Below are 72089 nucleotides of genomic sequence, written 5' to 3' on the forward strand. Positions count from 1 at the left end.
ATAGTATAAGGATTAGGTGCCCCAGATATCCCAGCTTGAACTTTGCTGTACAGACTTTTTGAAGACCATTCTGAGTTTAACATGTGTTTAGGAGATCTAAAGTATTTTGTCGATGCCCTAAAATGTCGCCTACCCTTTCCTGTTGATTCAGGTATAGCAAGACCACTGCATACCTTATGCTGATCAGTATTTGAGCTACTCCAATAATCTCATGCCGCATTCTGATCAATATTTGAGCTACTTCGATAATCTCATGCCCCATTCTAATCAATATTTGAGCCGCCCTTTTCGGGTTTTCAACTCAAATCCCCTTTGGTCTAAGGCGCCATTTGCGGGTTTTCACCTTAGCCTCTCCATTTTACTTTTCCATTTTTTAGTTTTCATTTTCATTTTTCATTTTTCATCTCGTCATTTTTTACGACTCAAAGTACCCTTTGCGGGTTTTTACCTTGGTCATCTCATTCTTTAAGCGGAGTATTTCCTGACTGAATCTGAGTTTACAGGACTTTGTAGGTTTATCATCCATCTCGCTCAAAATCAAAGCTCCTTTGGAAAAAACCTTCTCTATAATCATAAGGTTCCTCCCAATTTGGTATCTGTTTCCCTCTAAAACATTTTTTTGTAGAGGGAAGACGTTCAACATTTGGTCACCCTCGTGGAATTATCTGGGATAAACCTTTTGGTATAGGCTCACATCATTCATTTCTGGTACATCTGACTGTGATGAATAGCTTTTAGCCTTCTTCCTTCTATCAAGTTCAATTGATCACATTGCGGTTGGATTCGTTCTGCTTCATCCAACTTGCTCAGCCAATACCCGGAGAGAAAGAATTTCAACTTCAATGAAAAAAAAATGTGATAAACTTGAAAGAGTGGCATTGCCCCGGTAGAGTTTTCATTGCACCATTCATGATATTCACCTTGAACATATTGCAAATTTCTGATATCGTGCTGTTGTTCAGATTGCAATGACAGCGCTTAAACTGGGTACATCTTGGTATCACCTTGCGAAGGCATCTTTGAATGCTTGAAGTAACCTAACAACGTCTTGCTTTGTTTTTTAGGTCATGCTTGTTCCCTCAAGGTCACAGTCTCCATTGTCTCATCATGAGGTAAAATTTCCTTCCTGCTCTACCATTCTTAACAAGTCAAGAGTTAAGTTACAATTTATGACATCTTCAAAGTCATGAGATCCCTCTAAACACATGTCTCACTCAAAAGGTGATTTTGAGTGCATGGCAGTACACTCATATCATTGATATTTGGGGACCCATAGTGGGTACCATGAATATACAAAAGAATGTATGAATAATATGAATGAATGGTCTGGCAGAAAAAAAATCCAAAAGAATGAAAAAAATCATAAAGAATGAAAGAACATTTGCTCAAAGATTATTGCAATAATGTATTTCATTAAAATAATAATGTTCAGACGTGAGCCTATTTCACAAAGAAATTCTTATTGCTTCTAGGCTAAAAGCAACAAGTGTGTTCGAACATTACTCTAATGACTCTAAATACTTGTGGGTTTCCTCGCTAGCCTCATTATTTAGAACACCTCTAAGGCGAATATCTAACAAGGACCCTTTTAATTGTGTCTGCATATATTGCATCGATGTGCAAATTTCTCACCACTTCTTCATACATTGCAGTCCCTCTATCCTCAATCATGATTGGGTAGCGGATTTCCTGCGCTAGACGAGTCACCAAACTTGACAATACCCATGTTGATAAGTCTGTCAACTTGCTTCTTGAAGGCAGTGCAATTCTCAATCGAGTGTCCCGTAATTCCCGCATGGTATTCACATTGTGCGTTCGCATCATACCATTCGGGATACGGAGGTTGTAGAGGCTTCACATGAAAAGGGGAAACAACATGTGCATCAAACAAATTTTGATACAGTTGCCTATACGGTATTGGGATTGATGTAAAATGGAACTTCTCAGTCTTTATACCGGAATCATGTCTTGATGAATTTTGTTGGTTACCAACCACCTTTCTTGGATGACTCACTGTAACTGATTTAGAGTAACCCGTGTTGTTCACCTTATTTGCTCTTCTTCTTGAGACTGACCTCTTGTTACTCTCCTCTGCATCGATTTTCCTGCTCCTTATAGCATTTTTGATCATTTCACCGTTCATAACTATGTCAGAAAAGCTTTTTATAGCACTTCCAAACATATGTGTGATGAATGGAACTTTCAATGTATTTATAAAGAGCATTGTCACTTCTCTTTCCAAAAGCTATGGCTGAACTTGGACGGCGACTTCCCTCCATCTCTGTGCGTAGGGGTGAGCAAAACTCGATTCGACTCGAAAAAATCAAAAAAAAAATCAAATTTCGAGTTAAACGAATCGAGTTATTCGAGTTAATCGAGTTATTCGAATCAACTCGAATTTTTTTTCGAATTTCGAGTTCGAATCGAGTTGAGTTTTCGAATTCGAATAACTCGAATAATTCGAATAATTCGAATATCAAACTATAATATTTTCCATTTTTACCCCAAACTCCTAAACCTTTTTACCTTTCCCTCAAAACTTTTACTTCTTCCCACTTTCTCCCTAAAACTTTTACTTCTCTCCCCTCCCAACCCCCAATCTATCCAAAATCTATTTTCCACCAAAATTTTACTCTCCCATTTACTTTTTCTCAAAATTTTACTCCCAAAAACCCTCAAAACCTTTTATTTTCCCCAAAAATTTTTACTCCCTCCCACTTTTCCCCTAAAACTTTTGTTCTCTAAGACTTTTATTCCCTTCTCATCCCACCTTCCATCTACCCCAAACCCTCCCCCTCCAATTTTTTTTTAATTTTCCCTCCAAAATTTTACTCCCCCTATTTACAATCCCTCAAACTTTTATTCCCCAAAACTTTGTATTTTCCCTTTAAACTTTTACTTCTCACCCTTTACTCTCAAATAAAAAATCAAAATTATCTAAAAAAAGCACTAAACATAAATAGTAATAATTTTATTTATATATACTATTTATATTATTAAATTAAATTTCACATTTTATATTATTTATATTATTGAATTGTTTAGTCATATTGAATATTTATATTAAAATTGAATTATTAATTATGCCATAAAAGATTCGTGTTAAAATTTTATATTGGTATCAATTTCACATTTTATTTTTAAAATAAATTTTATTAAAAATCATATTTTTACATTTAATATATTTTTAATTCCAAAATACATAGTAACAAGAATCAAGATAATTGAAATAACTAAGCAAGCAAAGAAGCTAACAAGTATATAAAAATTAATAAATAAATTATGAGGTGATGAAAGTTAATAAAAAATTTGATTAAGGTGGACAAATTTTATTACGATAGGTGACAATGGTTATAAGGACCCAAAATTTTTTTTAAAAAATTTAACTCGAACAAATATATTTGATTTGATTCGATTCGATTCGAATTCTATCTCACTCGACTCGATTCGAGAAAACTTCAAATAAAGTTAGGATGATAAAATGAGATTCGAAAACTCGATTAACTCAAAAATTTTCGATTTGATTCAATTCGATTCGATTCGGTCGAATGCTCACCCCTATCTGTGCGTACTGCCTAAAGCTTTCACTCGGCTTCTTCTCCATGTTTTGAAGGGTAATTCTATCAGGAGCCATGTCTGTCACATGACTATACTGTTTCATGAATGCTTGTACCAAGTCCCTCCATGAACCAATCGTGGTACGACTCAGCTGATTGTACCACTTAAATGCTGCCCCTGCTAGGCTATCTTGGAAACAGTGTATTAATAGCTAGTTATTGTTAACGTATCCAGCCATTCGCCTGCAGAACATGGTGATATGAGCCTCTGGGCAAGTCGTCTCATTGTACTTCTCGAATTCTGGCATCTTAAACTTATGAGTGAGTACCAAATTAGGAACTAAGCTCAGCTCTTTAGCGTCAATCCCACGACAGCTTTCAGTGACTTCCATCACCCTGAATTTCTCCTCGAGCCATTTGCACCTTTCCTCTAGCTGCTTTGGTAATTCTTTCCTTTTCAGCCACTTCATCAAATTCAGGAATGGCAGAGTTAACAGGGTAGTTTTCGGGGTTAGAGCCCAATCTAGCTTGAAAGTTCGAAGCATTGGCCTGGGACTGCTGAGGCCTGATTGTGACAGTGGGTTTGTGTGGATATTCAGCTTGAGTTCGAACATGTGGAGGAGTAAAGCCTGGAGGATAGAGTGGTTCATCGACATCAGCCATGGGACCCTTTCCCTTATCACTTCCTCCAGTCAACAGTTTGGTTAGCTTTGCCACTATATCTTCTTGGGATTCTCGCATCTTCTCAGACATCTCTTGTTTCATCTTGTCTAACCACTCCTGCACCTGTAGCTGAAGTCGGTCTTGCATCTCCTTCTAACACTGTTCGAGTTTTTCCAATCTCTGATCTATATCTTTTGTCTTTGCTCGAGTGCCGTATCGGTGTTGGGTTGGTTGGTTTCCAGGTTAACTGAGCAGTGATTTTGACTTATTAGGATTGAATAAAGGTCTATAATGCATATAATGTGATGCTAATGCATATGATGCGATGCATGAGATGAATGCAAAAAAAGCGTTAATTATAATTCAATTCCAATCAGAAAACTTTACTAGAGAAAAAATTTCTTTACATAAAATCACTATAAATAAGGCTTTGCCCTAACACTTAGAACTTTAATCTCCCTAAGTAATGATGCCAACTTCTGCCCCTGATCTGATTCTGATTCGTACTTCACACTTAGTATATCAGCTTGTATTGCAAAAGTCTGCAGGTGCTCAGCTACCCCTTGAATCTGAACCACAGCTTCTCCCATAATGTGATCCCTTCTTGCAACTTGATCCTGGAGATAGTGAAGCTGTTCACTTTGATGATCTTCATTTGCTTCCAGATGTTCAATCTTGGCTTCATAGTTCTGCAATGCCATCTCTAATCCTTCTACTATTCTCTTCATCTGCTCGATCTTGCTCAAGCTTGCTTGCAACTCCATCACAACATTGCGATTTCGATATTGATGAACAGTTTCCTCCAGTTCGACCACTCTAGCTTTTAATTCATCCTTTTAATTCTGGCTTTCTGACAAACTCCTCTCAAAGGACTTATTTTGCTTTTGAGCCTCCTAAAATCTCTTTTCCCACCTATCAGCCTTGACCTTTTCTTCTTGAACTTCTTGACGCCACTGCTCTGAGGTTTTTCCCAACCCAGCAGTTCTCGCTGACATATGTAATCTCTTATAATCCGTCTTCAAGCTATTCAAATCTTCATCGGCTTTGCGCTTTTCTTTTCTTAGGCCTTCGGTTTCCAGCTTTTGAACATCTATGGCCAACTTTAAATTCATCTTCTCCTATTCTATTTGCTCTATATTCCTTTCGAGCTCTGAGTTTCTTCTTTCGAAATCCTGCTTTATAATTTCTAGCTCAGAAGGGACCACATGTACATGCTTTTCTACTAATTGATTGTCTCCTTGACCTGGAGCAGGTATATTATCATTGACCCTCCTACCTAGCCACTTGATATATTCAGGAGTCGTCGATGGACCTACTGCCAATCTCTTTATTCGTCGAGTCTGCCTCCAAGCATTTGTCATTTCTCGAATCTTCTTCTTGTAACCATCACACTTATACGAGAATTCACTCTGAGCTAATCCTTGGGTTGTAGGTACGAACTGCCTCGATCTATACTGTCTCAATACCAGTAACGGTGCATAGCCAATAGCTCCCCAAATCCTAAGTAGAGGGACCCAATCGAAATCTCCACACCTATACAAGATCTCATCTGGCAGCATCCAAGGAGCTCTCCATTCGATATTCTCCTCTTGAAGATTCTGAAGAATTACAATCCATCTTTCTTCTAAAACACCATCTTGCCTCGGTATCACCACTATTTCTTTCGAAGGTGAATAAGTTTCAGAAAAAAACTCGATAGGAAAATTTATCAGCCTTCCAGAAGTGACTGTGAAACCATGCCAAGAGAAGCTGCGCACATCCAACGAATCTTCCTTCACCTACTCTTCGGCATTCGTTCAGTGATCTAAAAGTTTCTGCTAAAATTGCTGGAACCGGTGTAACTCCTTCACCAAGTCGATCGAAAAGATCGGTGGCTACTTCATCAAAATGTCTCAAGGCTTTGGGAAAGATAACTAAACCGTAAATACCCAAGGCAAAGACATCAACCCTCTTCCTCATATCTGGGTGTGCTAGAATTAAATCCTTCAGGCTCTTCCAAGAAATGCATTTACTATCTCCCTTTTGTTTGATTCGTGCTGCGACCCATTGCTCACTCATCCCCGTAATATTCATCAATTTCTTCAAAAAGGTTGGAACATTAGCAGCTCTCGAGTAGGCTTTATCTACTTGGATCTTCGAACAACGAAGCAAGGCCGTATATTCCTCCACCGTAGGCACTAAGTCAACTTTTCCAAAGGTAAAACAACTATAAGCAGGATTCCAAAATTGGGCTAAGGCACGAAACAAGTGGTTATCCACCTTTAAGTCGAGCAAGTAAGGTAGGTCTCCATAGCTAGAGTAGAAGAGCTATTTAATCGCATCATTCCACCGGTCTCAAATTTCCTTTAGTTCATGTAGGCTATTCTGAGTCACACTAACATGAATGAAGTCCCACAACTCTGACACATATCCCTCGGCCAAACTATCATCTTTCTCTTGTTGTGTTGTCTCAGACCAAGTTTGGACAGCCATATTATCTTCCACCTTATCAAGAAACCCTTTTTCTATGATAAGCTTTCTATTTAGCAACCGAATATGAACTAACGCCCTTTTAGGATGAAATGCTATGCAATCATGATGTCAAGCAATCAAAACAAAATAAACCCAAGTCAGTATCACATATAGAGATATAATCCAATACAAATATGAAATAGCAAGAAACACTTAATCTGGAATCCACTATGGTTTTGGGATAGTTCTACCTAGGTCAAGTTCCTAAAGCTCACTATATGAGGTTTAATTTCTAGAGTAAGGGTACCCGAACCAGCAGATTCCTCTATCCCACCCATTATAGGCTCATATGGATCGAGTTCAGTTCAGGGGGATACATTTCCCTATGGTTGTACGGAGATGAAAATCTCACAAAGAGATAGGTACGGATGTATCCCGGAAGCGGTCCACTACCCTGCACGGAGGTGAAAACCTCACGAAGGACTAGTTTCTCGCTCCCACTTAAAGGGTACAATGCCAAAATGCAAATGCAAAGTTTCCAACATACCAAGATGGAAAAAAAAATCAATGAATGCGAAAGGGACTCATGAAATTTTCTAAAAACTTTTGATTTTTGACACAAAGACAAATACAATCAGTTTATGGCTCGACTCTCAAAGTCCCCAGCGGAGTCGCCAAGCTGTCGAAACCATTTTTTGAAAAACAAAAAATTTGTTGTCGACTTTAAAAAACAAAACTGGAGTCGCCACCGATCCTTTATTAAGGTGTGATCGGGTCACCTTAAAAATTATTTTGGTCTACGAATTTTGAGAAAACGAGTTCGGGAGTCGGTTACGCACGAGGATGGGTTAGCACCCTCGTGACGCCCAAAATCGGTACCAAATTGATCATTTAATGTCTTAGTGTCGAAGGTTAAAAAGATTTTAAAATCAACTCAAACGATGAAATTTGAAAAAGGATAATCAATTGCTCAAGTCATGTAAAGAAATCGAGTCCCAATATATTAGGGTACAATTCTTCATAATCCCCGAACTTTGAATATCACTTTATTTTAGTGAAAATCTTCATTTTGAGAAGGTAACATGCCACACCCAATACGTTAGGACACAACAAGTTAAGTTCCCAAATATGATTTTTATACTCATGCATTTTGAATAAAGAATATCCTCATTATTTAAGATCATCAAAGAAAATCGAACCCAATACGTTAGGGCTCAATTTTCCTTGAAAATCCCGAACTCGAATATTGCTTTTATTAAAAAAATTGGATTAAGAGAAAATGACTTTGATGTATTGTCAAAACCAAATATTTGTTTAAAGAAATGACAAGACGTTAATATACACGATAAAACAAACACTTTAATACTTAATTATATACATATTTACAAAGTATATATACGTATACAAATACAACATATAAGCAAATTACAGATAAGTGTATGCATTTTCAAAATAAGAAAATGTATTAGCATATATAAATAATATAAAGTATATAAAAGTAAAAAAAGAAAATAAAAATGAAAACGTATGTATATGCGTATATATTTACAAGAAAAGAACAAAAATATATATAAATATAATATATAAATAAACTATATAAAAATATATGCGTGTGAAGATCTGTATGTATATAAAGGTATATATAAAATGAAGTATAAAATGTAAGTGTATATAAACTATAAAACAATATGTATGTATATAATATATACGAAATTCCAAAAGCTTAGAAAATATATATATATAAAAACATGCTTATATAAAGTACGCATATGTATAGGTATAGAAAATGTGGCAGTAATAATGATAGTATGTAATATAATATTAATAATAATGGTATAATAATAGTAAAAAACAAAAGAATGGACCGAATTGAATTAAAAACAAAGAATGGGGGCCGATTTAAAATAAAATTAAAAAAACCAACTTGAATGCACGCGTAACATTGGAGGACCAAAAAGGAAAATTATCCCCTCATTCCAAAATGCTGCGCAGTGAGGGACCAAATTGAAACAAAAATCAAATCTGTAGTCCAATTTAAAAAAAAAAAGTAAAACGGGTCTGATTGGAGTGCGCTGCAAAAGGGAGGGACCTATAGTGCAAATCTCCCATCTAAAGGAAAAGCGCGGATCCTGGGACCGGGTCGGGTCGACGCGCGGATCTCCCCCCAAAACGGCGCCGTTTTGTCTTTCTATTTAAAACAATTTTTTCTTTCTAAAATCATTTGAAACCGAAAGTAAAAAATAAATAAATAAAAAGAACCCTCAAGTGCTTTCTGCTAGGGTTTTAAACCCATTTTCTTTTGCACCGCCGCCGCAACATGTCTCCGCCGAATTGTCACCGAGGGCGGTGATCGGAGGTGCAACGCGACGGGCCCTCAACTGCTTTTGAGCAGATTCAAAGCGGAAGTAACCCCTTTTCTCCTTTCTTTGTTATTTAAAACGAAATAAAAGAAAAATAAAATAAAATAAAATAAAAAAGAAATATATGTAAATAAAATACGAGGGACACTGCCAAGAAAACCAAAAAAATCACCTTAGAAAAATTGATATTTTGTTCTCTTATCGATTTCCTCTCCCCTCTTTACAAAATAAAAGTGGCTCTATATAGCCCCAAAAATTGATTTCATTTTTTGTTTTGCACTATATTTTCTCTGCTGGACTCTTTGAGTCCTTGTTTGCAGGTGTACGTGAGGGAACGGCGCACGTGGAGGAGGCCGGCTCCGAGTCTTGCGGCGTTTGAAGAGGCTACTGGAGGCGGGGGCTGCTGCTGGAATTTAGTCAGTGGGCTGTTGGGTTTGGGCTTAGGGTTTGTTTTGTTTTAGGTTATTGGGTTGTTGTAATTGGGTTTTAAAAATGTAGATGGTTTATTTATTTTGGGTTTTAGATTGGGCCTGGGGCAAAATTGGTTACTACAAATTTAATTCTCACTTCTAACTTCAATTATTTAATTTTTAATTAAATAATAATTGAAAGAAATTAATTTAATTTCCAAACCATCTTTTTGTGCTTAGTGAGAAAATGAATTCACTACGGATAGTGATATTCATTCCACATTATAGGTTTTACATGTAACTCGTTTCAGGTTATCGTGAGTTAGTAGAGAGACCCGATAGGACATATTTAATTAGGCTCAAATAATTTGCATTTACGTTCTGACTCTTTTCCTATTAATAACGACATTATTTAATCATGGGTTCATTCCACTATAATATCATAATTGAACTCTCCTTTTTTATATATCATTACGAAAGCTACTAGTTAAGTGCTCTTTCAATGACTTTGTCATAAGTGTGTTACCCTCATAGGATATACTTAACTTTTTTTGGGATAAAATTCGTTCTCCTAATATGATACTATTTTATCTTATGATATCCATTAAATTTTTAGATATGAAAATTCAATTACTAACAAAATAATTAAATCATTTGCCTTATGAAAAGTTACTTGTGGTCACGTTCTTTTTTTTTTCAATCATGTAATTCCAATGAGAGGTTATCATTTACCCTTATAGGGTTATGATTCCATTATCTTGGTATGATGCTACATCATGCAAAAGCTATATATTCAATGTACCAGTATTCGGTTCCTTATCTACTTGAACTCAGGCTTTTAATACATCAAAGTATACAAGTCACACATACATAGTCCATCATCCACTCAAGGTTAAGGTTACCACACTATGAATGTCACAAGTGAATAGATCTATAAACGGATCTAAGATAAATTCAGCTTGGGTCTTGTCCAATGTATTGTCAGTTTAGACAATCACAACTACGTCTCTATCTTCCAAGAGTCATCCGGTTTGATATCTAAGATAAGGTATCTCCCCAATTGGACTTGGTAGACAACATAATAGTCTTTTAATCAATTTTCTCAATTTCGATTAGAATATGGATTGTTTAGATTATCTAGAAATATAAGTTGTCTTCTTGCATTATGTGGTCTGATCACATAATGCAACTCAATATTAGTTAAACATTAGATAATCAATGAGCTAATATTTGCTTACATTTTGCTTTGCATGCAAAAATCATTGAGGACAAATACAAGTAATATTAATGTGTAATGGAATTTTATTTAAACCAATCTATTCAAAAAATTACAAGTACAAAACGACAAATATACTATACTTAGGGCACTAAATCCTAATAACATGCCCTTGATAGCAACTCTAAAAATCCTTCAAATTTGTCTTGACAATTGTCATATGCCTTGAACAACCACTGTCGAAATACCAAATTATTATCGATAGCTTTCAAATAGGTGTAAGAAGATACAAGACAAGTCTAATTTTTCCTTCTCTAAACTCCTTTGTGTACCATTTTATTTGGTGCAGTTCCATGCAACAATGCATTTTAAAATTGCAATAATTTTGTAAATCATTGAGCATCTTGGCCTTGATAAGTGCTAAAAGTAACATATTTTAATCTCACTCTTAATGCGTTTTTGGGTGATTATTCGATGTTAATGATGAATTTTATGCTCCTAATCCTTTAAATTCAAGTTTTTATACTTAGGAGAGCATTTGGGAGCAAAAGAAGCGAAAAACAAAAAATCGTTGTAAGGTATAGGAGCCACACGGGCTGGCCCTTCTACACGACCGTGTGAGCCACACGGGCTGCCACACAGCCAAGTCGATTTCATAAATTGGCACTCTGAATTGTGGGAAAACATGATTTTTAGGTTTTTCAGACATTTTAAGACGTATATTTTAGCCTCTAGAGTTCTACACCATTTGCCTCAATAGAGGGAGGTGCTCATATAGTAATAACAGACCTCCACACCTTTTCATCAATTGATTTGAAGAAAGTTCTCATTTTAGCCTTCCATTACGCGTAATTTGAACTATCTAACTGTGGCGGACGTGGAGTTGACCCTTTTTCTTTCATTCCTTCTATATATGCGACTACCAGATATAGTGTCTCACCAGACACTTTAGGTGGATGGCTTTGACACAAATTGAAAAAAAGAGTCTGGTAATTAGGTGTACCGAGAGATGTGGTTACACCAACTAGTACACTAAGCGATACACCTATGAATAAAACAAGAAGGAATAAAAGCTTGAACACAAGAAGTTGTTAACACAATTCGAACATAATCTACATCTACAAGGCATCATCGCCCAAAAATGACTCCACTTTGTCATACAATTACAGTAGAAGATTAAACCCCAACTCCCTTTTCAAATATGTTGTAGCCTCTCTATTGTTTCATCCAATGAACTCACCAAAAGCACACTCCCCTTTCCTATTAAAAGTACACAAGTAAAGCTCTTAAAAGAGTAAAATAATGCACGTAAAGAATTCCTCACAAGAATGAAACAATTTGTTCATTTGTAGGTCCTTTAAAAAATACCCACGACAACCCTATCTATTCACGAAGCATTAAAAGCTTTTCGGTCTTCAAGAATAAAACTTTACATGTTCAAATTATCAACAAGGATGCAATTTATCTTTCAATAAGATTAACAAAATTGTTATGCATATTATCTTCTAATTAATCACTAAAAAATGCCTTGTATATTATCTTCAATTTATTCATAATATGCCTTGCATTACCTTCAACAAATATGTTTAGGAAATGTGGATTGAACCTTAATAATTACCTTCAAAGTGTATCACGCCAAACCATTCATTATCGGCTAGGATAAATATCAAAATATTCTCTTATAAAATTAACTGCTTGTTGCTAGGAATTATCACGAATTTCGTTTCAAATTTATCTGTTAAATATGAAGTATAATTGTGATATCAGATATGTAAATATTAGTTTTGCATAATGATTTATTTAGTTTTCAATTTTATAATAAAATTTATTTTATTTTTATTATTTTAGTCCTTCAAGTTATATTCTTTATCAAATCACTTCAAAATAAATGGAAAAGTCAACGGTTGTTAATTTTGCTAATGTGACATCCACGTGGCAATCCACTTGTAAAACACATTAGCAATTAATTAATTTTAAACGATTTAAAAATATTAAAAATATTTTTATGATTTTAATTTTATAAATAAATTTATAATTTTTGAATTTTAAAATTGAAAAAATATTTAATTACTTATTTGAGAACTATGTGGTAATCCATGTGTATGTTACATCAACAAAGTTAAAAGACGTTAACTTTTTCCTTCAATTCTAAGTTGATTTGACAAACAACGGAAATTTAAGAATTAAAAAACAAAAAATTAAATGAAAACTAAAATAACATTTTATATAAAATTAAAGGATCAAATAAATCATTATAGCAACATGGATTTAAATGGCTAAATGTTTAAAATGTTTGAACAATATGAATGCACTTTATTTGAGTTTAGAAAGCAGATGATAATGATGTTAATTTTTGAGGCACTCAACCTTAATGTCATGTCAAAGTGGGTTAAAAAAATCATTAGAAGAAAAAAAACCTTGCATGTACATTTTGACAATTTGTGGTTGTGGAAATGATCCCCCCAATTGTTTTTTTTCTCCGAATAATAAAGTTTCTTTAATTGTTTTCTTCCATTTAAGTATATGAAGATATTTTATGTAATTAAACATTGAATAAGTAAAAGGTAAGCCCTCATTTTTGTTTTGTCCTATTGAAATTTTAGTGTGTATATATATATGACTAAATTAATACAAATTATTGCTTATAGGAAAGGATTAGTGATGCAGCAATGATCCTTGACCGTACAGCTAGTAATCTGATTATAATAAACTTCATAAAAATATTGGAATTAACCTAATTAAGTTGGTATGCTCATGTCACATTCTTTACAAATCAATCAAATTACCTATTTAGCTTATTTTCCAATTATAAGAACCTTTTTATTCCAAAATTATATTTTCCTTTTGTTTGTTCAATGCTTCTTCGTCAGCTAAATTACAACTTTAGAGCACAAAATGTTAAGGTTGTATGTGGGGTTTGATTAAGTCAAAATATGTGGTTTGCATACCTTGAATTTAGGAGTTGGGTTGTTAGTGATTTGGTTAATATTTTTATTGATTTGTTCCACTATTTTCAAATATCTGTTAGTAGTGGCTCCTATTTTCTAGTTCATAGTTGTTTTCTTTTGCTTATATAAAATTTTGATATGTGAATAATAAATCACAGCAGTTTCACAAGAACTTTGAGTTCATTTTCCCTCTATCTTTATTTTTTAATTCCTCTACATTCCAACAGTGGTATCCGAGTTGGGTTAAAAGTTTTTTGTTTTGCTGTAGTAACAAAAAAAGTGATGGCCACCAACAACTTTGTACAACCATCTATTCCTCATTTTGATGGGCATTACGATCACTGGAGTATGTTGATAGAGAACTTCTTGAGGTCTAAGGAGTATTGGTGGGTTGTTTCTGAGGGAATTGAGGAACCAGCAACTCCCATAATAGTGACAGAGGCTTAGAAAAAAGAAATGGAAGGGCTATGCTTGAAGGATTTAAAGGTGAAAAATTATATTATCCTAGCTATTGATCGTTCAATCTTGGAAATCATCCTCTGTAAAGACACGTCTAAGCTTATTTGGGATTCTATGAAGAAAAAATTTCATGGTTCTAAAAGGGCAAAGAGGCAGCAGCTTCAAGCACTTCGTTCAGAGTTTGAAACACTACGAATGAAATCAAGTGAGTCAATAACTGATTATTTTTCACGTGCAATGTCTATTGTCAACAAGATGCGGATCCATGGTGACAAAACAAATGATGTTGCTCTCTTTGAAAAGATACTTCGCTTAATGTCCCCAAAATTTAATTTTGTTGTTTGTTCCATTGAGGAAGCTCATGTCATTGAGGAACTTTCAATTGATGAGTTGCAAAGTTGCTTATTGATTCATGAGCAAAAAAATTTCCAACAAGAGAAGGAAGAGCATGCATTGAAAGCTTCAACAGATAATCATTCTACAACACTAGCAGCAACATGAATCTCATTCCCAAAGGAGAGGAAGAGGATGTGGAGGCCATAACTCTACATTTTATAGAACAAATTCAACAAACAAGACTGATGTTGAGTGTTTTTGATGTGATAGATATAGTCATTATCAATCAGAATGTCGAGTTAATTTGAATAATGAAAATAGAAAAAGAACTAATTTTACACAAAATGAAGAAGAAGTTTATTTACAGATGGTTTGTCATGTCAAAGAAGAAACGTAGAAGAATCTATGGTACTTGGACATAGGTTGCAGCAACCATATGAGTGGTAACAAGTTTGTGTTTTCAGTGTTGGATGAATCCTTTCGTGACAATGTGAATTTTGGTGATATTTCAATAGTCTCTATGATGGGAAAATGAGAGCTAATAATTCAAGCCAAGAATAATGTTGTTCAAATCATATCAAATGTTTTCTTTGTTCCAGACTCGAAGACAAATTTTTTGAGTATTAGCCAGCTGCAAGAAAAAGGATATGAAATTTCGATTAAAGATGGAGTTTGCAAAATTCAAGATGGTAAATTAGGGTTGATTGCCCAAGTTGATATGATACCTCATAGGTTGTTTCCATTGTACCTCTACACTGTCACCAGCTCATGCTTTTCTGCAAGGTTGAAAGATGAAAGTTGGCTTTGGCATTTTCGATATGGGCATTTAAAATTTAGAGGCTTAAAATATTGCAGCAAAAGAATATGGTAATATGCCTCCCACAAATCTAGATTCCTTCTCAAGTATGTGAAGAATGTGTCATCGATAAACACTAATGGGAACCGCTTCAAAAAGGAAAATCATAGAGAGCGAGGAAAGCATTGGAGCTCGTGCATTCAAACTTGTGTAGACCCATCAATCTGACGTCAAATAGAGGTAAATGATATTTTATATCGTTCATTGATGGTTTCAGTAGAAAAACTTGGGTTCATTATTTACATGAAAAATCTGAAGCTCTCATAGCTTTTAAAAGTTTTAAAGCTCTAGTTGAAAAAAAAACAGGTACTCCAATAAAAGTGTTGCATAGTGATCGTGGTGGAGAATACAATTAGGATGAGTTTGTTGATTTTTGTGATGAGCAAGGAATAAAGAAGCAATTAACTACAACGTACACGACTAAAAAAATAGAATTTGTAAAAAGATGAATCGCACAATTTTGAACATGGTACGAAGTCTTTTGACGAGTGGAGTTCCAAAAGCTTTTTTGCATGGAGTTGTCAATTGGTTCGTTCATGTTTTGAATAGAAGTCCCACTTTAGCTGTTCAAAATATCACACCACAAGAAGCTTGGAGTGAATATAAACCAGCTTTAGATTATTTCAAAATTTTTGGGTGTGTTGCCTATGCCCATGTTCTAGATCAAAAGAGGAAAAAGCTTGATGACAAAAGAGGGTGTTAGTGAGAAATCAAAAGTGTACAAGTTGTAGAATCCTAGTACCAAAAAATTTTTTATGTGCTATGATGTGGTGTTTGATAAGGATCAATTTTGGAATTGGGATGTAGGCAAAGGTGAACAAAAAATACAAGTTGACTTTGATGGTGAAAATGAAGATGAAAGGCAGCAACCAATAGAGCGAGTGCAAAATGAGCAACAAGTAGCTGAATCGGCAAATGAATGTCCTCGACATAATAAGAGGAGACCTGCATGGGTGGAGAATTTTGTGGTAGAGGGAATTAATGAAGAGAAAGTCACTCATTTTGCTCTTTTTTCAAATTGTGATCCTTTAGCTTTTGAAAAAGCTGTTAAAGAGTCCAAGTGGAGAAAGGCAATGAGTGAAGAAATGGAAGCCATTGAACGCAACAACACTTGGAAGTTGACTTGATCTTCCAAAAGGGCACAAAACTATTGGTGTAAAGTGGGTTTACAAGACAAAATTAAAGGAAAATTGCGAGGTTGACAAATACAAGGCGCGCTTAGTAGCTAAGATCTATAAGCAGGAATTTGGTGTTGATTACAAAGAGGTGTTTGCTCTTGTTGATCGTCATGATACAATCAGATTAATGATTGCTTTTGCAACTCAAAATTCATGGCTTATATTTCAATTAGATGTGAAATAGACATTTCTACATGGTGATTTGAAAGAACAAGTATTTGTTGGTCAACCTCCTGGATATGTGAAGCATGCAAATGATAACAAAGTGTACATACTAAAAAAACATTGTACGAAAAGAAACAATCCCCAAGGGCTTGGTATAGCTGTATCGAAGCTTATTTTCTAAAAGAAGGCTTTTGAAAGTATCCATATGAGCATACACTTTTTACCAAGGTTGGTAAATGAGGTAAGATGATTATTATTTGCCTGTATATGGATGATCTTATTTTCACTGGGAGTGATGTTGTCATGTTTGACAAATTTAAAAAATCCATGATGGTTGAGTTTGATATGACTGATCTTGGCATGTTACATTGTTTTTTGGGCATTGAAGTGATACAATCTACTGCTAGAATTTTTATTTCTAAAAAAAATGTGCAAGAAATTTTGGACAGGTTTGGTATGAATAATTGAAATTCTGTTGGCACACCAACTGAAGTTGGTCTAAAACTTGATCAAAATTCTAAAGGCAAAGAGATTAACAACACCTTTTACAAGCAAATGGTGGGAAGCTTGATCTATCTGACTACAATAAGACCAGACATTATGCATGATGTAAGTCTCATTAGCAGGTTCATAGAGTGCCCAAAGGAGATTCATCTTTTAGTTGCAAAAAGAATACTTCGGTATTTGAAAGGTACCGCTAGTTACGGATTGTTCTACAAAAAGAGTGAAAATTCATATTTGTTTGGCTTCACAGATAGTGATTATGCTGGTGATCTTGATGATAGAAAGAGTATTTTGGGTTATGCTTTTATGCTGGGTTCAGGGGTTGTTTCATGGTTTTCAAAGAAGCAACCTATTGTCACTTTGTCTACCACTGAACCTGAGTTTGTAGCTGCTACAACTTGTGTTAGCCAAGCTATTTGGTTGAGAAAAATTCTTGAAAAACTACACTTATAGCAACAAGGAGCAACAACAATCTTCTGTGACAATAATTCAGCAATCAAACTTTCCAAAAATCCAGTGTTACATGGAAGAAGTAAGTATATAGATGTAAAGTTTCATTATTTGAGGGACCTCACAAATAATGGAGTCATTGATTTAATTTATTGTAGGAGTGAAGACCAAGTTGCTGCCATCTTCACCAAATTTCTAAATATAGCTACATTTCAAAAGCTGAGGAAGTTGCTTGGAATCTGCACTTTGGAAGATTTAATGGTTTGAGGCTAACATCTTTTTAAACAAAAAATTTACAAATATTTGGTTTAATAGAGGATTTGTTAAGGTTGTATGTGGGGTTTGATTGAGTCAAAATAGGTGGTTTGTAGACCTTAAATTTAGAAGTTGGGTTGTTAGTGATTTGGTTAATATTTTTATTGATTTGTAGTGTCTCCTATTTTCTAGTTCATAGTAGTTGTTTTTTTTTTTTTTTGCCTATATAAAGCTTTGATATGTGAATAATAAATCACAACAGTTTCACAAGAACTTTGAGTTTATTTTTCTTCTATCTTTATTTTTCAATTCCCCTACATTCCAGCATAGAATACAAGAAATACAAAAAAAAGCTGAAGTTGAAGGAGTTTTCCTTTTTTCTTTACGTTGAATTTATTTTGTTAAGGAAAACATTGTGACTCCAACTATAAACAATAGTAATACATGCGCATAACACATGCTACAAATGACGAATAAAATACTATAATTTGTAATACAAATGCTATAGTCTATAAAAGGGGAAAAAAAGCTTAATAGACAAGAAGATAAACTGATAGTAACCACTATACTGGAAGGATTCAGAAATAACATAAAGATGCATCATCTTGATCCACCGCTGGTTATCGCAACCTAACCCCGTCACTGTCAAACCAATCTAACAATAAACTTCAGTCAATCAATAAACTACTGTCAAAAGTCCTAAGAGACAAACCACATTAATAGTGCATGGAAAGCTAGGAATCAAATGATCTATCCTCATCATCATCATTTTGAAGTCTAATCTTGTGAACATCATTACAAATTCACAATGTTTTATAATGATAAGACCATCTCTTAAAGTAAAAATTCCCTATGTAAGGGTTCTTAGTACTTATGTCATGGGTTGCGGATCAAAGCCAGTGATAATTGCGCAAAGAACATCTCATAGAAATCAATTGATAAAATGAGGCTCATTTAACCCAATTGAACTGACTTGACTCGTGGAACTTGTGGAGAAACCCATCTACTTAAAGCCTTGGTGGCCCAGTGAAACACTCCAATAAAACTAGAGTTACTAGGGTAAATAGTGTAAATCTTAAAGGGATAAAATTGTATAGAGTTTAAATCCCTTAGGAATCTTAATTGTAGATAGGCTCTAATCTTGAACGTCAATGTAACTCAATTTATATTGTTGATTTTAGAAGAACTTAACTATAAATAGAGGTCTACCCTATCATTTGTAATCACTTCATTATTAGTTGAATATATACTTGAGAGAATTTACTCAAACATCTTGTATGCATTATTTTTCTTTGGCTTTTCTATTCTTCGTTGCTCTTTCAATTTAAGTTTACTTCCGCTAGAATTTGGTGCCTTAGAGAAATTTTGCGAGAATTCTCACATTTGCAAGAGTTAGGCTAACGTAGGCAAATTCAAAGCAAAGAAATCACCTAAGGTCGTGCAGTTTGCGAGGCTAAAATTTTAGCCCGTGACAGTTGGTATTAGAGCTAAGGTTGCAAAGGCGCCATTGAGACTCGTGGGAGGTCCAAAAAATAAAATAGATCAAGGGATATGCTATTGACCTTTAAAAGTTGTGTGGTCTATCTCGAAGAATCCATGGGGAAAGTGAAGGAAACACTCGAGGTAGTGGAGACATACACTAAGATAAGCTCGATGAAAGAGTAGTTCAATGATTATGAAGCGCTCCTCAATACTATTGTAGGTAAGCTGATAGAGAAAAACGATGCTTTTGAAGTTGGGATAACAACTATGAAGGAAGAAAATGAAGCCACAATGACGGTTTTGAACGAAAAAATTAAAGAGCTCGAGAAAAAGCTTACTGTGTGCAGAGCTACTATGGGTAAAAAGGTGTTGAGTGCAACACTAAGCCGAGAGTTTGATGTCCCCAAATCGGAGAAGTTTGAGGAGGCAAGGTTCGCGAGAGAAGTGGACAACTTATTGTAGGAAATAGAGCAATACTTTCATGCTATGGGCATTAAGGATAATGATGCTAAGGTAAATAATATTGCTCAATATTTTACTGATTTTGCTCTTCTTTGGTGGATGTGTAGGTCCATAGATGAAAATGTGGTTAGGCTGTAATTGAGACTTAGGTAGAGTTCCAAAATGAGTTCAAGGAGTAGTTTACCCCCAATATGTTGAAGAAGCTCGAACTAAGATATATCAATTTTCGCTAAAAGATACAATTCGAGAGTATGTGAATGAGTTCAATAAATTAATACTTTAAATCACAGATTTGAGTGAGAATAAAGTATTTTTATTTTTCATGGATGGGCCAAAGTCATGGGTTAAACATGAATTAGAACATTGAGGGGTCCAAAAATTGTCAAAAAGCCATGATCGTAGAAGAATCTTTAATCGAGTTTGTTCCAAGAAAAGACAAGTTTGAGTCTTCCAAGTCTAGAGAGAAGGGCAATGGTAGGGAAGAAGAAGATGGACAGGGTGAGTTTAGTAGCGACAATAGTGGCCATAGTGGTAATAGGAAACCAAAAATTGGGAAGAGAAAACCCCACAAGCCGTGGGAAAAAAAGAAGAGATCATTGAAATGCTTCATTTGTAAAGGTCCGCATATGGTGAGGGACTGTTCAAAGCAATCCGTGTTTTTTACCATAAGAGAGGATAATAAGCCAGAAAAAGCTCTGATGATGCTTGGTTCAATTGTGGATGGGGTCAAAGCCAAGAGAAGAAATGTGAATGAAAAGAAGGCAGTGGAGTGCTTCTTATGTTGTGGTTCACATAGGATGCAAGATTGTCTAGAGCAATCTAAGCTGTCTGGAATCACTAAAGAAGTTTAAAGCGGAACTTTTTGAGGATAATGTATTTGAGCTTGTATCAATGATGCTCAAATCTGTTAAAGAGAAGAGGGATCGCAAGCAAAAAAGGTTGATGTATGTAGACATCAACATCACAGGTAAGAGGAAGAGTGCTCTTATTGATATGAGGGCATCATACATGTTCATATAAGAAAAAGTCGTGGGTAAAATTGGTCTCTCAGTTAGTGAATCAAATAAGAAGATCAAGACTATCAATTTCAAAGAGGTCCTAATTGTGGGAGTAGCATAAAGAGTTGAGCTACATATCGGTAAGTGGAAAGGCAAGGAAGATTTTGAGGTAATTCATCTAGATGATTACAATTTCATTCTTGGCTTGAATTTTCTTGATCGGATTAATGCACTTTTGGGTCATTTTTCTAACAGTATGTGCATCCTGGATACTCGACAACAACAATGTGTTGTGCTAGTGAGTCAAGACATGAAGGGTGAAACGAATGTATTGTCAAGAATCCAACTAGCTGAGGATGTTCATTATGGAAAGAACATCGACTGGGTAAATCGGACTGTTAAGAAGACTACTTAAGAAATGCTAAATAGGAAACAAATTGATATGAAGCTTGTTAAGTTATCAGTGCGGCTACCACCTATTAGAAATGTGGGTTGTGTATCGAACTTTGGGGGTAATGTGGCGATGCAAACTGGGCAACTGAGACGAGTAAATACAACGTGTGAGGTACATATCAAACACTTTGGTAATGTTTTTACATTATGGCTTATTGGCTTGGCAAGGACACAAGAGTCTTTTCAGTGTTTTGAAGTAGGTAGGCCAAAGGGCATACAAACCAGAGTTAGTAGTGAGACTCAAAGTTAACCCGATGTTCAAAATGGGTGTGCTAAAGCCTATTTATGCAGATCAAGGGGATCTCGATCAAGGCAAGTCACAATGTGAGCAAGTAAGAGTGGTGGACTCTTGCAAACGAGTAATACTATAAAGGAAAGAAACAGTTCAAGTTAGGAGACAACGGAAGCCAAGGCAAGTGTTTCGAGGGGCGGGACTACCTGACAATGAAGCTAGTTAGGAATTGGCAGAGGCATTGAGAGAGTTCCGAGGTGAGTCAAACTAGTGTTATTCTGAAGATGCAATGAGGGTGTTGGGAGAACGGGTGGGGGAGAATGTCACGGGCCGCGGACCAAAGCTTATGACGATTGTAAAAAGAATGTTCCGTAGAGGTCAATTGATGAAATAGGGCTCACTTAACCCAACTAAACTGGCCCGACTCATGAAACCCGTAGAGAAATCCATTTACTTGAAGCATTGGTGACCTAGGGAAACACTCTAGTAAAACTAGAGTTACCAGGGTAAATAGAGTAAATCCAAAAGGGATAAGATTGTATAAAGTTTAAATCCCTTAGGACTCTTAATTGTAGATAGGCTCTAATCTTGACTATCAATGTAACTCAAACTGTACTGTTGATTCTGGGAGAGCTCAACTATAAATAGAGGCCTCCCCTTTCATTTGTAATCACTTCATTCATAATTGAATATATATCTGAGAGCATTTACTCAAACATCTTGTATGCATTATTTTCATTTGAGTTTTCTGTTCTTTGTTGCTCGTTTGATTCAAGTTTGCTTCTGTTAGAATTTGGTGCCTTAGAAAAATTTTGCGAGAATTCTCACCTTTGCATGAGTGAAGCTGACTTAGGCAGATTCAAAGTAAAGAAATCATCTAAGGCCGCACAATTTACGAGACTAAAGTTCTAGTCCCATGACACTTAGACATAGTTGGTGTTACCAACCTTCTCCTTATTTATCAAAAGAAGTATATTTTTTAAATTTAAATTTTTATTTTAAAATAATAAAAATAACTTCTCAATCTAAAACTATATTTATATTTTAAATTTAACTTATTTTAAATAAAAAATAGTTTTTAGGATGTTATGAACAATAAATACAAGACTTTTACATTTTCGAGAAAGAATTGTTTTATAACCCACTAAAATTTAGGGTAATTTAATCTTAAGTCTCATGTTAAAAAGAATGTAAAATTAAATAGTGGAGAAGTAAGCTTTTAAGGGATATTTTATTACTAGGTAATTAATTTAAAAATTGAAAGTTAATTCTAACTTATTGTTGTAATCTTAGTTTGGTTTGTTGGTAATCTATTTTCCAAATCTTTTATAAAGCATCTACTACACCAACGATGAAGTTACCTATTTCTACAAATAATTAACTATAACCTTACTTCAAAAATTAAAAATTCAATTTATTTTTACTTTAAATGAAAATTATTAACTTAGAATCTCGAATTGAACTGTTTACATCTCTAAGTATAGTTTGAGTGTTTACCCTTTAATAATTCACCCAAAAATATATTAACATAAAAAGGGGAAAAAAACCAAAACAAATGAGCACCACATAGGGGCGTCTCGATTTTAGTATTTATATAAAAATATATATAGTAGTAAATCATAGAGCCTATTTTCTATTTGACAAGTTTCTACCCACAAAGGCCCCCAAAGAGCCTATATAATGACTTCACCCCCATCCTACTTCCTTCAATTTCCTTCAGTGAAACACACTCCAAAAGAAGGGAAAAAGTGAGAGGAAGTGAAAGAGTCGTTTTTCTTTTCCAAGAAGCTCTTCCCCATGGCGGCTTACGTCGATAATCGACAGTTCAGGCGCCTTGAACCGGCTTTGAACGGTGTTTTTGCCCCGTTGAAGCCCGGTCCAAGTACCCAAATCCACCGCCCTGTCAAACATGTTTTCATCGACCATGAATATGATGACTCTTCCAGTGATGATGAAGGAAATGAGATCAACGGGCATTACAAAGAGTTGATTATCAAGTCCGGTAACGAGCTTGAACCTTCCATCTTGGACCCTAGAGATGAAGCAACGGCCGATAACTGGGTCGAGCGTAACGCTTCCATGGTTCGTCTCACCGGCAAACACCCTTTCAACTCTGAACCTCCCTTGAACCGCCTCATGCACCATGGTTTCATCACTCCTGTTCCTCTTCACTACGTTCGTAACCATGGTCAAGTCCCTAAAGCTTCTTGGGATGACTGGACCGTTGAAGTCGCCGGTTTAGTTAAACGACCGGTGAAGTTAACCATGGATCAACTGGTTAACGAGTTCCAAAGCCGTGAGTTCCCGGTTACCCTGGTTTGTGCTGGGAATCGACGTAAAGAACAAAACATGATCAAACAAACCATAGGTTTCAACTGGGGAGCAGCTGGGATTTCCACATCAGTGTGGAGAGGTGTTCCATTGTGTGACGTGCTCAAACGATGTGGGATCCTTAGCAAGAAACATGATGCCTTAAATGTGTGCTTCGAAGGGGCTGAAGATTTACCAGGAGGCGGTGGTTCCAAGTATGGAACTAGCATAAAAAAGGAGTTCGCCATGGACCCTTCTCGGGATATTATCTTAGCTTACATGCAAAATGGTAAGCTTTTAACTCCAGATCATGGATTCCCGGTACGGATGATCATCCCAGGGTTCATCGGTGGACGAATGGTGAAATGGTTGAAGAGAATTATCGTTACCACACAAGAATCAGACAATTATTATCACTATAAAGATAACAGAGTACTTCCTTCTCATGTTGATGCCGAGCTGGCCAACGCTGAAGGTAAAAATAAACAATCCCTATTTTTTCTTTTTACAGAGCAGTAAAAATATTATAAGATTATTCGTGCATGGGAAATGCTAACATTGTGATGTAATGTGTGAAGGTTGGTGGTATAAACCGGAATATATCATCAATGAGTTGAACATTAACTCGGCGATAACGACGCCTTGTCATGAAGAGATCTTGCCGATCAACGCGTGGACCACTCAAAGGCCATATACGTTAAGGGGCTATGCATATTCCGGTGAGTTCCTCTGACAGATTCCTTTGTTCTTTCGAAGGGAATCTTTTACTTTTTTATTTTATTTTATGTTTTTTGGGTTCATCTCCAGTCGAAATCTAAGTATGCAAAGAACTAAATGAAATGTGGGTACGTAAAAGACAAGATTTAAGTGTCTACTGATACATGCCTTCCTACTTACGCTTTTGTTTGATTAGATACAAGGATTCACCGATGGATGGGAAACCATTGGAAGCCGTTATAGATCTTAGTGCATAAAAGAAAAATAATTTGATATTTTGTCTTGTACCATATAAAGAAAGAATAAAAAGTTTCATATTTAAAATTCTTTTAAAAGAAAAGAAAGATGGGATTCTAGTTATTAGAATTTCTCGAGTTACAATGTTACATCAAGTCCATTGGAATTTCCTTAAGATTGGGTTGTACTTTGGAACATAGGATAGATACAATTGCTTTTGTTTCCCTTATCATTTAGGGAAAAGTGCTGCTGGTTTTTGAATGCCAAACTCTTAAGAAGCCTGTAAGATTTCCAAGAGCCAACTCTGGTTTGTTTAGTTAAGTTGGCAATTTCTGTTTGACATCACAACACAAACAAACAAACATATACAAAAACTAAAGAGTTAAAGGCTAAATGGGGAAAAAGGTTGGATTGAAACCTGTGTGCTGGGGAATGCATGTAAGTGGGCAATATGGAATTAGTCTTTTTTCCTGTTTTAAGAAGAGTCGTGGTTATTAAGGTACTTGCATAATTAAACGTGCTTTTTATATAATTACTTGGTTACTTTTTTATTAAGTAGCTGTAGGAATATAACGTCTTTCTTGACTTAATATTCTATATATGAATTGACAACAGGGGGAGGGAAGAAGGTGACACGTGTGGAGGTAACAATGGATGGTGGAGAAACATGGCAAGTGTGTACCGTGGACCACCCTGAGCAACCAAACAAATATGGAAAGTACTGGTGCTGGTGCTTCTGGTCCTTGGAGGTTGAGGTTCTTGATCTGCTGGGAGCCAAGGAAATTGCAGTCCGAGCCTGGGATCAGACCCTTAACACCCAACCCGAGAAGCTCATATGGAATGTCATGGTACATACAGTTTTTGGAACTAAGCTTGTTTATATTATTCAAAGGAATTAAGTTCAGTAAGTAATGAATGAATGATGATGTAACAGGGAATGATGAACAACTGCTGGTTCCGAGTAAAAACAAACGTTTGCAAGCCACACAAAGGAGAAATCGGTATGGTATTCGAGCACCCAACGTTGCCAGGAAACCAAACCGGGGGATGGATGGCTAAGGAACGCCACCTTGAAAAATCAATATCTGATGCTAACCCCACTTTAAAGAAGAGTGTTTCATCTCCTTTCATGAACACTGCCTCTAAAACATTTTCAATGTCTGAGGTTAAGAAACATAACTCTGCTGATTCCGCTTGGATCGTCGTCCACGGCCATATCTACGACTGCACTCGGTTCCTTAAGGATCATCCTGGTGGCGCTGACAGTATTTTGATCAATGCTGGAACCGATTGTACTGAAGAATTTGATGCTATCCACTCTGATAAAGCCAAGAAACTGCTTGAAGATTATCGAATCGGTGAGTTGACCACTTCGGGTTATGCGTCCGACTCGTCGACCTCATCCCCTAATTCCTCCGTGCATGGGGCATCCAATGTAATGAGCTTTTTAGCTCCTATTAAGGAAGCTGTGCCTACAAAACCTGTAGCTCTGGTTCCACGTGAGAAAATCCCATGCAAACTCATCCAAAAAACATCCATCTCCCATGACGTCCGTGTGTTCAGATTTGCATTGCCATCCGAAGATCAAGTGCTGGGATTACCCGTTGGAAAGCACATATTTTTATGTGCCACCATTGATGATAAGCTTTGCATGAGAGCCTACACTCCGACTAGTGCCATCGATGAAGTAGGTCACTTTGATCTAGTGGTCAAGGTTTATTTCAAAGGGGTACACCCAAAATTCCCTAATGGAGGGCTCATGTCACAGTATTTGGACTCACTCCCACTAGGTTCATTCCTAGACGTGAAGGGTCCTTTAGGTCACATTGAATACACAGGTCGAGGCAACTTTCAGGTCCATGGCAAACCCAAGTTTGCCAACAAGTTAGCAATGCTGGCAGGTGGGACAGGGATCACCCCAATCTATCAAGTCATCCAAGCAATCTTGAAGGACCCAGAGGACAAAACAGAGATGTACGTGGTGTATGCCAACCGAACCGAAGACGATATTTTGCTGAAAGAAGAGCTAGATGGTTGGGCAAAGAAGCATGATCGATTGAAGGTATGGTACGTGGTGCAAGAATCAATCAGAGAAGGATGGCAATATAGCTTGGGTTTCATAACCGAAAGCATCTTGAGAGAGCATATCCCGGTGGGTTCCAACGACACTCTTGCCTTGGCTTGTGGGCCGCCGCCAATGATTCAGTTCGCTGTGCAGCCTAATTTGGAGAAGATGAACTATGACGTTAAGGATTCTTTGTTGGTTTTCTAGAGCAATAAAAGAAAGTGCATATGATATCACCAAAGTTTGTGTATGTATATATATTTATAATTTATATCCCTCCTTCCCTGCATTATTCCTTTTTTCCCTATATACATAAATTTGTTTTTTACTCACTGTTTTCTGTATCATTCTTATTTACTCCCAATTTTCTCTTTGGTCTTTCATTTTCGAGAATGATAATGTACATTATATAAAATAAAGGGCGGAGTTGATGTTTTTCCTTTCTTGAACGTCACCCAATATTACCAAAAGAAATTGTGGCGTTGATTGTTTAGCCAATCAGGTACATGAAATTAAGCAAGCATTCAATAATGAATGTACAGCCTGCATTAATTTGTATGATTGTTCTGTAATCGTCACGTTATAATTCAAGACAAGTAGCATATCTCATACCATAAATAGATAAATAAAGAGAAAACCGAGATCTTCATCAACGCCATTGAATATAAAGACAGGATGTGATGTGTTTGTGACCGCCATCAAACCCACTCCGCTGCAAATTTATCGATTCACCTGCAAATCTGTTATATCGCCTTGAGTAATTTTGAATATTTTAATTTATATTTAAAATTAAATTAATAATTATTATGTGATCATAATAATAAAAGAAATATTAATTAACATGAAATCATATTTACTTAAAAATAATCGATTCATAAAAATTTCAAGTCTATAAAAATATTAAATATAATTAGATAAATTAAAAATAATAAAAATTCAAGTTTTTATAATTAATTAAATATTTTTTTCTAAACACGATAATAATTAAATTATATTAAAATCATTTTTTATAATTGATAAAAATTAAATGTATGAGATTAACATTATATATAATAAAAAATGCAATACCAATATATTAGTAATCTAATAGTATTTATAACGTATAAGTTTATTTATTTTTCTTAATTTATATGTCAAAATCAAAAGAAAATAAATATGTTTTATAATAAATTTTATATTTTATAATTAAATTATTTTTATAAATACTAATTGAATCTAATCAAACCAGTTTGATTCAATACAAATCTTGACTCGAAAAATAGCATGACTCAAATTTATTTAAAAATTATGATAAATAAAATCAATTAATTAAGAATTATAATTTTTAAATCTATAAAATCAATTAATATAAAATAAAATAGTTATAATTATTTCATTAATGACATTTCTATTATAATCTTGATATATTTATGTTTTACGTTTATTTTTATAATAAATTAATAATATAAAATGATTATAAGTATTATATTAATATTGTTCTAATTATTAGTGGTGCAATAATCATTCCTTAATTAAAATCTCAATTCATATTAAACCACATTTAAAATTTTATATTAATTATTACTTGATTAATTAGTGTTGTAGTTATAAACCAAATAAAAATAATATTTGACAGGTTTTGTTTTCATCACGAAATTATTATTGATCGATACGTGGTACTTTTACTATTATTTGATTTTAATAATATTTATACAACTGTAAATGTCTCATCATGATGTAATAAAGTATTAAAGTAATAATTTTTATAGATAAAATTTTGACTCAATGATTAATTATGTGTCACACTTACATGAAATATTAGTAAATATATATAATATAAAATTTATGTGGAAATGTGTACTAAATTAACAAATTGTTGTTGGACTATTTTAGTTATCAATTATTATTTCTATGTAACATAAAAAATAGTAATGTAAAATTATTAAATATATTGTCAATATTAAATACAATAAATTTGTGCATCATATGGATAAGAAATTAGTTTTAATTCTATTATAAATTATAAAAAATTTAAAATTCTATATGTTTTTAAATGTTTATTTTTAATTTTAGAAAATGATTTTATTATAATATTAATGTTTAATTTTATAATTAACAATGTGTGGCTCCAATAATATGACATGATATGATATTTTTATTTGGTGTCATGCATTTATTGAGTCATAATTATTCTCAAGTCAGCTATTTATCTAAATGTATTAGTTCAAGAGGCTGAAATTTTTTAAATATCTTTTGGTATTTTTATATTTATTTTATTATTCATATTCATTTTATGACTCCTTTTCTAATTGGGGTGAAATTAAAAAAAAATTATGGACTAGATTTTAATTATATATTTTATGAGAGTTAAAATAAAAATTTATCATTTTAATAGTTTATATTTTTATAATTTTTAAAGTACTAAACTAAAATTTTGTCATTTTAAAGTGTCAAAGTGTAATTTTACCATGTATTAATTTATAAATTTTAAAGAATTAAAACTCAAATCATTTTAGGGGATCAGACCTTCTACCAACCCCTATGGCATCGCCTCTATGCCTAATAATATTATATTTAAAATTAAAATCGTATATTTTTTACAAATATAATATATTTTACTATTACACCCAAAACTTACTGGTTTAAGCGAATTAGATTCCCTTGAATGATAGTACAAGACATAGATGTGTAGGTAATTGAAAAACACAAGGCAGAGTTGTGAGAATTAGGAGGTGGGTCCAGTAAGCATTAGAAAGTAGAAAGAGCAGTGGCCGCGTACGTGAGGTGCATGGCTGGCTGCTGCCCCTATTCTGACCCAATTTTAAACAACCTTTGGTGCTTGGAACGTTGAAGGGTCACCCTTTCAGTTGGTTTCCACAATCGCCCCTTACCTCATTTTTCGTCTTTTCTCAATTTCATACTTTAAACACTTGAGATCTTCAATCTCGTCTCTGAATATTATATATCAAGTCAATTAAATATTCCTTAAATTACTTACTAAGTTGGAATCATTTTCACATTTAAAAATTTAGAATCTTTTAGAATAAGAATATATTCTTATATCTTATTTTGTCAGTTTTATCTGAATCAATTGAATTAAATCACTATGAATCGGGCTTCCGAACAAAACTTTTACTACCTACACCAACTATGATTTTCAATTCTTTAATTTAATTCTAGGTTTGAAAGATGAAAGATGAAATAAAAATTGGGTAGATGGACAAATTTTAGTGGAACACTACCACTTTATGAATAAAAAGTGGCTTTGACTATTATATAAGGATGCACTTTAATGAGCCATGCCATTAGCCATGATGACCAACGCATTTTCCGTCTCATATTTCCCTCCTATGGTAGTAGGATATTTTGGATCTTTTACCGAAGTTTAAGAAAAGAAAAAACATATACTTTTAGCCTATATATGACTGTGATCTAGGATTGAAGATTCATAGGCTTTAATTAAACTAACAATTGCCTTCCGCTCAACGGTAATAAAGCATTAAATGTGAAGTATTTTTATTTTTTTTAATAATATCATTATAAATTCTCATCATATATGTTCTTTATGACATAAGATCTAAAACTATTCATAGTCCCTCCTAACCCATAAATAGGAAGATAATGTGTTTCAGTACACTCAAACCTACGTCCTCTTGCATTGACAATAATACCCATGCTATGATTTATTTTATATCTGAAATTACTAAATGAAATTATAGCATTGTGTAATTCTAACAAAAGTTAGGTAACAAATATCAAAAGGAAATTAAAAGGTAGGCAAGTGATGAGATCAGTGTCATAGATTTTTTATTTTATTTTTTTTATTTGTAGATTATAAGAAGAGGATAAAGCCCAAATAGTAACGTAACTACGCGACTCGAATTCAGGTCACATCTAGAGCGATAAATACCTTAACCATCGGGTCATCAACATTATAAATTTGTTTGTGAGCTTAATTTGAAATTAATGTGATAAATTAATTGGTTGATAGCGGCGGTAGGTAGAGTATAATATTGAAAAGTCCGCACAACTTAGAAATATGGCCTCCAAACACTTTGGGTGGTGCCAACATTTGGCCATTTTATAAAATATTTGTTTTTTTAAGGCCAATTTTTTAATTTCATTTGAAGCTTTTGGGTTTTATTTTTAATTCAAATATCAGACCTTTAGTAAAATGTCATACTTGATAAATTATATAGGAAAATAGTACGAAATTGGTGAGTGGGGCCAAAAGCACCCTACGACTCGTTTTCCCCGTCCACTTTTTCTCTAGTGATTAAAGTTCGGCAAATAAATCGAGAAAATCAATGCGAGTCGATGTATTCAATTTGGTTCGGATTTTGTATAATTTAATTTGATTTAGAGTTGATGTTATCTCTTAAATTTTACAATTCTATTCGAGTTTGGGTTTTTTTTCATGAAAATTATTTTATTTAAATTGAATCGAATGAAAAAAAATCTTATGTTTAAAGGAATAATAATAAAATAATAGATGAAATATGAACTAATTTATTTAGTCCAATAATTATTATGTTATAAAAACTAAATATAATCATGCAAAAATTACCAAGTGTTTCATTAAAAAAATTGAAATTGTAGTTTTATATTAGGATAAATGAATTATAAGATTAGAAAAAAATTATGGAACATTATAGTATTTTATTTATAAAAGAAATAATCAATTATATATATTTGAATTTAACCGATTATATGACATATTGCAATGATTCAATTATAACTAATTAAAGCTAACAATTAATTAAGCTAATTAAAAGAAATGTTATGGTAAAATATTATATATATATATATAGGCATAATGATTTATTTGACCCTCCACTTTATAAAAAATCATTTTAGCCTTCCATTTAATTTTGACCTCTTTTAGTCATTGAATTTACATTATTTGTTAAATCACCCCAAAATAAATGGAAAAATTAACGCTTGTTAACTTTGTTGATGTGTCATATATGTAAATTGCCATGTTAGCAATTAATTAATTTTAAAAATAAAAATATACTTTTATGATTTTTATTCTTCTTAATAATTTTAATGCTTTTAAAATTTTAAAATAATCTTTTGAATTTTTTAAGATTTAAAAATTTAATTGTTAATGTGATATCGGCGTGTATACCACATTAACTAAAATTAACATACGTTAACTTTTTCATCCATTTTGAGGTGATTTGACAAATAACGCAAGTTTAAGGGCTAGATAAGGCGAAAAATCAAATGGAGGGCTAAAATGACCTTTTTTATAAAGTTGGAAGTCAAATAAATCATTATGCCATATATATATATATATATATGAATGGTTTGTGTATTACATTTGCTTTTAACAACTTTAAAAGATTTATCATCTTAATATCAACTTAAAATAAATTTTTAAATGATTGTTTGAATGATTATGATATTAATTTAATTATTTAGTTCATTTTATAAATGCATAAATAAATCTAAAAGCATATATTATGATTGTTGTGAAAAAAATACAATATTAGAATTTTTACAAGATAATATTCTTTTTTGGACAAACAAGACCAGAATTGTTGGAAAAAAAACCTCCAAATGAAACCGAATTGAACTGAAATTATTAGTTTTAGATATTTCAATTTTCACTCAATATAGTTGATTTTGGTTTCAAAAGTAAAAAATCGAATTGAGTGGTTTAGTTCAATCTTTATCCAAAAATTGAACTAAATCGAATCGAATACACCCGTTACTAGTCACTTGCCCAGTCATCAATTTCAGTCATTTGTTTTGTTTTTCTTTTAAATCAAATTGTTGATACCAACTGTAATTTAACATACAATGAAGATGCATCACTCTTGTAGTTGAAGATGTAGAAGATATATGCTAAAATTTATCCAAATCTCAAAATGATGATGCACACATAACCATGGCAGGTAAGATGTTGGGGCTAATTGAAGCAAACAACCAACTAGCACGAGCACTATCTTGTTCTTTATATGCTAGATAGATCAGATTCTCAATCTTATTGCCAGATTCATTCACTAAAATCTCTTGAATATTCATAGCACTTTTAATGTATTTGTTTAAAGAATGACTTACAACAATGAAGTAAACTTGTTGCCATAACAAGTAATTGGTTCAATCTAGCAAAATCATAATAATCTTATTGTAGAATGGGTTAGTACCTTGAGTTTCAAACAACATCTGAGAATCATCCCCTGATTGCACACTGAGTCTATAAATGTTATAATTTAGCCTAACAAATGAAAGTGATGATCTTAAAATCAACTCTAGCAACAAGCTTACTCAAACCCCGATTCAATAATTTCCAAATCTAACTTTGATACCATGATGGATAACGCTCAAACAATATGAAAATATAAAAAACATACAAAAAAAAAAAAAAGGAAATGAAGAAAGAACAAAATTTGATATATTTCTTTGTATTTGTAAAACTGAAAATTTGTTTATACAAATATTAGTATTTATAACCCAACTATCACGCTCTAACTATTACGAACTAATTATCAACAACCTTTAACAAACTTACTGCTACTTAGTTACACTAACTAAATAGTAATTAATTATCTCTAACATATATACATGTAGATCAATATATGTTTTAAGAAACTAAAAAAGAAACAGATTTGAAGCCATTTATCATCATTTTACATAAATTATTTTCCAATCTCTAAATCGTATTTCACCACAATAATATGATTCAAGTAAAATTAAAAATATATTGATGGCAAACCAAGCATACCAAATATGAATTCTAAGTCTTGAGAATGACGCAATTTATATTGATTAAAAGTCTACCATAGCATTTAAATCTATGTTTGACAAGAGAAAAGCTTTGGGAAAAGATACACAAATAAATCAATGGGGCAGGAGAGAGCGATTGTGTTCATACAAATCAGTGGTTGAAAATGGGGATAAGGGGAACAACATTGTCAATCACATTCCAAAGCCATTATACTCTATTTATTTAAAATCCAAAATATCTTCAGATTTTGCAACCTATATTTCTTTTCTTTTTTACAACCTATTTATCTACCATATTTACTCAGATATTCTCCAATGCTATAATTACATGCTACAAATATTTATTTATGATTACACATTTAGTGGATATTAATCATTAATTTATGAGTAAATTTATAATTTGGTCACTGAACTATTCGAAAGTTTCGCTAGCGAGCTCCAAGCCATGGTCCGATGATCGATATGGTGGATCAGTACTCATCGACGAGTAGAAAAACATACCTTAGATCCAAGTCCATCTGACGGTCAGTGTCAGAGATAAGAGAAAAAAGTTGTTTAGATTTTTGTTTGCAGATTCGTGACATCCCCAAAATTGTTTCATGAAAAATAAATTGAAATATGAAAGAGGAGGAGAAAAAGAGATTCCCATTGGTGCAGACATCGGTTTTAACAGCCTTGTGACTCGAATAAAAACTTTTGAATCGTTCAGTGATCAAATTATAAATCAAAACAATAATTTAGCGATTAATGATGCAATTTACCCAAAAAAAAAAAAAGAGTCACAAATTAGTTTAGAATGTTGCTAATTGTATAAAAACACGTAACATAAAGTCGCTTATGAAATTAGATATTTATGATGAGAAGAAATAGAAAAGAATTTTCAATATCATCAGACCTCTTCTCGTGGATTTAGGCTACAGTAGCTAAACTATATATTTATTTGTATATATTTTTAAATATTTAAATAAATCAAAATCTTTTAAAATTAAAAAATCAAAGATCTAAACTGATCTGAACCGATGAGATTGATTCTAAATGATTCAGCTATTAGGCTCCATTCTATTTCATGTTTGAAAAATCAAAATGCTACACAACAATTTTATATTAAATTATTGTGAAGAAAAATTATAATTATTCGATAAAATTAATAAATACAATTAAGAGAACTGTTTAAACTACAAATAAAATTAGTAGAAAATTTATGATGAAATTGATAAATATGTGAATGAAAATAATTAGCAGGCTAAGCTAAGAGGCAAGAAAAGGTTCCTCCCAAGCAAGCAATGTGGGCCTGGAGGCTCAACCAATTTTCTCATAGAGGCCCAGCCCACTGCCAAAATCTTAACAAACTCTCTCAACCTTGCTTTCCACCTATCTAATTCAGGACTCCTTTTTTATTGGGTTTTGGATTCTAAAAGTATTTTTCCACCCAATCAAAAACATCTTATTTTTTAGGTTAAAATTGCGATACAAAAAGTATTTTTTATCTATACCTAAAAACGGAGATTGTTTTAATTGTTTTTAGCTTTTAATTTTTGCATTTGAAAGAAAAAATGATCAAAATACTCTTATTTATATTAGTTATTTCAATCATATATAAAAATTTAAATTATTTAAATATCTCATGTTTCATTATATTAAATTGTTTGAAAATTATTTATCATTATATTAATTTTTAAAATATAATTTGTAATAAGTCAACTTCGGCCTGGGTCCAAATCATAATTATAAAACACAAAATAATAGTCCACAGTCCATTTACCACATATGCAGCCCAATATGCATTAAACCCAAAAGCCCAATTTACAAACCCAAACACTAAAAAAACCCTAGACGGCCCAAGTGGCCCACTATCCTAACATTTTCAGAAAAAGAACCTAACCCTAGCCCCCTTTTCAGCTGCTGCCACCGCACCTTTCCCACGCGCTCCTCCGTACCGCCACGTCGACCTCCGTACACAGGTTGGCCCTTATACCTGCAAAACAAACATGCAGACATAGAGGCGAAGAAAAGATAGCATTGTATTTTTCTTTTTTCTTTTCAGCTATAAAAAGCCACAAAAATCGAATATAAAATTTTACGGAGAGATTCAATACAAAAATCAAAAAAATTCAAACGCAAAAAAGAGGCTTCGAGGGTAGTTTATTTCTTTGTTATTATTCTTTTTTTTTCTTTTCTTCGTTTTCATTTTTTAGGAAGAAACCCATAAAATAAAAAGGGACTGAAAACTTACCCTTTTGCCACGTTTTGCACCATCGTGGGAGGCCGAGGTTCGTCGTTTTCGATGGAAAAACGACGCCTTTTTGGGGTCGGAGAGTCGAAAAGCCAAAAAATGGCCTTTTCTGACTTTTTGGCCACCGTGGACAGCGACGCCGTCGCTGGCGACTGGTGGCTTCCATGACGGCCCGATTGCCGAAGCCATGGCCGTAGTTTTTTGACTTTTTTTTAGAGAAATGGGAGAAATGAAAATTAAAAAAAATGGTTTTTATAAAGAATAGAAACGACGCCGTTTTGGGCCTTAACCCCAGTGGCCAAAACGACATTGTTTCACCCCTTTAACCCTCCCATTGACCCGACTCACAGGAGGATCTGCGTGTTTTTGTGGAAGGGTCTATTTGCTCGTTAGACCCTTCCGCATTATTCAATTGTTTTAATCCAATCATTTTTATTTTATTTTATTTTTTTCTAATTTGTACTTCGAATTTTATTTCATTTTTGATTTAGTCCTAGCAAAACGTCGCGTTTCAGAGGGCAGGGATATTTCCCTAGTTGGTCCCTCTAAGTTATTCGCGCCTTTCAAATGGGTCCTCTACCTTATTTTCATTCTCGATTTTTATCCAAATTTTTTATTAAACTTCAATGTAGTCCTTTTGCGCTTATTTTATTATAATTTTAGCCCCTCTTATATTCATAAACTTATTTTATTAGAATTTAGGCTCTTAATTTTATTTTAATGTCAATTTAATCCCCATCTATCTCTGTCTAGGTTTATTTTCTTTTTTGTTGTGTTTTATTTATTTTATTTATTTGCTTGCCATTTCTTTTTTATTTTGATTTTCGTATTTAATGTTGTTTTATTTTATTTATTTTATTCTTGACTTTCATTGTTGTTGTTGTTATTATTATCATTATTATTATTATTATTGTTGTTGTTGTTGTTGTTGTTGTTGTTGTTCTTGTTGTTGTTGTCATTATTGTTATTTTATGGTTTTATTATTTCATTTATTTGCATATTTTATTCCAAATTGTGCCTTTAAATCTCGTTTATGTTTTAATTCAGTTCTTTACTTTCAATATTTTTTATAAACTATTTTTCCTTACATTATTTATGTATTTATTTGTTTTTTTAAGTTGGTGTTGTACTTTTTATATGCATACATTGGCATTATTAACATTGTTATTATTTATTTTATTTATCTTTCGATTATTCTTATTAATGTTAGAGTAGTATATTATATGATTCTCGTAAATTGTCCTTATTATTTTCATTATTTTTATTTCTTAATGCAACATTTCATTCATGTATTATTTTAAATATTACACATTTTATCCGAATTTGTAAAAATATAAAATTAGAAAATAAGTAATATTTCGTATTTTGGAATTGAAAAGTCGTTCCCTAACTTATAGGGTTTCGATTTTTTCTGATAAATCCAAATATACGAACCATTTTTCAAAAACACATTTTCAAAATTATCTCGGGAATTAAAAAAATCGATTTCTAACTTATGGAATATGATTTCTTTTCTAAAACCTAGATAATCAAAAATTTCTAAAAATAAATAAAATTTTCGGCATTTATTCTCGTTTCGGGATTTAAGATTATATCGTAACTCACAGGGAATTCTTTCTCTCGATTAACGTGAAATACGCCCATTTTAAATTCTTTTAGGTGATTTTAACAAAAGGATCGTGTTTTAAGTCTCATCAAAGTTTTCAACTTTCGACAGTAAAACATTAATTAATCAATTAGGTACCAATTTTGGGCGTGACGAGAGTGCTAATCCTTCCTCGCACGTAACCGACTCCCGAACCCGTTTTTCTTGAATTTCATAGACCAAAATCATTGTTTTAGTAAAATTGAAACGTTTTGTTAAAATGATTGAATTGCAAGGTGATCCGATCACACCTCATCAAAAAGGATTGGCGGCGACTCCCATATTCGTTTTCGTTTTTCAAAATCCAAGTCGACCCTTTTTACAAAAAAATAGTTTCGACAGCTTGGCGACTCCACTGGGAACCAAATAAGAGAGTCAAGCCACGAGTCGATTATTTCTTATCTTTTTGTCAAAAGTTGATAATTTAGTTTAAATTTACGATCCTTTCGTTGCATTTTATTTTTATAGTTTGCATCATTGTGCTATATTTGCTTTGTTTGTTTAAGTCTCTCGACATATTTTTATATATTGTATTTGCATAACCGTTCGGTTATACCCTTTTTAAGTGGAAGTGAGAAACTATTCCTTCGTGAGGTCTTGACCTCCATACAGGATAGTGGTTTGCTTTCGAGATACATCCGTACCTATGTCTTCGTGAGATTTTCATCTCCGTGCAGCCATAAGGAAATGTATTCCCCTGAACTGAACTCGGCCCATATAAGCCTATAATGGGTGAGGATCGAGGAATCTGCTGGTTCGGGTACCTTTACTTTAGAACTGAACCCTATATAGAGAGCCTTAAGAGCCCACCCTAGGTAGAACCGCACCGAACCCCTTACGGTCATCCAAAGAGGTACTTTTTTCGTTATTTATGTTTTTACCGACGTATTTTCTTTTGTTTTGATTATGATTGCATTGCATTTTCATCATAGAAAAGAGGTGTTGATTCACGTTCAGTTGCTAAGTAGAGAGCTTGTCATGGAAAATGGATTTCTTGATAAAGTGAAAGACAATGCGGTCGTCCGAATACGGTCCGAAAAAACGTAACGAAGGAAGGGTGATATTCTGATGAATGAGTACATGACTTTGCTTCGTTGCCCAAGGATTCAAGCTAACAAAGATTATTCGAGAGTCGCTAACGAAGCTAACGAGTATCACGAGGATGAGTGAACACTGGGTCGTGGCTTAGATCAAACAAAAAAAAGGAGATAGATGAGGCACCCATTTGAAGAGTTCACGAGATTCGATCTTAACATACGGATATGAGGAAAAGGATCGATGTATTCACTTTGAGTATTAGGGCAAGGCCGTATATGTATGTATCCGCTTTATGTAAAGAAACTTATTTTCTAGTAAAGTTGTTCTAATGGAATTGAACTAGAATCAACGCCTTTTTGCATACATCTTTTCCATTCATTAACATTACATTTCATTGCATACAATAAATTTTCTAAAATCCAAAAGTGCGTCGAGTTTAGAACTCTAGTATAGAGTCTGATGGATGATAAAGAATTGAAATTCTTTGAAGATATCGATGGTTCGGAAGGGAAAGATACTTGTGCCTTTGAAGAAGGAACTAAAAAACAAAAACAAAAAAAACCTATCAGGAATTTATTCCTACATCCCTAGAAGCGTTCTGAACAATTGGACTGTAGAGGAGATTCTTGTAGTTTTTAGGACCATTGTGGAGTAATGTCTAAAACACGCTTATTGCTCTAAGCCTAGGAGCAATAAGAATCCTTTTGTGAGATAAGCCTATGTCCAACATATTTATTTCAATAAAATGCATCTTTGTTTATCACTTCGAGCAAATATTCTTTTATTATTTCCATTTCATTTATAATCATACCATACAAATAAATATTCTTAGATTTTCTTGTTTTTTGGATCTTCCTTCGTCCCTATAACAGGTCTCCAGATATCTATGATATGAGTGACTCTACTATTGACTCAGAACCTCTTTTTGAGCAAAATATGTGTCTAGAGGAACCATAGGACTTTGAAGATGACCGAGACTGTAACTTATCTCCTGATCTGTTAAGAATGATAAAACAAGGTGAGAAACATATCCTACTTTATAAAGAATCAATGAAATCCATGGCCTTTTCTCTATATGGGGCATGGATGTCATTGAACCGATCTCGCCAAAAGCTTCTGGCGGTCATCAATTCATCTTTATGGTCGTCGATTACTTCACTAAGTGGGTGGAAGCTGTTATATATGCCAATGTCACCAGGCCAACAGTCATCAAATTCTTTAAAAAAAAGAAAAAAAAAAGAAAAGAGAAATCATATGTCGATATGGAATGCCAAAAAGGATCATACCTGACAATGCACTAAATTTAAACAACAGCACGATATTAGAAGTTTGCAGTCTGTTCAAGATTAACAGCATGTCACCCCAAAATGAACGGTACAGTGGAGGAAAAAAAAACAAAAAAAATAAAAACCTCTACCAAGGCAACGCCTTTCTCTTTGACTTATCGCGATTTTTCCCATTGAAGTCGAGATTCCTTCTCTTTGAGTTTTTTTTTGGATCCAATCCCAATTGAAGAGAAAGGTTCAAAGTTATCTGTCATGGTCAAATGTACCAAAAGCAAGTGATGCAAGCTCACCAAAAAGGTTCGCCCTAGAGAATTGCATGAGGGGAACCTGGTATTGAAGAAGATCCTTCCCATACAAAAGGACTTCAGAAGAAAGTGGATGCCAAATTAGGAAGGACCTTATGTGGAAGGCTTTATCTGGAAAAGCATCGATATTGACCAAGATGGATGGCAAGAACCTACCTAATCCTGTGAATTCTGATTCAAGCAAGAAATACTTCACTTAAAAAAAAGAAAAAGAAAAAGGAGAGGCCAAGGTGAAAACTCGCAAAAGGGTGCCTTGAGACCAAATGGGTTTTGAGTTGAAAACCTAGGAATAAGCAATTCAAATTTTTGATCAAATGTGAGGCATGTGGTAGTCTTGTCCTCTCCGAATTAACAAGAATGAGGGATGCTACATCTTGGGGCATCAATAAAGTCTTCTAGGACTTCTAAACACATATCAAGTTTATAAGGGTCCTCGAGAAGTTTTGTGCAGAGAAGCTCATGCTACGATATCTGGGGCACCTATTTTCATCTTATTCATTTCGTATCTTAGCAAAATTTGCTATCTTGATTAATTTATTCACTTCGAGCTTTGCTCTCAATAAAATTCCATCTTGTCCATTGTGTTAATCTTTTTCGAGCATTTTCATTGAAATAGCGATTAATGGACTGATAATATTCAAGCAAAAGGAGTTCTGCATATTACTCTAGAAGCTTCTAAATAGTACGATGACCTGAAATAGGATTATTATTTAGAACTAACCAAACTTCAGGGTTGGAAACATTTGAGAAAGAATAGTCTAAATTATGGCTATTTTTTCGGGTTTTCTGTTAGAGATACCAGCTGAACAAGAAGGTAGGGTAATGCGTCAGTGATAGAACATTGATGAACAACGAGCGATGACAGCCCAAACATTAAAAAGGGATCATTCTCATGATATTCTACATTCATACAAATATCATTCATACACATCTAGTTGGGAGCATTTGATTCATTCTGATCATAACATCCTAATTACTAGGCATAAATAGGTCCATAAAATGGACTCTATAGGTCATGTTCCCTAGAGAACAAATCGGTGAAACCACAGGTCTTATCTCCCTGAAGTTGTAGTGGAGCAGACTGAAGATAGCAAATATCATTTCCCTGAAGTTGTAGTGGAACAGGTTGAAGTTACCAATTCTTATCTCCTTGAAGTTCTAGTGGAGTAGATCGAAGCTACAAATCTTTTATCCTTGAAATTACATTGGAGCAGATCGAAGCCACAATCCTTATCTCCCTAAAGTTGTAGTAGAGCAGGATAAAAATACACAAACCTTATCTCCCTAAAGTTGCAGTGGAGCAAGTTGAAGTTACCAATTCATATCTCCTTGAAATTCCAGCGGAGTAGATCGAAGCTACAAATCTCTTCTCCCTAAAATTACATTGAAGCAGATCGATGCCACAATTCTTATCCCCCTGAAGTTGCAGTGGAGCAGGATAAAAATATACAAACCTTATCTCCCTGAAGTTATAGTGGAGCAGATTGAAATTACCAATTCTTATCTCTTTGAAGTTGCAACGGAGTAGATCAAAACTACAAGTTTCTTCTCCCTGAAATTACATTGGAGCGGATCGAAACACCAGTTCCTATACCCCTGAAGATGCGGTGAAATGGAATAAGGCTACTTGAAAGAAAGAATCACCATAAAGTCAAGATTTGACAAGACCAGGAAAATTTGGCCTCTTTAAAGTCTTTGCTCCATTCTCGTTACACGACAATGAACAAAGAGAGGCAGCTGTAATAGGCCAATTTTGGCCTAGGCCCAAATCACAATTATAAAACACAAAATAAACCAAAATAATAGTCCACAGTTTATTTACCACATATGCAGCCCAATATGCATTAAACCCAAAAGCCCAATTTACAAACCCAAACACTAAAAAAACCCTAGACGGCCCAAGTGGCCCACTATCCTAACATTTTCAGAAAAAGAACCTAACCGTAGCCCCCTTTTCAGCTGCTGCCGCCGCACCTTTCCCACGCGCGCCTCCGTACCGCCACGTCGTCCTCTATACACAGCTAGCCCTTGTACCTGCAAAACAAACATGCAGACACAGAGGCGAAGAAAGGATAGCATTGTATTTTTCTTTTTTCTTTTCGGCTATAAAAAGCCACAAAAATCGAATGTAAAATTTTACGGAGAGATTCAATACAAAAATCAAAAAAATTCAAACGCGAAAAAGAGACTTCGAGGGTAGTTTATTTCTTTGTTATTATTCTTTTTTTTTCTTTTCTTCGTTTTCATTTTTAGAAAGAAACCTAGAAAATAAAAAAGGGACTGAAAACTTACCCTTTTGTCGCATTTTGCACCATCGTGGGAGGCCGAGGTTCGTCGTTTTCGATGGAAAAACGACGCCCTTTTGGGGTTGGGGAGTCAAAAAGCCGAAAAATGACCTTTTTTGACTTTCTAGCCACTGTGGATGGCGACGCTGTCGCCAACGACAGGCGACCGCCGACGACCGGTGGCTACCACGGCAGTCCGATGGTCGGAGCCATGGCCGTAGAGGGGAGTTGAGAGAGAGGGGGAGAGTGTTTTCTGACTTTTTTTAGAGAAATGGGAGAAATAAAAATTTAAAAAAAATTAGTTTTTATAGAGAATCGAAACGACGCCGTTTTGGGCCTTAACCTTAGTGGCCAAAACGACGTTGTTTCACCCTTTTAACCCGCACATTGACCAGACTCGCAGGAGGATCCGCGTATTTTTGTGGAAGGGTCTATTTGCGCGTTAAATCCTTCCGCATTTTTTAATTGTTTTCATCTAATCCTTTTTTATTTTTTTATTTTTTTCTAATTTGTACTCCAAATTTTATTTCATTTTCAATTTAGTCCTAGCAAAACTGCGCGTTTCAGAGGGCAGAGATATTTCCCTAGTTGGTCCCTCTGAGTTATTCGCGCCTTTCAAATGGGTCATCTACCTTATTTTCATTCTCGATTTTTACCTAGATTTTCGATTAAACTTCAATTTAGTCCTTTTGCGCTTATTTTACTATAATTTTAGCCCCTCTTATATCCATAAACTTATTTTATTAGGATTTAGGCTCTTAATTTTATTTCAATGTCAATTTAATCCCCAACTATCTCTGTCTAGGCTTATTTTCTTTTTGTTGTGTTTTATTTATTTTATTTATTTGCTTGCCATTTCTTTTTATTTTGATTTTTGTATTTAATGATGTTTTTATTTTATTTATTTTGTTCTTAACTTCCATTGTTATTGTTATTGTTATTGTTGTTGTTGTTGTTGTTGTTGTTGTTGTTATTGTTATTTTTATGGTTTTTATTATTTCATTTATTTACATATTTTATTCCAAATTGTGTCTTTAAATTTCGTTTATGTTTTAATTCAGTTTTGTACTTTTAATTTTTTTATAAACAATTTTTCCTTACAGTATTTATGTATTTATTTGTTTTTTTAAGTTGGTGTTGTCCTTTTATGTGCATACCTTAGCATTATTACCATTGTTATTATTTATTTTATTTATCTTTCGATTATTCTTATTAATGTTAAAGTAGTATATTATATGATTCTCGTAAATTGTCCTTATTATTTTCATTATTTTTATTTCTTAATGCAACATTTCATTCATGTATTATTTTAAATATTACACATTTTTACTCGAATTTGTAAAAAATATAAAAATTAGAAAATAAGCAATATTTCGTATTTTGGAATTCGAAAAGTTGTTCCCTAACTTACAGGGTTTCGATTTTTTCCGATAAATCCAAATATACGAACCATTTTTCAAAAACACATTTTCAAAATTATCTCGGGAATTAAAAAAGATCGTTTTCCAACTTACGGAATATTATTTCTTTTCTAAAACAGAGATAATAAAAAATTTCTAAAAATAAATAAAAATTTCGGCGTTTATTCTCATTTCGGGATTTAAGATTATATCCTAACTCACGGGGTATAATTCTTTCTCTCGATTGACGTGAAATACGCCAATTTTAAATTCTTTTAGGTAATTTTAACAAAAGGATCGTGTTTTAAGTCTCATCAAAGTTTTCAACTTTTGACATTAAGACATTAATTAATCAATTAGGTACCAATTTTGGGCGTGACGAGAGTGCTAATCCTTCCTCGTACGTAACCGACTCCCGAACCCCTTTTTCTTGAATTTTGTAGACCAAAATCATTGTTTTAGTAAAATCGAAACGTTTTATTAAAACGATTGAATTGCAAGGTGATTCGATCACACCTCATAAAAAAAGATTGGTGGTGACTCCCATATTCGTTTTCGTTTTTCAAAATCCAAGTCGACTATTTTTACAAAAAAATGGTTTCGACATAATTTATTATTATATTTAATTTTTTAAAATATTTTATATAACATTAATTTTATAAATAATGTATATCAATTAATTAAAACATATTTAAAATTTATATTTTATGTACCATTATATTAAATTATTTAAATATTATATAACTTAAATAATTTTTAACTTTCCACCATCTTGTCTAAAAATGACATTTTAACCTTCAATCACTTTTTTTTTTTACAATAATGGAGAACACTAAAAACACACTTTTTTTACTGAATTTTTCTACCATACTTTTCAATGGAGAACTAGCCCCTTAGGCACATAAAAATAACGATTAATTTATTTTTCTGCTAAGCAATGGTTCCATGCTGGGGCTTGAATTTTTTTTTATCTAAATTAATTTTGAACTTAAAATTGTTTTGATATTGAGATTTAAACTAGGCAATTATATCGACATGTATAGGGGCTTGGATTTTTTTTCCAAGTTTTCATACATATGCTTAACAATTGTTCTCCTATTGAAGCCTAAACTCTTTTTTACTCCAACTATTTTTTAAAGAAATACTAAGGACTAACTTGGACAAAAAAAGTCCAGCTCCAATACGAGAATAATTGTTAAGTTAAAAAATTAACCTGGACAAAAAGAAAAATTTAGATCCTAATGTGAGAACACTTGTCAATTCCAAACCCTAAATGGCGTATTAACCATATAAAAAACAAGCTCTCTTAAACATGCATCATTGCTTTCCACAATTAGGTTAATGCACTTTTTGAGGCACGAACATAAAAATTATTTCCGCATTAGGGTTGAACTTTTTTTGAGTCCAATTTAGTCTTTAATATTTCCTTGAAAAAAATTGCATAAAAAATTCAAGCTTTAAAGTGGGAACAATTGTCAAGTTTAAGGACAAATTTAGACCTAAACGAAATTCAAGCTATAATATGAGAGTAGTTACCAAGTTCAAGGACTAATTTGAATAAAAAATTTCAAACAAATTCATGGACTAACTTGAATTAAAAAATAACAATTGCTAAGCTCAAAAAGTGGATTACCCCTTCACTATCTTGAAGAATGAAATCAAATGATAATTTAGCTATTCTGCAAAGTTTTATCGATAAACAACAGTTCCTGCGACAATATATGTATTGCAAATGCTAATTTGCTACACTAATGCATACTAGTACATCAAGTTCAAAACAGAAAATGGAGAGCAACATTATACATGCAAGGTTCCAAATGTTCATATTCATACAAAAAACCCAGATCTCACAGAGATGTCTGATCATGTCAACTAAAATTATAATACTAAGTATTATACCCCAACTAAGAAAAACTAGGTGAAACCAGAAGTATGAAGAAAAGATTGTGTATCGCATGAGATGGGAGAACATAGAGCCTGACCTCTCGACCAAACTGGCAATCTCCGAGCATATGTAAAGCATTCTTACTAGTATAATCACATATTATACAAGCTGTATCCACATATTAAACAAACTGGCGTCGTTTCTTTGTAGCCCCTCCACGTTTCGAATAACCAACCAAATGCGGTCGTTGATCCCAAGATTCCTTTATGTGAACATTATATGCACTCCTAATAGTAAGTTCACCATTAGTGGACCACTTCCATAAACCCTAACTGGGAGAAAGGTATATGTTGGAACCGATTTAAGCAGTAAATATTCACTATTTATTATTGTAGTAATTAATCGATTTAATTATAAATTGTATTAGTAGCAAATTATAATTAAAAATAGAGCATCAGGGATCAATAATGCAAATACAAAAAGTGTATTGAGGAGTTCATTAGAATGTTTAATAATTCAATGTTTCCATATATGCTTTCCTTCCTTCTTTTATAATATGAGTTAATTGCATTATGCATCCTCAAACTATAACCGTAATTATAAATTGGTCTCAAAACTTTAAAGCATTCTAAGTACATCCTCAACTATTGATGTTATATTAATAAGGTTCTTCCATTTCTAAAATTCATAATTTAACCGTTAAATGATACGACAAATCTTATGTGGTAAAGTTTAAAATGAAAAGTTAAAAATTATAAAAATGGGTATTGTAAAAATATTGATTTTGAGGTTTTTGAAGCTTTTACAAAAAGCTTTATTGCTCACCCTTTTTTTTCATTTTACTTTATTTTTAGTTTTTACTTTGAAATGTTATATGATAACGTTTTACTTTAAAATTTTCATTTTAAATTATGTCACATAAGATTTGACATGTAATTTAGCGATTAAATTAACGATTTTAATAATTGAAGGACCTGATTGATATAAAACAGATAGTTTGAGGATGTAATTAGAATGTTTTAAAGTTTGAAGGCTAATTTAGAATGAGGGTCATAATTTGGGGATGCTTGGTGCAATTAACTCATATTATATATGATTAGTTTTCTTACCCGATGCAAGAATTAATTTTGCAGAAAATTTTATAAATTTTTAAGATTTCACAGATAAAATTATTGTTTATAAATTGGTTTATGATATATTATTGTGTATATTATGAAGAGCAGCCCAATTATTGTCGGACTATTGTAAAGAAAAAACGACTTGAATTACGCTATATTTTCGCGCAAATTGTAATAAGAAAATCTTTTATTTTTTAAATAAAACAAAAATTAATAAAAAATTATATATAAAATTTTTATTGGAGGTAATTAGATTGTTTGAGTAAATCTTATAAATTGTTTATAATTCCTTATTCTAAATGGGTATTTATGAAAATAATTTATTTATTTTTGGTATTTTTATTTGTTTTATAACTCACGTTTAAGATTTGTAATTTTCTCTTCTAATAATGTCATTTTTAAAGTTGGAATATAACCTGCCTTAACACTACATCCAGCATTTATTGGTGGAAATAATTTTATACTTTATTGTTTTACAAATTATTTTATAAAAGAAATGTTTATAAGTTTTTCATATTTATATTTTTATACAAAGTTTTACTTTTTATTTGCTTTTCTAAATTAAGTATTATGGAATATTGGAATGGTCTTCGCCTATTCTTTGTATTGGGCTGATTTTTATTTTAGAATAAATTACAGTGTAAAAATTTAAGAGTTAAAATTTAGAATTTAGTTTTTTACTTTTCAATTCAAAATTTAGGTCCATTTGTTAACACTATTCGAACTCTTTTGTGTTAGTGTGGCTTTTTGAAGAAAATAAAATAAATTTGGTATCCATGTACCCAAAAAATATCATAACGGATCTGAATTTAATAAAAAATTTAATAGTGCTAATAATTCTTAAAATTTACATCATCGTTTTAATTATAATAAAATATTTAGACTAACTAATGACATTATAAAAGTTGAGGTATCAAATTATGTCAAAATTAAAGTATATAAATTAAATCTAAATTTAATTTTGAATGAAATATAAGGATCAAATTGAAATTTACCCATTAAAGATGTATTTTGGTTTCACTTTAGAGAAAACAATGAAATAAATATTTGGAGAGGAAGAATTAAAGTGATATGAAATTGGAGAAGAAATAATTACATTAATGTATGTAGTTTATAAATAAATTTGTTTAAAAGCAAAAAAAAAAAAAAAGTTCTGATTCTTCTTTCTTCAGGTCTCATAGGAGAATCAACAACAGCTACCCAGAAAGACCCTGTTTCTTCTGCTCATGATGATGGGTCTGCCCAAATCACCCCCCATCCCTTACAGCTACAGCTAAGCTCCCAAATCACCCAAAACATCTTAGGCTTAATTAATGCTGGTGATGAGGTGATGCTTATGAACCCAAATTACCATTGCATCAAATGATGTATTGGTTTTTACTGATGATGCCATCCCTTCCTGGACAGTGGCTGAATTACAGGGTGGAAAATTTTCCACTTGACTTGGGGGGTGGGGCAAGCACACTCATTCCTTATGTAACTAAGAATAAATACATAAGCAACAAACCTAAATTTTTTATTAGTTTATTGCTAACATAAAATTGGTGTTGGTGTTTGTTCTCTTTCCAGGGAAGTTAACCATTAAATTCCCCCGGAAATTCAAAAATATTATTTCATAATAACACAAAAGGCTGGAAAACCTTCCAATGACAAAATCCCTTTTCCAAAAACTTTTCTCATCCTTTCCTTTGCATGGAAGATAACAATGTGAACTAAGACCCTGGAAGGCCATAAATAAACACATCAAGAAAAGAAAGAAAAACCCAGAAAGACAGAATTGCTTTGTGCAACCCTAGAAAGCCATACTTTTCTGCATATCTTGGTTCATGTACAATAATATATATGATGGTTTCGTAACCCTTACCCAAATAAATCAAAAGAAAAGAAAAACATCTGAAAACCAGAAGAAGAACATGTCTCTAAGCCCACCTAGAGCTAGGGTCAATGGGGTAGATGGGGCCAATGGGGCTAATGGGGCCAATGGTGCAGCCCCTGGGAGGAACTACCAGCATTACTGGTGCTACCAGTGCCATCAATTTGTTCGGATTGCCTCTACGAATCCTCCGGAGGAGGTTGTCTGCCCCTTATGTTCTGGTCGGTTTGTTTGCGAGATGGAAATCAACAGGCCTAGGATGGTTGTTGACTTCACTGCTTTTGATCCATCCCCTGAAGCTCGTCTGTTGGAAGCACTCTCTCTTTTTATGTATCCTCCAATCAGGCTATTCGGTCTTGGTATTTCTGATAACCAAGAACCTCAGGGCAGGCGTTGGTTGAGACGTCCGAACAATTTACTAGAATCCGAAGGTGAAAATTTGCCTCGGGAGCGTCTTCGTAGGCGCAGAAGCCGCAGTTTAGATGGAACTAATGATAGAGAACAAGAACCTGAATCTCTAGGTCGTCCTAGGACTTGGATTATTGTTCGGCAGCCGGGCTCTTTTAGCCTACCCGAAGCTGAACCAACTTTGCCACATGAAATCCCTGCACTCCCTGCCCCTGGTCTTGATCCAAGGAACTTCTTTTTCGGAACCGGACTAAATGAGTTGATTGAACAACTGACACAAAATGACAGGCCAGGTGTACCCCCAGCCCCGGAGTCAACTATCCATGCGATTCCGACTGTAAAAATCACGGAATCGCATCTACGCGACGACTCGCAATGTCCAGTGTGTAAGGAGGAATTCAAGGTTGGTGGAGAGGCAAGGGAGTTGCCTTGTAACCATATATACCATAGTGATTGCATTGTGCCTTGGTTAAGGCTTCACAATTCTTGCCCTGTTTGCCGCCATGAGTTGCCGGTTAGCAGTACCGATGAACAATTGCCGGTTAGCAGTACCGATGAACTATCTAGCAGTGACTATTTTTCCGAACCCGAGGTTTCTTCCAACGACGGTAGAAGATGTTGGAGGCTTAGGCAACTGGCTAGCAATTTGTGGCCTTTCCATCGGAGGCATCGGAGAATTAGCCCACAGACTGACGTGTCTCCTGGTAATGAAAATTAATTCCAAGTGATTTCATTTTATAAATGCAATATATATTGTATTAATCAATTAAATAAGATGAGGCCTGAACTTGATTTAATTTTGTGAAAACATTAAGCCGTGCAAAGATGATCATGAAACAAATATTATGCTCAGTTAATTAGACTTTTATGATGCAGCCATTGATGCAAATCATATATTATTGCTATTTATAGACACTGAAATCCTGTTTGACTATGTTTTCCAGCAGTTGAACTTGAATCAAGGTCGCATCGTTGCTGTATTCTTTAGGATTTTATAGGCAGCTATTCACTTCAAAATAACTGTCTGTAAAATCACTAAAAGCTGCAAAACATCAGTTTCATCATCTCTCTCAAATACTTGTTTTAAGGAACACAATGTCGATTTGATTCAACCGAAAACTAGTGAATTATCGGAACTAAAATGTTTATCTTTTAAGCTCTTTATATTAAAAATGTGATCAATTTAATCTTCAATCTCTTTTTTTTTTTGGAATAAGAAGTGAAATAACACAGTGCAAATATGCCGCTAAACCATGACAGCAGTAGCGCGATTATAAGGCGCTCCATCTCGATCACGATCAATCAAAGGCCGGAGAAACCCAGGAATAACAGCCACGACTTGAACGGGTGGTGGAGCATTCACCCCTGCTTTCGCTAAGCTATCCGTTACTTGGTTAGGCTCGCGCAAAATATGCAGGAATCGAACATGCCAAGGCCTTTCCAGCAGCTTCGACATGACCCACACTAAAACCATGCTCCCATCCATTTTTTAAACAATATTGGTGCTGTAATATCTCCATTTACAATCAACAGCGAGGTTGAAAATTTTCTTAAAAGGTGAGAAGTAAATTATAAATGTTTGAGGGAGTTAAAATGTAAAGGGACTATCTGTTTTCTATCGTGTACAATGAACTTACACAGATCTTAGACTACTGTAAGTCCGTTCATGTCGGTAAAGTGCCTAAGCAAACGAAGCGAGTCCAAGCATTTAGTTTATTTTTCCCACGAACCTGATCGACATTAACACAAGCACGGAATCCATGTAAATTCATCATATACCGCAATAGAAGAAATGAAGACCACAATGAAGGCCCAGAAAAGTGAATGAACAAAAGCTGCCGCCGGCGATGAAAAATAGAATAAAAACAGATGACAGCAAAAGAACATAAATTTAAATATCTAAAGAGCCCGTACACTTAAAAAAAAAAATCAAGGGTGTGTTTGATTAATATAAAACTTTCAGTTGTTAAATAAGATAAGTAACGGTTATTTAAGAGATAAAAAGTACAAAATTGATTTATTTTATTAAAAATTAAAATAAATTATTTTTAAAAATGAAATAATTAAATTACCATCTATTTTTATTCAAAATTATCTAGAATAATATAAAATATTATATTAATAATATTAAAATTTTAAAAATATTTTTAAATTAATATTTACTTTTATCAAATAATATAATTATATTTTGTATCATTATTTATTAATTTATCAAACAACTTTTAATACAAATTCAACAAATATAAAATTTAGCAATAAAATTTCAGTTTATCAAACGCACATTAAATCTTCCTGAAAAGAAGTTATATCCAATTGAGCATTTGAATGTTGAAAATCCTATCAATTAAGCCCTTTGGTTGTTAATGTAAGGGTTTTTGTTTTTAATTTAGTTTATTTTTCCATATATCATGTGAGTATTTTTTTTCTTTAAAAAGTTTTAAAAGAGCATAAAAAATATAGAAAGTTATAAAAATTACAAAATATAAGAAATTACAGAAAATTATTTAAAAAATAGGAATTTACAAAAAATTATATAAAATGATATAAAATTACGAAAATATATAAAAACTATAAATATTTTTCTAATTAGTATTAACAATTAAAAATATTATAAAACAAATTTAAAATATATGAAAAAAAAAAGTATAAAAAATATTCGTCCCTAATATTACTATCTATTCCTCAACCCCCACCACCTGAGAAAACTTTAGTTGATTCGTCCTTTCACCATTGTGTTGTTGATCTTTGTTGTGTTCGTTCACGTGGACTTCTTGAATGTTTGCATTGCTCACGAGTGTTCTCTCTCCCACTATCGTAAAAACCCGTTAACTATCATGAATATCATCAACGACAATGCTATCGCAAACAATGATAGTGCTGCCATTTTCAACTAGGTTTTCATCAATTTCTGTTGTGATTTCTATATATATTTTGATCAATCATGATGATGATAAAATGATGATTGTGAAAGAACTAATAAGGTGGTGAAATAGGTTGGGAGGACAAACCACAATTTAAGGATATATACAAAATTTTAGATTTTTTATATTTATATATATTTATAATTTTTTGTAAATTAACAACTCTTTTATTATTTTTAAATTTTTTTTATTTAAACAAGTTATTCAACCATGAATAGATGAATTAAAGCAAAATTATCAATAAACCACGGTATTTGACATGGTGGTTACTCACCTCGTGCATTAACTATATGGTTGGAGATTTGATTCTCACTCATAGTAGTGAAACACATTTCGTGACTAACTACTTATCTCTTCGAATAGCACCAAAATATTATAAAAAAAAAAGAGTTAAATTCTGAAGAAAATATATGTTTAATAGCAAAACCACGTATCTATAACAAATATTGTCCTAAAATTATAAGATCTAAATTCAAATATTATCCGAATTCAAAATATGTAAATTCAATGTTGCGAATTTCAAAAACAGAGGATTTTCCTATAGAAAACTTTGATTTGCTCAACTTCCACAACAACTTCATCTATACAGAGTCTGAGTGGGACCAAAGATCCAAAATTTAGACCCCAGCATCCCATATGTTGAATACAGAAGAGATGGGGTCCCTCTCAATAGACATAGTCCAAAGTGAGCAGATTAGAGATGAAAGCAATGAACCAGGAGGGAGTACCAAATACAATGTAGAAGAAACAATTGGGGATGGGAACCCATGCCTTCCATTCCACTACAGGACAACACCTATGGTTCACACACTTGGATAATGCTCAATGTAATTTGGCCTAAATCACCTATATAATATATATCCTTCTTGCTTGTTTAACAACCCCATTTCATCACTTATGTTGCCTCTTAATCAGTTATATATGTATACATATGTTGATATGCAAATATAAAAGAATTTTAGAAATTAATTTAAAATATTAAAATTTTATAGCAATCAGTTATAATAACTATAATAACACTTGAATTACTTATTACCTATGCTCAGTTATGAAAGATTGTCAGTTTTTGTCATGAAAAACCTCTACACTTGTAAAGGCATGTCATGAACAAGTTAGCAACATCTAAATCTAGAGAAGATTTGGATGTTGGTGGTCCATTTACTATGATCTTATGGCAGATAGTATGAACTGTGAATTTTTTAATAAGAAAAACAGTAACACATATGGTTTCAAGTTTCAACAATGTCAATAGTTTCGGTAAAAGTATTATAAAAGTCTTTGTATTAGGAATTGGATTGTATTTTGTCCCCTCTACCTAAAAAATAGGTAAACTAGTCCTTGTACATTAGATTAAAGAGTAAATTAGTTCTTTCTTGTTAAAAATTTCATCCATTTATACTGTTAAAGACTGGTGTAGTTGATAGAATAACTAGATAGTGACATGTATAACATGCCACGAACACCTCATGCTGATGTATAATAATGGATTTTTAACAACAGAAATGGATACAATTTTTAATAGAAGAATTAGTTTATTCTTTGATTTAATGTATATAGATTAATTTACCTATTTTTTAAATAAAAAGAATAAAATATAATTTAACTCTTAATACAGTGTTTCCATTATAGTTTACCCCATTTCTAACAATAATAAACAATATAAACAAGGGTCTCCCTCACAGTTTCCAAAGGCCAGAGAAAGTAAATGGAATAGGTGTAGCATGAAACACCCTAGCATTTAACGAGAAAAAAACTTATTTCTTCCATTGATTATTGATAACATTGAAAATGACACACTTAATTTGCATAATTTATACATAAATTGAATGTATAAGTATAACCCCCCCTCCCATTGGAGAATCCAAAAAAATGTTTTCATCTCCGTGTGGGATTTCTTCTCCCTACACTAAAAAACACACTTGAATTAAATATATATGAAATATATGTCACTGTCAGTAACATCTTCAAGCAACAACTGAAGATCATCAATGAATAGGAATGGACAAAGAAAAAAAGAATGGTTAAATCCCTTGACTTTGCCTTAGGGAAAACTCCATAGACGAATATCACTTAATTCCTCATAAAAATCATCCATCACTGTCGGTGGATCAAATGGGACTAAGTTGAACATTTGATCAATGTACTTTGGAGATTGTAGGTCATCAAAGGAGGTGTACCATGGTTCCATCATGGAAATAGACTCAAGTGATTGTATCAGTGATACATCATCAACTTGATCAGACGGTGAAGAAGCCATTGATGGGGAAGAAACTAATGAGGATGGTGTAGGAGATACTGGTGCGGTGGTGCTACTGCTAATGCCATTGTCAGGGAAACTATTAGCTGCTGCGGCAGCAGCAACTCTTTGTATTGATTTAGGAGACATAATGGCATCAGGAATGTAATCAAGGGATGTGTTAGGGAAGTTGAGACTTGCAGAAGAACCTTTGAGGCATAACAGTGCAGCATCATAGGCTCTAGCAGCTGCTTCTGGTGTAGAATAAGACCCTAACCAAATCCTTGTTTTCTGATTTGGTGCCCTAATCTCTGATACCCAAGAACCCCAGCTCCTCATTCTTACACCCTTGTACTTCTTCTTGCATGATGATGATGACGGTGTCATTTGCTTTGATGCTTCTGCTTGTAATATCTTTTGTTGATCCCTTTTCACCATTGCCAACGACAAACTTTCAAGGAAAAAAAGATCAATATAAGTTGAGGATGAACAACTTGCAGTGTGTACTTGTTGAAGGATCAAATGCTTTTGGTTTTTCTTCTTTTAAAGAGATGAATGTGGGGTAGTATTTATAGATGGGGAAGGGGGGACGGGGGCTTAAGTTGGAAGATCCCTTGGTCAATCACTATGGTTCCACATATATGAATATAAAAAATAAACATAGAAATGGCTGACAGACAGATATTTTAAAGCTTTATATAAATGGAAATCGATATCACTTTCCTGCTATGGCTATGGCTGGCTGGTATAGTAAAATATTTTTAGGTAAACTATACCCATTAGTCATTAAATTATAGGTTAATTTTTGTTTTGATCACTTCACCAAAAAATATTATAATTTAGTCACTAAATTATTCAAAAAAATTTATTTAATTCACTAAGCAGTTAAATTTCTTTTAAAAGAAAGTTTTACCAACGAGTTTCAAGCTACAATTCAAAAATTGGTACGGTAGATCAATACCCGTCAACAGGTAGAAGAATCTACCTTAGATCCACGTCGATCTAACGATCAATGTTAGAGATTAGAGAAAAAAACCATTTAAATTCAGTCTACTGATTCGTGATGTCCTAAGTTGTTCATAAAAAAAAAAAAGCCTAAATTGTAGAAGAGAAGAGGAAAGAAAGTTTTTGATTGGTACAAGTATTGCAAACAAAGAAAGCCACGTAGCATTAATTTTAACACTCTAATAACTTAAATGAAAATTTTCAAATAGTATAGTGATTAAATTGTAACTTTTTTTAATTAAGTGTTAAAAATAAAAACTTACTCATAATTTAGTAATTAATGATGTAATTTATCCAATATTTTTATACCAAATGCAGTGAAGAAATGTCAATTTGCGAACCTCTTACTCAACCTACTTGTTGATTAGAGGTCAAATAGTTTATGTTCATTGACAAATTACAGCTAGAAACCATTTTTGAAACATTCAATATTACATCATTAATGTGGACAAGTTATTCCTTAAGACTTTCATTTGTAGAAAGATTTCATCAGCTTCAACGTATGCAATTAGTTTCCACATCCCAATGGCTATATCTCTGCTGTAACTTCTAATAGAAATGGCAGTTGAATTGGATTTAATGCACTTCAGGAACTCCACATGCAGACATGCAGTAATCAAAGACTAAAAATATTATTAAAAATTTGAAGTTAAAATGGCTGTTTGCAGAGTTTCTTAGACTTACCTAGCAAGCCACCTCCCACCCCAGTTGACACCCAGCAAACTTCTTTATTATTATTATTATTATTATGTTTTACTGTTCATGTCATGGCTAAATACCCTTTTCTTTATTTGATATATGCTAATATGTTTAGAGAAAATGGGGGAGAGAGAAACATAGGATTCTTCATAGGCACTTTCCAGAGTTTTTATTAATCAGCTGTTAGGGTGGATATATTTAAAAGATTTTAGAATATCATATCTTATATAGGTAGAAAAATGAAAAAGATTTAAGTATAACATGTATAATTGCTCTTATATGGATGTAAGGGAGAATGTTAGACATATTTTTTCATATTAATATTCAATTATAATTGAGATATGAAAAAAACACAATAAAACAGTCATTGCAAATGTAAGATATTTTTAAAAAGATAAAAGAAAGATAAAGGCAGGCAGAGCCAGCTATTGCTGCTCTGTCTCGCAGCTCTGAAACCGCGTCTCTCGGCCATCAGTTCTCATGCAAACATTAAAAAAAACTCAAATTTCTGTTTAAAGTATGTAGAGTGAATTAAAAAACACATGAATTATCAACCGTTTGAAGCTGTTTTGGTTAGCTGCTTAGGCATGCATGACTTGACTTTGTTCCCAAGTTTCTCACTGGGGTACTGCTAGTTGCACACCCAAAATCAACTACTGGTCTATTGCTTTTTGCCTGTCATGGGGGTGCACATGCGTTTCAACCTCTTTTTGGGGGACAAATTACCCTTTCTAATGTCAGGATTATGGACCAAAACACGTATATGGATGGGATGAGCCAAATTTTAGTTGGTTGTGTTTGGTCACGTAGACATTGTCAGGCAAATGGGCATTGATATGCCCAGCAATGTAGAAAGGTCAAGAAAGGCAGAAGATAAGGAAACTGTTTGTAAGGCAATAATGTGGAAATGAATACACATTCTACTGAACAGTAAGGCACTTGAAATTCCATTTTGGTCATGAACTTTATAGTTTTGAATACGTACAAGTATTAAGAAAAAGATAATAAAGTGTTTTGTATATCTGCATATGCAATAAAGTTTGATAATGAGGAAGGGCAGTGACAGACAGAAATATTAAGTAACGTGTACACGCTCTGAAATGCTGTTTCCAATGATAATTCATGTGGGAAAAAGAAATAGTATCGGCAACCCGTACAAATCTTGCGTCTCCCTGGTCTCTTTCCCATCCTGCTCATTGTCATACCCTTGGGAAAACACTAATAATAAATAATAAAAGAATGAATCAAGAAGGCATCCCTTTCTTAAATTAATTGTGAATTATCACCCACTATTTAGCGAATAATACCATCAACGACGACTGTCATATTAAGTTCATCTCATTTAATGATCTCAGTTTCACATACTCGGAAACCCTCGTAGAAGTCACATCTAAACAACTCCCCAAGCTTACTATCCTTTAGGAAGGTCATATCTGGTTCTGACCTTAAATCGATAAGTCATCATGAGATAGAAGCCTACTTAAGCCCTTCTCCATGGATACATTCCTCCTCCACGAAAAACGCCACACAAGCACTAAGTACTGAACTCTACTCTAGTGTCATTGGGACATTCCTCAACCATAAGCCTAGCAACTTTTTGCACCATTCACGCTCTCATTTTAACTGTGAAGTCCTCCATAGTGTGAACTGCGACAACTAGTCAGTAACAACTTTTGTATTGTAACAATTATTATTCAATCAAGTACTGCTGATGGTGCTGGCAGGATCAGATTTGCAATAAGCACATGCAATTTAAAATAATTTCGCTGCACATGCTTGAACAGCGTTTTTAATCTTAAATTTGTCAGAAATTAAGGAATGAAACAAGGGTTTAGTTTCTTGGAAATGAGAAGGTAATTTCATTTTCTATATTGACCACAGCATTTCAATTTTATATATAGAGGAGGAAGAAGTTGCAGTCTAATAATAGATAAAAGGGACTTCATATATATATATGTGCGTGTGTGTTTCAACTTGGATGAATTAATATATGAACCAACAAAGCCGAGTTGAGAAGTTTTTGTTTACTTGAGCTATTTCAACACCATTGACAAGCTTTTTTTACATAATTGCCAACAAATAAAACATTAATGAATGAAGATTCATGCTTCTTCCATCTCAAGTCTCATCAAATTTATAAAATTTTATTCTCTTTTGCTTGATTGCTTAACTGGCATATTGACAATACCGTACTCTCCCATCACAAATCCGTACGGGGTGTATCGAGGAAAGTGAGAACGAATTAATAATGAAAATTTTCAGCATGAATAAGGATATGGAGAATCGAGGCTGGCTTAGCCAACTGGAAAGTAGAGTGGACCAAAGTCCATCTTAGCATGAATATTGAAATGGGTAAAGGGATGGGCGAAAGTGCTGAGAAGGTTTACATTTTACAAAGGTGGTGAAGTATGTTGGATGATAGAGAGGCAACATCCATGTGGGTTAAGGACTTGCAATGGTACCATTGAATTCTTATCCCTTTTCTGGATAGAGAAACTTCCAGGAAAAAAAAGGGTCAAATCTGCAACAACAACCATATCCAGAGTGATATGGCTAACGTAAGGCTTGCACTATAGATAACTTGTATTTAATAAATATATACAATGTATTTACAACCCTCTTTTAACAAAATTTTATTTATTTTTTTGTTTAGAAGTATCTGAATATGCAGTCCAACAACTTCTATTTTGTATCATAGATATGGGCAAGTTGCGGAGGAAAAAGGGGAAATGTAGTAGAGAAATAGGGGTTGCATCCCATTGATAGACCCCAAGCTCTTGTATGCTACCATTTTTGCTGAGATTTTTTTTTTGGCTGTATAGCAAAAGTTCAACCTTGTATTATGCTTGCCACAGAGATTCATTGGCTAATAATATTTATTTTAATGAATGTATTGGTCATTTTATGGAAAATAGAAGAAATTAGGAAAAGGATTTCAAAATAAAATTGGCTGAGATAAAATATTTAACATAACACATAATTTTGTAAAATATTTATATTTTTTGTTTTGAAATAAGTTTTGAGAAAGGTAGTGAATGAAAAAATTCAAAATATAACTTAAAACTCTTTAAAATTAAAGATATAAAAACTCAAAATATTTTGAAAATTCAGAAGAAATATAGTAATGTCTAAAATCATATTTCCTAGATATATTACATTCACAAAGTTAGAACCTTAAAAATATTAAAAGAAAGAGTGAGTTCAACTATTGAGTAACTGACACTTTTCTTTGATCGAATTATATAATTACAAAATTGTATATCCAGATTTCGACAAAAAAATGCAAAACGTACGAGTAATCCATAATAACTATGAGATGTGGTGTAATAGTTGTTCACCTCATCTTTTAACCATGAGCTTAGGGGTTCGATCCCTACCCATAGAAATGAAGCATATTTCATAGTGGCTATAAGAAAAATAGGAATTATCAAACTTAAAAACTATACATGGTCTGTTCAAAAACTACACTACAAAAAAAATAGGAATTAAAAGTATACACAACGACAATCACTTTACAAATCGAAAAGTTTTTGCGACAATTTTTATCATTTTCAAATATAATTTTTTTAGCAACAATTTAATTTATTTGTTTAATTATGTATTGAAATATTTTAAATATTTCAGTTACAAAATTATTGTATAACAACCATATATTGGTTGCATTCAAAAAAAAAATTGGTTGCAAAATAGGGTTATAATAATATAAATTTAAATGCTAAACTTTTATGTAACAACATTTAATGGTTGTCAAATGTTATTTTTCAACGGTATTTTAATTGATAGTGATCATATTAAGCAACAACTAAATATCATTGTCAAAAATTTGTTTTAACAATCATAAGATGTGGTTCTCAAATAACTTAGCAATAATAATATAGTTAATTTTTTACGTAACAATATTTATATGGTTGTCAAATATTAATTTGCTATGACGTAATATTTAGTTAAATTTAACAATCATGATATTTGGTTACATTTTCTAAGCTTAATTCACGATTTGGCTTTTGAAATATACTCATTTTCTCATTTTAATAATTAAATTTTTGTCCTAATTTGATACCTAAAGTATCATTTCGTTAAGATTTTTAGTCATTTTTAAGTGACCTTAAAAATCTTTAGCGAATAAAAATATGACCCGTCACACTCTTCGCCATTTTAACTTTATTTTGAATGAAATAAAAATAATAATAAAAAATACATATCCGTTGAAAACTCACTCTCCATGTTTTCCTTTTATCTCCTCCTGTCCTTCAGCATCAAAATCTTAATTTTTTTCTTTCATCTCCTTCCACCCATCAAACTCCTCCCCTTCCCTTCTTTCATGTTCTTCACTGTGTATTCAAGGGCAAGCTAGATAATCACAACCCACATTGACAAGCTTGCTCAACTTCTGATAGAGAAAGAAACTGTTGATGGAGAAAAAGTTAATGAGCCTCTTCATTGATGGACAAGCTGAGCCTAAGCTATATGTTTCTTAGTTCGAGATTGCACATCTTTGACTTAAGTCTCCATTGAGTTTCTGTTCTCGTATAAGAATCAATTCAAATGTCAATACTTTTTCTTCTGCAATTAACAAAAGCCACGAAGCTGGTTGCAATTACACACAACAGTTAGTGTCATTAGACTGTGGCATTTTATTTATTATGGAATTTAAGGATCAATAAGAAATGCAAAGACTTGAACAATGGCAGTTCATATTAACAACAGTGACCATGAATCAAAATGGAATGCTTGCATCATTATGTTTTTGCTTTTTCAATAAGAAAAGAAAGATGTAATGAGTGATGACAGCAAAGAAAGATGTAATGAGTGATGACAGAGCCAGTGCGAAAACAATTCCTTCCCTGGGTAAAAATAACATTACATACTTGGAAAAAAAAACTATAACCACCACCATAATAGTGGTTTTAAAATCAAAATAACACGCTATAGTGGTATACTTCAAAAGTTAAATCGTGAATTAAACTATTTTTGTATACATAAGTGAATGTCAGGGTTTTCTTTTTCTTTCTTTTTTCTTCCTTTAATCTTCTAAAAGTTGCAGTGCTGGTCAGCCCTCTCACTGAACACAACACAATCTAGCTTGCATGAGATTAGCATCTTGATGATTATCCCTTGGGCTGCCTCATTTGTAAGATGAAGTCTAGTTTTAGCTGGAATTCAGTGTTGCAGAGGTTAACATCTGTAGTTTTACAGCTTCAAATGTAATGATTAGTTTTAGCTGGAATTCAGTGTTCCAGAGGCAATGTTCTTTTGTTTTAAAACTTTCCCTTAAGCTAAAAATCATACATTCTTTATTAAACAATAAAGATATCTTCAGAATTCATGAAGGATCTAAGCATAGACTGGTTGGGAGACGAATTAAAAGGACAAAAAGATTTGCCATGAAAAATGTTATCTACCAAAGTTAAATATGATTCTCCCAAAGTGTACTTCATTCCATTGCAAAATACAGTCTTTTCGAAGTGTAGTTACTGCTATGCAACTATTCATGACAATCTATTAAATGTTTCCCCACTTATTCAAAACATATACAGGTCATTCAGTGTCTTTCCCATGAACGGCTATGGAGCTTTTTGTAAATCACATACCGGTGAAGCACTTGACTTATCCAGAATCTGATTTGCTTCGATCTGAATTGATGCAGAAGCAGATAACGTGAAGCATTTCAACCCTGAAATGGTTCCGATCTCAGATACTATGAAAAAAAGCTAAACACCAGAAGTGAGAACCAAAGTTATATGAACTCAAAATGACTCAACTCGGAATTCAGTTAATTTACAGATAAATGACAAACAGATTGCGAGTCCTGACCTTAACATAATCTAAATTGAAATAATAAGCTATTATAGTCAGTTTCTTCATTCTTTCCCAAGCTATCTTTAAGATGCCTCAGTTACTCTTGTTTCTGGCTATTTCTCCCCTCTGACTCCCATATTCCTTCAGACTTTTCTCTTTTTACACTCCATTCTCTCTCCCTACTTACTTGTTCTATGTCCTACATCGCAAGCATAATCTTGAGGAGCAAAAGTATATTGCTGTATCCTATATATACAACATACGATGCTACATTTTCCTCAAACAAAAAGGGTTTATCCAAAATATGTCTTAGAAATTTTGTTTATGGTATGAGGTGTGCACATGAAATTTTGATTTCGGGATATATGAGTTTATATGCAGAAGACGTCTATATGACATATCAAATACAAATTCTACAACTCAAAATAGAACACTAGTCGACTCCAAACAAACTCAATAGTATGCATATGAACTCCGAAAAAAAAATCTAAGCCTCATTTAGGAAAATGGTGAGACAAAGGACAATAGAACTCATGAACAGCCGAACCGACACCACTCCAACAGCAAAATAGATTCTAAGATGAGATTCATGCTTTCATTAAATTCTGATCATTCAACAATGTCAGCTACATCTTGTTTCAAGACTAAAAGGAGTCTAATTAGGTATTTGGGATACCAAGTCTAGATTGTTAGTGGTCACAGATCACATGGATTTCTTACCGGTTGCCTTATATTGATAAAATCCAAGCCAGTTCATATTACAGAAACAAAACCATGATTTTACACAAAGTACACAGCAACAAGCAAGACGAGATATTGTTACTTACCAAAAGAACAAATATTGTTGATATACTATAAAATAGCAGCAAGTAGAAGATGACTGATCTTACCATGACACACTGCACCCGTGATCAATTATTGACTGGTTGAAAGCATCTAATAAGATTCTCCTTTAAAGGAACTCAGAGAACTTATCACAGATTCATACACTTCAATTCCCCTCAAGTACACTGTATCTTTCAGGAACTGCAAGACAGAACCATGATGAGAAAAGAAATGATGCCTAATAATAAGAAAAATGATGATATGTTTGCAGTTAGTCGAACCTCGTTATGATCATGCAACAGGATGGGAGTGTTTGTCATTGGGGAAAAACCAAGAGTAGGAATTCCTCTTTGTCTCATGAACCGTGCATCAGTTGTTGAAGCTAAAATTTCAGGCCTCGAAAGTTTTCCTCCAGCCGCCTCAATAGCTTGCTTGAAAACAGGCCACCATGGATTGGAATCATTTGTGAGTGTCATTAGAGGGCGGTCCAGGTAATCTCTTATCGGTCCTTTTTCAATTAGCTACCAAATCAGAAAGCAATTAGCACCACAGAAAAATGTATCTAACATCTGCAGATGATATTGCTTGGCAGTATAAACTTGATAATTTAATAGCAACTGGCATCACTCATCATCTCTATATCAGAAACAGATTTTTCAGCCAACAGTACATAAAATTCTATAGCTAAGTCCTTCTCACGTTATGCCTGCCAATCCTAATAGGAAATGCCTATTCCTCGAGGAGGACCAGGTAAGACTGCCAAAGCACAAAAATGAGCAGGCACTCGGAATTAAGAAAAGCAAAGCCTGGTTGTTAAACAGCCAATCAATAGTTGAAAACCATTGTCAGCACATATTTGAGAGAAAAAAAAGGTCAAAATGCAAAGAGAGTTTAATTTTGCACCATTAGATGTTATTGATTCACATCAGCATGATTGTCCCTCAGATTTTTTTCTCTCCATTTTTCCATCTTTCCTACTATATTTTTTAATCCTTCAACTTTTACCCTCAAATTTTTTTCATCTTTCCAATTCTCTTCCCACCTTACCAAGCAAAGCCTTAATTTTGCTTATAATTTTCTCCAAAACAAGAGTTTGGCTCTCCTTGTGCTAGAGAGGAGAGTTCCTAGCAGTGCTTCTATTCATAAGGATACAACAGAACATGTTCGAATACTAGCCATTCCAGAGATGATTTTGTGAGTAGAAAAAAAATTGAAAGGAACATTATAAACAGTGGCTCTACCGCTCAATCATGGGACACCATGTATGTTACAAGTTGAGTACAGAAATAGCGTTTGTAGCAGTAAAGAAAACAATTGATCACATGATACTGAATATAAGAATAAATTCTTTATACTCTTAATATTGTTCAGTTTACATGCCAACCCAAAACAAGTTAGGAATGATTAACAAATGGATTGATTACTCTGCATTTCGTTAAAGCTAAGGTTCTTCAAGTTCAATTATAGGAAACAGCCAGTTGCTAGATTCAGCAGAATACTTCACTTAATCAGATTTCTTGAAAGAATAGAAAACCAAAATCATGCAAATAGTCTAGAAACAAATTAATGATAAGACTTGATTGCAATCAAAACAATCAACTTAATTGCTTAAAATAATAATGTATCTGCAAACCATCAATAATCAAAATCATCAAAAAATACATACTGAAAATTACCCTTTACCTCATATGTCATATTCCTTCTAGCAGGTGCCCATTCTTCAGCAATTCTTTTCTTGATAAGATCAGGATCAGCAGTAGGTGGCAACCTAAGATCAAATCCTGCCTCAGCCTCAGAAGGTTGCATGTTCATCACAAATCCCTGCATACAAACAAATTTCCCCATCATTAGCAATATTGATGAATCGATATTAGCATTAATTCTTGTTTAGAACACACAAATATCGGACACTCACAGTTGGGGAGGGTATCCCAGCTTTTAGATAAACAGGATTAACCGAAATAACCTCAGAGTTCATAGCTTCCCCAGATTTAACAATATCAAATTGACTCTCCCTAAACTTAGTAATAACTTCCACACTCTTCATCAGATTCTCCATTGCTCCATTATCATACAATCTAGAACCATGCCCAGGATCTCCTGTAGCCTTTATTATAAGTCCCCATGGTGACCTATCAGCATAAAACACTCTAAACTCTTCGCCAGTAGAAGCCTGCCCTTCATCCAAAACGAACCCAACATTCAAATCCTCAAACTCTTTGGACTCAGCGAACTTAGCACTCCCATCAAACCCTCCAATTTCTTCATCAGGGACATAAGAAATATGAACAGTTCGCGAAGGAGTAAAGCCGTTAGCCTTGAGGTTGCGAATGGCTTCCAAGTATTGCATAGCGATGCACTTGTCATCTTGAGCACCGCGCGCGTAGATTTTACCGTCAGGGGCGAGAGTGGCGGAGAAAGGAGGGTAGATCCATTTGGAAGGTTCAGCCGGAACGGAATCGAGGTGCGAATTGAAGAGAACTGAGGGAAGAAAAGGGTTGGAGCCAGGCCATGTTAGAAGGAGAAGTGGTTTAGAAGGGGTGAATTCAAGGGTTCGGGCATGAAGTCCAATGGCGTTGGCTTGGGATATGAGGAAAGAGATGGGGTCAGCGTAGCTTGGATTGGGATGAGCGGTGTTGAATTGAAGGTAACGAAGGAATCGAGCTATGGGAGTGTCTTCTTGGGAATGAACTGGGAAGAAGAGGAAGAAGAAGAGTACAAGAAGGCGAAGACTGGGCATAGTTTTGGCACTCGAAGCGTGGAGACTGCCAAGTGAAGTGAAACTGGTAGTGGCAAAGGTCCCCAAAAAAGTTTTATTTAGTTAACTAGCTGTACTTTCTGATCCATGTTTTTTCTTGCAACATTTGACTTTCGATGCGTACTTCAGTGTTGTTAGAATTGGGCAATTTTACCCAGACCCAACAAAATAAATAAATAATTACAAAAATAACTCTTGTTAAAAAACAATCACCTAAATTAACTTAAATGAACAATATTAGAAGATAATAGACAGTAAATGGCCGGCACCCACAATATCTCTTACACAATCATTGTCTCATAATTGTGTCAAGGAGTAAAAGAAATAATTTTTTTTGGGTTTTGGACATTCCATGGCCAGTACCCCTTTATCAGATTAAAAAAAATTTAGATTTTAGACACCCTATAGGTAACACCCCTTTTATCAATTTTTTTAAAAAATTAGGTTTTGGACACCCCATGGCCGGCACCCCTTTTATCAATTTAAAAAGAAAATTGGGTTTTGGACACCCTATGGCCAACACCCCTTTTATCAATTTTTAAAAAAATAGGTTTTGGACACCCCATGGCCGACACCTCCATTAAAAAAATAAATATAAATTTGGTGTCGACCTTTTCTTTGCCTACACTAGTAGCATATATATATGGATGCTTTTTGGGTTGTGGTATTGTAAGTAGAGGGAAAAAATTTGTTGAGGGTATCCTGCTGAAGAAAAGACTATTATAGTTACTCATCTTCTGGTATGCAAATAATATCACACTGTATGGTTAGAAACCTTGCGCCCATCTTTCTAGGTTGTTAACTCATCTTAAATTGTTTGCATATCAAATTAGGAGTAATTGTAATGTATATATGCGAAGTAGTGGATCCATTGATTGTTTGGGGAATGTACCATCAAATGGAGATATTGATTATTGGGGTTGAATTATATATTGTCATGTGTTAATAGAGTTAAATTATATACTATCACGAGAACCATAAAGATTATACCATCAAAGGGCAGAGATACTGATAAATTTTATATCGGCACTTTAAAATATTTGTTTTTTATTTATAAATCAATTTGGTTTTGTATTATTATTTGTTTGAATTTTATATTTTTTACTCATTAATGCAAACAAATAATTATGTTAAAAATTCATTTTACGTTTTGCAAAAATAGTTACAAAACAAATAATTACAAAAAATCAAAATTGTGTGGACTCAGACGTTGTCGCTAACCCCAGCGTGTAACGGTCGGGCTGTTTCCATCGAGAAGGTAGTGCACCTTCATGTGGCGATTGATAGTTGCTTAAACCAGCCTCCAGTGTTCCTACAAGTGCACTAAAGAAACTGGTATAATCGCATGCCCCATCATCGGGGATGATGGGGTATTACGATACCGAAGGTGCTGAGCTGAAGATATCCTCAATGGTAGGTGCTTGCCGTTCAAGCTCCGAGTGGTATGAGTATAGTCTAGAGTGTGTCGAATATTGAGGCTTAGGGTTGGAGTCCACGCCAAATATGTCCTCGAAAGACGGTGGTTGTTGTTGGGGATGGGAAGGGTGTGAGTACAATCCGAATGGGAATATTGGGGCTTGGGATCAAGGATTGAGTCAGATTGGGTGTTCTCAGACGGTGGAACTTGGTTACGGCGCAATTGGGTTTCCTTCCCTTACCATTGAGACCCCTACGATTGCGCGTGTTGCGGGACCACCATGTACTGACCATTATATATAAAGGGCTTCCCATTCTCCATGTACCAAGTTGCATACTCAAACGACGATATTAACCCTTTGGTACAGACATGTAAGGGGTCATCTCTCATGTCGGGTTTTCCACAAAATGATGTATGATGCATGTTCGGTAGCCCAATTTTTGGTGTCTTTACCCTTTTTATATATCCCATAAGCGTATTTGAAGTCTCATAGACGGTCTGAGATATGTTGAAATCACTTAAACTGTTTTAAAACCCTATTTGCATTGTGTCACTCGACCATATTAAAATTAATCAACGGGACATTGGTTACGAACACTAGTTGCTGGTCGTGGACTCATAATGGTATGACCGCTGCAACGTCTGGCCCCGAATACAGCACCCATAGAAACTGCATAGTATTGACTATTTATATATTAAGTAAATTTATTCCAAATGTTATAATAAGAAAAAAAAATTTTTAAGTTTTCCTATGAATGAGCCTTGATCATTTGGCGATATATAGGCACTGTGTACGATCTCACAATTGCCAGTATTGTCGCCCATCTAGAAAATATATTCAAATTTTTTAGTATAGTTGGCACTCAATAAGTACAATAGTATTGAAAAAAAAATTAAAATCATTTTTTTCCACCTATTAACAAATGGCTACACAGGTGGTTGGTGGCTCATTAATACTAGAAATGACATCCGATATAATGCCCACGACTACAAAAGAAGGCAACAACAGACAATGTCCTTCGTATTTGGCTTTGTCCCTCGACAAAGCTCGCGGTATAACATCACCAAAATTGCAGACCCCCAATTGTAAGCCTCGACATTATGGAGATCTTCGTGTAATAGGAGGTACATAATGTAGACTTTATTTTGATTGGCATTCAGTATTAGTACCCCACCTATCAATTGTAGAATATACACTTGAGCAATGTAAACAATGTTGGACTCCATTAGGTTACTCGGTAGAGTTTTGAAAATCTCAAACCGATTAATCTTATATTATCATCATCAGAAGGGGGAATCTCCCAAGTAGTATTTCGCAAGTGGCCTAAGGATCGATCACTTTACCAGGCCTAATGAGCATAAGCCCTTCAACAAATAGCCCCAACTGGACTGATACGTCCTGCAACGTGATAGTGCACTCCCCACGCGAGAGGTGGAAAATGTGGGTCTTTAGGCGCCATCGTTCCACTAGCGTAGATATCAAATCCAACCTTAGGTTGAAAATCTTGATGAATGTCGTTGTGCCAATCCCGACGACATTCAAGTACAACACAATCCTATGATCGGGAAAATGTCCCGGATCATGGATTCGAGGCCTCAACTTCCAGTACCCATCTTGCACAAATAAAACCTATATCATTTATTTCTCAAAAATAAATTTTAATACATAATGAATTATTTTTTTAAGCAGTCAAATAGATTTACTATAGAAACAATTTTATTAAGTTAATTATATGGTCTTTAATATCGAATAAATTTTAATCGGATCACATTTACCGTATGTTAACAAACTCTACTATGTGGTCTTTAATATCGAGAAGAGGATTTATTCTGGTATCTGCAAAAAATCAAATAATTTATCACGCAGGATACTAAATATCAATAAGTAATTTAAAAAACAACCATTTATATTAAAAACATGTTAACATAACTTACACCTTTTATCTAGGGAAAAATAACTTTTTAAAAAATTCTCCAGTGAACAGTGGTCGACCGATCGGCGGTGGGCAACGATGCTTGCGGTGGTGGCTTTGTGCTAGATGGGTGGGGGACCATTAAGGGTTTAAATAGTGGGGGACTATTGGGGGTTTAAGAAGAAAGGAGAAAAAAAAGGAACAGTGACGTGTGACTGACGGGTACATCGATGTCAGGTGGCATGCCGCTGCCATCCACCTGTAGTTCTGCATTGGCCTACCACCCGATGTCGATGCGACCCGATGGTCACACGTCATTATTCCATTTTTTTTCTTCTTTCTTTCTTTCTTATTTCATGCGTATTGTCCCATTTTTTTTCTTTCTTTCTCCTTCTTCCTCCACGCACTTCTCATTTTTTTAAATAATAAAAAAGTATATTCATTCTTTTATTTTTTGTTTTGTACTAATAAAAATATTTATTAATGTTTAAAATTTAAAATTATAGTAACAAAATTTTATTAATTTTTTCCCCTTTAACACTATAACTTGTAGTTAATTATTTTCTTTCTCCTTTTAATTACTTATTTTTATCATAAAATTGTTTTGTTTATTAATTTTGTAAAAAATAACACTAGCAATTTTTCAATTAATAAAAAACATTGATTTTTATTAGTTTTTCAACATTAAATTTTCTTTAAAATAATTTTTTTTCAAATTTTATAAAACTTTGTTTATTTTCCAACATTAAACTAATGATATTTGTTGTGATTCAAACTTTATCCTCAAGTGATATACAAAAAATCCAACAACAAATATGGACTAAAAGCGATTCTGAGATAAATAATTGATTTATAGAGACAAAAAAATTGATATATAAATACAAAAAATAACATGAATCATGAAAAAAATAATCACAAAAAAAATTTATTCATCATATTCCAATCCAACATTAGGAAAAGATTGACCAGCACATTGACCGGCACAATAGACACAATGTGGGCAAGTAGATCGGTTGTGGACCGATGTTCGACACACTCCGCAATGTTTGGGTTTGTCTGTCTCCCTGACATCTATGTCATCACGAATCCTCATCATATGTAGTTGACCTTTAGGATGTCTATGGAGACTGCAGTCTGGCAGCACCTCGAAAATAGGCGGTGGTACTTTCTAGTTTGAGACATCCAACATCATGCGAAACAAGTTTCCCATGATACGCAATGTGCGTTGCAGCATGTAGACTTCGTCTATGAATTGTTTGACATTTAGATTACCTTTCGCACACACTACGTGGACATGCACACAAAGATATCGAAGGCTTTGGAACTTTTCGCACTCGCAGCGCCTGTTTCGTTGATCAACTATATAGGATCTCAGCGAAAGTCCCGAACGATGATCGATGTATTCTTGAACTCGAAAAGACTCCGAGTCGTGGGAATACAATTCTGCATTCATCTTCTATGCCCTCTAAGCATTGATTGTCATAGCCTTTTAGACGTCCTCAACGTACTCATGCTCGACCTCTATCTGTTTTACTTGTTTCAACCCTGTCCTTAACACCAACGTGGCAAGCCTATAGAACATTCTCGAGAAAACAATAGAAATTGGCAAATGACGTGTACGCCTCAAGTTGAAGTTAACCGCCTCTACGAGGTTAGTCGTCATATGACCATAACGAAACCTATCATTATAACTTTGAGACCACTATTAATGTTCCATCTTACCCAACCACTGCCACAAATTAACTGGTAACCTCGTCATTTGGGCCTCAAGCCTTATGAGCCTTTACTTGAATCATCGTGGTTCTAGCTTGTACTAGACCTGTCCATGGGCCGGGCCGGGCCGGGCCCACAAAAAAATTTCAGCCCGTTTACTAGGCCCGGGCCCGGCCCGAAATATGGGCTTGAGATTTTGCCCAGGCCCGGCCCGAAGAAAAAACATGGGGCCGAGCCGAGCCTGCCCCCCGTTTTAATTAAAATTAAAATTAAAATGATTTTTTAATAAAATTAAAACTAATTGTTATTAAAATTAATTGTTAGTAAAATTATCAAATTGTTAATTGTATTAATTGTTGTAATAAAATCTAACATTTGATTAGTAAATTTATCAAATTATTAATTGTATTAATTGTATTAATTGTTGTAATAAAATCTAACATTTGATTAGTAAATTTATCAAATTATTAATTGTATTAATTGTATTAATTGTTGTAACAAAATCTAACATTTGATTAGTAAAACAAACTTGATATTTTATTATTATTATTTTGTAACACTAGTTAAGGAAATGAAAGTAAATAAACTTAAAATAAAAAACTATTATATTTTAAAAATAAAAAATATATATATTTAATATTTTTCGGGCCGGGCCGGGCCGAGCCCGGGCTAAAAAAATCTTGCCCGAGGCCCGGCCCATTTTTTAAACGGGCCTAAAATTTTGCCCAAGCCCATATTTCGGGCCTATATTTTTACCCGACGGCCCGCCCGGCCCATGGACAGGTCTAGCTTGTACCTTACTTATGCAATTTTGAAATAAAATATTAAAAATCAAATAAGAACAGATAAATTTTGAAGAAAGAGTTTTAAAAAATAAAAACTAAAAAATTCTAAAAAATATTTTAAAAATTTACAAATTGATAAATTTTATAAAAATATTAATAAAAAATAAGAACTGATAATTTTTGAAAACATATTTTAAAAAAATATGATCTGATAAAATTTTCAAAAAGATTAAAAATAAAATATGAATGTATAAATTTTCGAACAAAATTTTTTACCCATGTTCACGATTTCTTTGCGCCAGTCCTTATTTTTGAAATGTTTGTGGAAGTTTACAGCGATGTGTTGGATGCAATAAACAGACCTCCACGTAACCTCCGAACACATTATTGCAACCAGTAGACCCTTCGATCTGTCAGAGATAATGCAAACGTTGTCTTACCTAACAACATGCCTCCGCAGATTTGTTAGGAAAAATTTCTAAGACTCGAAGTTTTTTCCTTCCACGATGGTGAAGGCAGTAGGAAGTACATTCAGTTTGTCATCTTGTGCAACCACAATCATGAGCATTTGCGTATATTTATGATAGAGTCATGTACCATCCACCTGCACCAACGACTTGCAGTGGGGGAAAATCCTAACACATGACTCGAACATCCAAAACAATCGGTGGAAAAACTTGTTTCCTTGGTTGTATTTCGCCGTCCGGGACTCTATGCGGCAAAGTTTGCAAATTAGTCACATTACTTGGCATATACTCCTGCATTATGGATATCCACCCTTCAAGTTCGTTGTATGATGCATCCCAATCACTATACAACTACTCCGTCGCCATTTTTTTTGCCCACCATACTTTCCGTAGGAAACATAGTACTTGAATCATGCTTGCATGTCTACAATAAAGATTGATACAGGGATGGTGGGCATGCCTTTCCCCAACAGCATGATGTAGTTGTATATAGTTTTTGCATCCAATTTTCGATGATCTTGTGTCATACGAGCGATCATGCATGTGTAAAGCCCTTCTATTTTCTTGACTGTCTACATTCGAGTTTGCAACTTTAAA

General features: G+C 33.6%; 6 protein-coding genes across 8 annotated transcripts; 3 read left to right on the forward strand and 3 right to left on the reverse strand.

Annotated features, from left to right (window-relative positions):
- Positions 1–5338: 5338 nt before the first annotated feature.
- Positions 5339–6692, reverse strand: LOC105784882 (uncharacterized). Its single transcript, XM_012610802.1, has 3 exons — positions 6600–6692; positions 5999–6479; positions 5339–5946 (listed from the first exon to the last, which is right to left on the reverse strand). The coding sequence occupies exons 1-3, from the start codon at positions 6690–6692 to the stop codon at positions 5339–5341; spliced, it is 1182 nt and encodes a 393-aa protein (XP_012466256.1).
- A 7369-nt stretch (positions 6693–14061) lies between these two features.
- Positions 14062–14565, forward strand: LOC105787087 (uncharacterized). The gene has a single exon (XM_012613533.1). It carries the CDS (start codon positions 14062–14064, stop codon positions 14563–14565), a length of 504 nt encoding a protein of 167 aa, XP_012468987.1.
- An 8534-nt stretch (positions 14566–23099) lies between these two features.
- On the forward strand, positions 23100–27096 carry LOC105786148 (nitrate reductase [NADH]). Its single transcript, XM_012612465.2, has 4 exons — positions 23100–24220; positions 24324–24464; positions 25315–25547; positions 25634–27096. Exons 1-4 carry the CDS (start codon positions 23233–23235, stop codon positions 26969–26971), a joined length of 2700 nt encoding a protein of 899 aa, XP_012467919.1. The 5' UTR covers positions 23100–23232; the 3' UTR covers positions 26972–27096.
- A 21338-nt stretch (positions 27097–48434) lies between these two features.
- LOC105786150 (E3 ubiquitin-protein ligase RZF1) lies at positions 48435–50839 on the forward strand. Of its 3 annotated transcripts, none has more exons than XM_012612469.2 (2): positions 48435–49658; positions 49902–50839. In XM_012612469.2, the coding sequence occupies exons 1-2, from the start codon at positions 48500–48502 to the stop codon at positions 49940–49942; spliced, it is 1200 nt and encodes a 399-aa protein (XP_012467923.1). In that variant the 5' UTR covers positions 48435–48499; the 3' UTR covers positions 49943–50839. The 3 variants fall into 3 exon arrangements, with proteins under 3 accessions (XP_012467923.1, XP_012467922.1, XP_012467924.1); XM_012612468.2 differs by having other exon boundaries at positions 49899–50838; XM_012612470.2 differs by having other exon boundaries at positions 50215–50837.
- A 2773-nt stretch (positions 50840–53612) lies between these two features.
- LOC105786151 (ethylene-responsive transcription factor ERF014) lies at positions 53613–54642 on the reverse strand. Its single transcript, XM_012612473.2, has one exon. It carries the CDS (start codon positions 54547–54549, stop codon positions 53917–53919), a length of 633 nt encoding a protein of 210 aa, XP_012467927.1. The 5' UTR covers positions 54550–54642; the 3' UTR covers positions 53613–53916.
- A 6534-nt stretch (positions 54643–61176) lies between these two features.
- On the reverse strand, positions 61177–65245 carry LOC105786149 (uncharacterized). Its single transcript, XM_012612467.2, has 5 exons — positions 64355–65245; positions 64123–64260; positions 62721–62960; positions 62505–62640; positions 61177–61489 (listed from the first exon to the last, which is right to left on the reverse strand). Exons 1-4 carry the CDS (start codon positions 65177–65179, stop codon positions 62551–62553), a joined length of 1293 nt encoding a protein of 430 aa, XP_012467921.1. The 5' UTR covers positions 65180–65245; the 3' UTR covers positions 61177–61489; positions 62505–62550.
- Between the last annotated feature and the right edge of the window lie 6844 nt (positions 65246–72089).

Source organism: Gossypium raimondii, chromosome 1, assembly GCF_025698545.1.
Source record: "Gossypium raimondii isolate GPD5lz chromosome 1, ASM2569854v1, whole genome shotgun sequence".
Classification (NCBI taxonomy): domain Eukaryota; kingdom Viridiplantae; phylum Streptophyta; class Magnoliopsida; order Malvales; family Malvaceae; genus Gossypium; species Gossypium raimondii.

Coding starts and splice junctions, on each gene's coding strand:
- LOC105784882 (XM_012610802.1), bottom strand. CDS start 6,692: ATGGCTGTCCAAACTTGGTCTGAGACAACACAACAAGAGAAAGATGAT. Junction 6,480..6,599: donor AGTTGTGGGACTTCATTCAT/GTTAGTGTGACT, acceptor CTCGACTTAAAG/GTGGATAACCACTTGTTTCG. Junction 5,947..5,998: donor GAACGAATGCCGAAGAGTAG/GTGAAGGAAGAT, acceptor ATGGTTTCACAG/TCACTTCTGGAAGGCTGATA.
- LOC105787087 (XM_012613533.1), top strand. CDS start 14,062: ATGGAAGGGCTATGCTTGAAGGATTTAAAGGTGAAAAATTATATTATC.
- LOC105786148 (XM_012612465.2), top strand. CDS start 23,233: ATGGCGGCTTACGTCGATAATCGACAGTTCAGGCGCCTTGAACCGGCT. Junction 24,465..25,314: donor AAGGGGCTATGCATATTCCG/GTGAGTTCCTCT, acceptor AATTGACAACAG/GGGGAGGGAAGAAGGTGACA. Junction 25,548..25,633: donor AGCTCATATGGAATGTCATG/GTACATACAGTT, acceptor ATGATGTAACAG/GGAATGATGAACAACTGCTG.
- LOC105786150 (XM_012612468.2), top strand. CDS start 48,500: ATGTACAATAATATATATGATGGTTTCGTAACCCTTACCCAAATAAAT. Junction 49,659..49,898: donor ACAGACTGACGTGTCTCCTG/GTAATGAAAATT, acceptor TATGTTTTCCAG/CAGTTGAACTTGAATCAAGG.
- LOC105786151 (XM_012612473.2), bottom strand. CDS start 54,549: ATGGTGAAAAGGGATCAACAAAAGATATTACAAGCAGAAGCATCAAAG.
- LOC105786149 (XM_012612467.2), bottom strand. CDS start 65,179: ATGCCCAGTCTTCGCCTTCTTGTACTCTTCTTCTTCCTCTTCTTCCCA. Junction 62,961..64,122: donor GAAGGAATATGACATATGAG/GTAAAGGGTAAT, acceptor CTGATTTGGTAG/CTAATTGAAAAAGGACCGAT. Junction 62,641..62,720: donor TGTTGCATGATCATAACGAG/GTTCGACTAACT, acceptor TCTGTCTTGCAG/TTCCTGAAAGATACAGTGTA.